The sequence below is a fragment of the Vigna angularis genome, chromosome 1 (assembly GCF_016808095.1).
Source record: "Vigna angularis cultivar LongXiaoDou No.4 chromosome 1, ASM1680809v1, whole genome shotgun sequence".
In the NCBI taxonomy this organism is placed as follows: Eukaryota; Viridiplantae; Streptophyta; class Magnoliopsida; order Fabales; family Fabaceae; genus Vigna; species Vigna angularis.
In genome coordinates this window covers 49957248-50018195 of record NC_068970.1, presented here as the reverse complement: position 1 = coordinate 50018195, position 60948 = coordinate 49957248, and the positions used below count along the sequence as shown (strand labels likewise).

Here is a 60948-nt window from a genome sequence, read left to right as displayed (position 1 = left end):
TTTATTAGCATAACAACAAATGTAAATTTGGGCGCTTTTTAAAAAGAAAATGATTTTTTTTGGCACGACACCGAAACTTGAAAAACAAAAATTTATCCAAAATAGAATATACTTTTCAAATGTAACATTTATAAACATATATTTCCATCGTCAAAATAAATATATATTCACTACAAGAATCGCGCTTATTACCGGCGGAACATTATTGAAGGATTTTCGGCCGTCGGTACAACTAAATTACCGAAGGCCTTGGAAAGCATTACCGAAGGTGTGTGTTGATTTAATTTAGCGAGGGTGTTTGACCGTCGATAAGTGGCCTGACTTAAGCATTTGGATGTATTGGAGGAGTTTGTCTCTAATTTCGTGACACTCAAATTCGTATTGGTGCCCCAATTAGAAATTTCCCTCTCGTCCTTTGCTTCCATTCTCGCCCTCTCCCTTCGCGTTTATCTCCCTCTCCCTTGGCGTTTATCCGTACTGGCGGTCGTTGGCATTGTGTGCCGATATCATTGACAGCAATACCTTAGTGGGTGGTTGGGGTTGTTTGTTTGGTTAGGGCTCTTCGAAACGTTGTCGTTGTTGGGGTTGGGGTGGTGGTTGGTGGTGTGCGATTCAGGCTGTTGCGGCAGTAGGGGTGCTGATTCGTGGTTGTTGGCGTGTGTAAGTCATTGCGGTGAAGCCAAGGTTGGTTGTTGCGTTGAGAGCTCGCAATCTTCCTTCGATCATTCTGGAGTGCGAGGTAAGGTCTTTGTTTTAGAACGCGTCCTCAATAAATTGTTTGCCCAGTTCATGCCTATATGTGTGGAATGTGTTTTGTGTTTCGCGTGGTTAAGCAGGTCTGATGTTCATTTATTGATGAATGGGCATGTGTCTAGAGTTAAATAAGAATGATTGTATGGAGTGAAGTAAGTTAAATTGAATCTAGTTAGGCTGTAAATGAACATGATAACGTAGTTACTAAATTATTCTGACTATGTCCTTCACTGTGTTAACTAATGAACATGTGTATTAGGTAAGGGAGGGGTTGGGTTCATGATAAATCAGGATTAACAGGGGTTTCATTAAATGAAATGGGGCTGTTTTGGGAAGTACGATAAAACTGAATGAAGTCTTATAATTGTTTCTTTACTGGTTGTCATAAACCAGTGGCTGCACTATCAACTAAACAATAAAAATGTTTCTCTTCATTTGAAACCTTCCCTTTCTCTAAATTTTTCATCTTCACCTTTGGTAGTGAATTCTGGTTTTGAATCCTATAATGCTGATGAGATAATTCTGCTGCCATCTGTATTTCAGCCAATAATTTAGAAGCAACTTCTGCTACTTTTTTTTGTTCATTTCTTTTGCCCTGTTTGAAGCTGCTTTGTCAGCTCATTCTCCACTGGTTTGTTTGCTGCTTCAGCCATCTCAGTCCTTTTCAAGACTTCCTGTGTTTCATTTTTCATATCCTCAATTTCCTCTTGGGTTTCCTCTAACCTTTTTAGAACTTAATTTTCACTCACCTTTGTAGCTTCCACCTCTGCTTTGGCAGCATCCAATTTCATATCTTCTAATTTATCAGACTCCTCAACCTTATGAACTAAGGACTTAAAATCCTCCCCTGATATGTTGAACAGCACTTGCCTCAACTGTTTTTGCTACCTCTACTTCTTTCAATGCTGCTTTGAGCTTTATTTGGGCATCTTCTAAAACAAGTTCAGTGACTGCAACTTCCATCTTCAATTGTGCAGCCTCATTCTTCCAGTCTTGTGTTTCTTCCCTTGCATTTTCAGTTTCAGTGAACAACTGGTTCAATTTCCAAATCATTTCCTCTTATGCACCTCTAGCTTTTGATTCTTCTACAAATGTTGCTATACTTTGAACTTAACCATTTCAACAAGATTTAAATATCAAAACAAACTTGTTTGAGCTGCTAATGGACACTAATTCAAAATGTCACTTTTGCAACATTCAATTATGTAGAAAATTAACAGAACCTCATCACCAATTCTGAGTTTTAGGAATTCAAATGACTGGTTAACAATAAAAAAGACTCAAAGAACTTTGAACTAACTGAACTAAGCTAGAAAAGGTGCAACTAAGTATGAAGAGAGCATAAATGAACTTATAAAGAAATTTAGCACTATGAAAAACTAATTATAAGACCAAAAGAAGCATGATTCAGATTTGAGAATTTAATTTCTTGGGAGAATTGAATGAGAATCTGCACATATCAAGTTTCTGAATAGTTTCTTCCAATCAATGTAAAAGTATTGCACAAAAAATGGTTATCTCTTAGTGTATAATGACAACACCCATATTAGCCTTAGTTTCCTAAATAGCTATTTTCTTATGTAAGCTAATTTTATAATTTTAAAGTTGATTCCTAGGCTTTTGACCTGCAATCAAAGTCTGTAACCACAAACAATTAGTGTGAAAGTGTTGTCTACTTAATTTTTGCCACAAAAATGACTCACAACTTGGTGGTTTAAGACACGAAATGTCACAGCAGTGACTGTAGGTCAAAACTAATCACTGCTGCAACTTGGATTAAAGTTTTCAAACTTGTTCACAGTATTAATTTGCTCAAATCCAAACTGTTATTCAAAAACACCTTGCCACTTCCCAATTTTGACTGAAAGTTGAGGGTTTAGTATACTATTATGCACTTAGATCATTATACCACTAATTGAACTTTGCTAGCAAGTTTTAAACATCATTTTAGACTTGCTCAAACTGTCAGACAACATAGAAATGGTAGCATTCGAAATCTGACTTTGTTATGGCCAAAAATGCAGAAAAATCACTCCATCACAAAAGCAAAACTGAGTTTATAATATTCAATGGACTAGGAAATAAGTTTTGGTATAAGAGGAACTTTCAGTAGTTCCCTTATTATTATGCTTTAATCCAGTGCCTAGTTATTATGGTGTTGTTGTGAAGTGTTTAAAGTATACATGTGTTGCTATAAGGTTCGTAATCCAAATGCTTGGTGGTCAGATTGTTCAGACCAGTGTTCCAGTTGCTGTAAGGACCATTTTCAGTTGCTTAGTTGCTAAGAACCAATGTCTTTTTGCTAATTGAGTTATTTCCAACGTGCCTTTAGTGTATTAGGACCTAAGTCAGCATTCGTTTGAATCTGTTCTGCTGTAAATTTTTCGTTTAATTTGAGTTCCAGTGCATGTGTAGCCATAGATGAATCATATAAGGCAATGACACAATGTCTAGCCTTGATTATATGTGCTAAATCAGTCCACACATGATTCTGTAATCACAAATCTACATCACATTTGCTTCTCTGGTTTGATCACGTGCAATCTGTTTTGTCTAGATTTCTTTGCATCTAAAGCTTTGAACAGGTTTATTTGGTGATGTTAAACATGTTCCAGGCAGTGCCAACCAGTATTAATCACTACAATGCAATAAGCATAGTTGAGTTCCTCAAAAATCTGGTTTCAAGTGTTGTCACAGTTTTCATTCAATCTTTTTCACCGTGATTGTTGTCTTTGATGTGTCTTAGGTGTTTAAAATTCTTCTAGCTGATATTCTACAGTTAGATCTAGTGTTAGGACATTCCTAGAGTCATTGTGTGTGCTTTCAAATTTTCATTTCCATGCTTTCAAAATCTGATGCAGTTTTGGTCCAATTTTCTTGAATTTTGGCAACTGCTACTGTCATACAAAGCTGCTGGCTATTTCTATGCATTATGAACAATTGAACAAGTATATTTTGTCATTTTCAACTTCTATGCACTGTTCAAATGGTTCTTGAGAAGCCTATATGCAGATTTCTTCTTTAAACCACCCTATTTTGTTGCATTTTTGGCTACAGCAGAGGTGATTTGATGACTCTGGTTGTTTCAATGCAGTTTAACCATTTTTGAAAGTGTATTTTGCCATTCCAAACTTGTGTGCACTGTGCATTTGGTCAAATTTGAGCTGATATGAAAAATCACTTCCTAAACCATTAATTTTACCTAAATTTGGAAGTGAACTAGTGAATTTCAGCTGCAGTATGATTCCTTACTGTTTCAGTGTTTAAACATTTTCCATTTGATGATACAAACTTCCTTGAAGTGTCATTTGACCATTAGCATCACTCAAACTCATTTTAGCCACTGCTGTTAATTTTTCCAGCCACTTTATAAGGTGCAGAGTTCATTTTATTTCTGTTTGCCATTGTTCTTCTTTGGTTTTTCATCTTTGGATTGGCAAAAGCTGGGTTTAAGTTTCCAAATGCATTTATATGCTTATCCAAGTGTATAGCAATCATAAAAAACACTTTAAACCCTGCAATCCAGATTTGAAAGATCCAAAACCAGAAAACACCAAAATCTGCTGTTCTTTGTGGCATTTTGTCAAACAGTTTGACATTTTCATCAAACACTTTCACTGCACTTTCATTTTCTTATTACTTGTTACACAAACATTTGGATATTAGAACATTTTTGACTTGATATGATTTCAATGTTAGTTAGATCTACTTCTAGACTTTGGATGTTAGAACATCCTTTTGTTACATTATTTTATATTTGCACCATAATTACATTATCTATACATTAATGGATGTTCGTTGGATTAATTAATGTTCAATGGATATTGATAATTGATTGCATCTTTGAGATGCACATTATGCATGTCTGTATGTGCTTGAAAACTGATATGCAGGTCTGTTTGTAATTGAAATTTGATATACAAGTCTGGGTTGCACAAGAAATACCATTTCTCTGAAACCTTCTCTGCAATTTACCGAAGGCTTTTGCCCTTCGGTAAATACCCTCGTATGGTCATTACCGAAGGCTTTCGCCCTTCGGAAATTACCGAAGGCTTTTGGCCCTCGGTAATTACCGAAGGGCAGAAGCCCTCGGTAAATTTAGCGACAAGAGATTTACCGAAGGATATTTGACCGTCGATAAGCCTTCGATAAACACCCTTTATCGACGGCTTATGGCAGTTTCCGAGGGCTTCTGGCCTTCGGTAACACCCAACTTTTTTGTAGTGATTGAATAAAAGAGGTAATCTAACATGAAACAAATCAAAACTTAATCTACATTTTGTAGGAGATAATTTGCATAGTCTCTTCTTATCACTAGTGCATAATTGGGATACTAACGCGGCTAATATGCCTCGGTTTATAAAAAACCGAAGCATATGAAAATGTTGTGGCACTTTAGCAATTTTAGCGAATTTATAGGTCTCGGTTCCAAGAGAACCGAGGCATAATAGCTCTATTACCTCGGTTAAATAACCACCCGAGGCATCTAACCCTTCAGATTTGACTTAATTCTAACCTTTCATATCACACCTTTTTTTGGAAACAGAGCTACTAACTCGGTTATCAGAAAAAACTGAAACACATAACGCTACAAAAAGCATAAAGTAAAACGTAGCCTCTGACACCTTTTTGGTCAGGGTGCTACTACCTCGGTGGCTTGGGGAACCGAGGCATATAATCTTAATTATTTTGAGTGCTGAAACCTTTAGGGTGCTACTGCCTTGCGTAAACACTTTCTTTGAGAAGAGTTTTCTTCTTTCTCTGCACTTTGCTCTCCACCACCACTACTCAGTCTCCACCACAACTCGCGCCTCCCTCGCTGCGTCTCTACCGCCACGTTCTTCACGCCTCCGTCCCCGTGGTCGCCCCTCCTCCGTTGCGCCCTGTCACCACTGCTCGCCTCCCTTGTTGCTCGCGTTACCCCTCTTCACTGCAGATTGGTTTATTTAAATGAAAGTTTCTGACTTTAGCAGTTGCGTGGTGGTGAGGCGCTGCCCGACGACATTTGGCGTGGTGAAGGTAGTGCCTTTGGGTTTCGGTGTTTTTGATGATGACGCTCCTACTGACCTCGGCGGTTGCCATGGAGATCTCACCCACCCACCAGCCGTCATTGTCAAAGATGTCGACTTACTGGCAGGGCGTAAAGGAGGAAGTGGCGATGAAACGCGGCGCGACGACTCCGAGTAGAGGAGATTGAGGAGGTGTGATTCTCTCCGGCAAGATTGGGCAGCGAGTCAGGAGCTGTGACGCTGATGGCAATACTCGCTGGCGACGTAGGTGGCAGGGTGTGAAGGAGGAAGCGGCGATGAAACGCGACGCGGCGGCTCTGAGTAGAGGAGATCGAGGAGCTGTGATTCTCTCCGGCGAGATTGGGTGGCGAGTCAGGAGCTGTGACGCTGATGGCAATACTCGCCGGCGACGTAGGTAAGGTAATAGGTTTGAGGGTTTTTTGGGTTTCTCTGTTCTACAGGTTTCGATTCACGTGCAATCCTCCTCTTCTTTTGTTCTACAGGTTTCTTTGTTCTACGGGAATATCAATCCTCCTCTAGCAGTGGTGCAGGTCTTGGGCTTGCAATTTGTAAAAGGTAGGGGGAAACATCGAATAGTATTTTGAATGTGCTGCAGTCTCTCAATTCTCAATATGCTAAATGGATTTTATTACAATAAGCATAAATAATGATTGTCTTTCGTCTATTAAGTCTGACTCCTCCACAAAATTGATTCAAATTTGTAAACCTCATGGGAGGTCACATATGGATTGAGAGCGAGGGCCTGGAAAAGGAAGCACAACTACATTTATTGTCTAAGTTGGGATCTGTGGCAATCCAGATCCGTCAGATCATCAAGCTACAAACAGAAGCCAAGCATATAGTGGAAGTGGTGGCCTCGCCAGATTTAAACCCTTCATCAAAGATGAAGATGACAGTGGTTTTTCTACTCGGCGCAATCAAAGAAGTTTCTAATATCCAAGACAACAAAATTGCATACCTTCCATTTGCGGTCTGGAAAAATGGATGTGCCATTTGGAACTAAAAAATAAAATAAAATAAAAACACTCTACTGCCTCGGTTGTCTGTGAACCGAGGCAGAATCCGAACCCTTATGCCTCGGTTCCGAACCGAGTCAAAAAGCCTACTCTTTTTATCTCGCCTGTATATGTCTCAATTGTGTAACCGGTGTCTATAAGCGAAAATAACTGATGTCATTTTCCTTGACTGCACTAGTGTATATGGGTCGTGTCTTCTTTTCATAAGGCTAAGGGATCCTCGAAGACATAAAATAATGATAGAATGTTATTATGTAATAGAGTTCCTCAAACCATACAATTCATGCATGAGTTATAAGTGTTTACCGTTGTCTAGTCTTTAATGACTTCTATCCTTATGATAGTTTTTATTCGGTGCATGACGTAGTACCCACATTTGAAGGAACTACTTTTCCTATTACACTAAAATAAAAGAAAGAAAAATTGATATCATACAACTTCTACACAATAATTAATTTAAGGGTTTAAAGGATATCTAACCTTAGGATATATATACTTTGAACTTTTCTTTGTATAGTCCTTTGTAATAATTGGTTTGTCCAATCCACAACTCTCGTTAAATTGAATACATGTTAGTCATAATTGTTATATACTAATTGGACTATATGAAAATTGTAGCATTACCCTTGTAGTAAGGTCTTTAGTTCGTTATTGGGTTTCTTATGAATAGAACAAAACCAAACAATCAAGCAATATTCAGGAATGAGGACTATTAATTGTCAATGAGACCTAAAATGAAGGAGAAATGGTTAATTCAGTAATAAGACTAACGTTTCAATATATGGAGTCAAGTAAACATGTCTTAGCAAGGTGATAATCCATGTTATATATTATTGGATTTAAGCCTTTGTGTTGTCAAATCTTTCAATTGTTTGGGGCTCAAAAAATCCATGCACTTGTAAGTAGCTTAGACCCACACTCATTACGTCCATTATCTTGCTAAGTATACTCGACCTGATATAACATTTTTTGTAAATTTGTTAGCAATATATAGTTCTTCACCTACAAGAAGACATTAGACTGAAGTAAAACATGTACTTCGTTATCTTAAGGGTATTGTGAATGTGAGTTTATTTTATCCAAATTATTCAAAATTAGGTCTTATAGGTTATGTAGATGCGAGTTATATATTAGATCCTCACAAACAAGATATTTGTCCACATGTGGTCGCACAACGATTTCATGGCAGTCTATGAAACAAATCATAACAACAACAATGTCAAATCATGCAAAAATTTCGCATTACATGAGGCAAGTCATGAATGTGTTTGTTTAAGATCTATAATTCAACATGCGCAACAAATTGTGGTCTATCCTCGGGAAAAATGAAATCAAGAACCATATATGAAGATAATAATGCAATATTGCTCAATTGAAAGACATATATAATAAATGGGACAAACAAAACATATTCTTCCAAAATGCATTTTCACTCATGACTTTCAAAGAAGTGATAATATAGAGATCCAAAAGATTCGTTTATGTAAAAATCTAGCAGATCTATTTACAAAGTCTTTGCCAATGAGAAATTTTGAACAATTGTTCACAAGATGAGACTCTATCATCTCAATGATGTGAGTTTACACGAGGGAGGAAAATAAAATATATGATGAACAACATTGTAGAAAAGAATAAAGAATGAGGTACTCTTTTTCTTTCACTATATTTTTATCCCAAAGGATATTTCCTAGTAAGCTTTTAACAGGAACATTCTCTTATCAATGGACATTTAAGAGGAAGTGTTATGAATTAATAGTTGTCCATTGCTTTTTCTACTGTTACTCTTATATTGATTACTCTTTATGAGATTTAATATTTGTAACCCTTGAATTATATATTTTGGATTGCATTTTGTATCTATATAAATAAGATTTTTTTTATCCTTTATTAATGAGACAAAAAATTAGTTCTTTATTGTATTCTCTTCTTCTTCTCTTCTAATCAGCTTTATACACAATAATTTTTTTATAGACTAAAAGAAATAATTGTTTCAAATTGAAGAAATATTCAAACACATGATAAGTTTAAAAGAATATAACAAAATTAAGTTTTTATTCTATCAATTCATAATAGAAATAAGTTTTGTTATATATTTAAGTTATATTTTGAATTAAATATTTTAATAATTTTAATAGCATAAATAAAATATTAAATAATTTAGTTGATATTATAACTTTTATTTATTTTAAATACCTATAATATGTTTTAAACTTAATAAACATTAAATGAGGCTAAAATGGAACAAATAAAACTAAAGTAAACACATTGTACAAAATAGTTAGTAACATGCTATTAGTATAGTTAGAATCGGATAGTTTAAGTAATCTTTTAATTTTGAATCTTGTAGTTTTCTTAACATAAAAGTTACTTATGAGTATAGTTAGTTTATTTGATTGAGTAAAACATAAATAAAGAAATAATACAGCGAGGGACGACTATTAGGACTTATGAATATGGTTAGTTTATTTAATAAAATAAAACATAAATAAAGAAATAATACAAAATAGTGAGGGTGATCAAGATTGAAAGTCAATAAGAGTAAGCTAAGATCGAAAGTTGAAACGGATGAGACTGGTCTTGAGTTGTATGTCGAGATGGTCTATTTCGAACATGAAGGATGAGACGAGCCTCCTAGAAACAAAATTCTAAACAAGTTGATCCAGATCGAAGATCGATATTACATGATCTCGACTAAACTTCAAAATGGACAAGGTCAAAACACATGTTAAAATTGGTCAGTCCAGTTATAAGGTTATAACAGTCAGTCTGGGTCAAAGATCAAAACATGTTTATTCGTACTGTAATAACAGGACCTCCCGGCATAGGACGAGCATCCAGCCATGTGGACGACCGCCCAAGTTGGAATGCCCGTCCAAAGGGACGAGCGTCCGCCCAAAGATGGTATTCAGGACGAGCGTCCGCCCAAGAGGGCGGGCCGTCCGCCCAAAGATGGTATTCAGGACGAACGTCCGCCCAAGAGGGCGGGCCGTCCGCCCAAAGATGGTATTCAGGACGAGCGTCCGCCCAAGAGGGCGGGCCGTCCGCCCAAAGATGGTATTCAGGACGAGCGTCCGCCCAAGAGGGCGGGCCGTCCGCCCAAAGATGGTATTCAGGACAAACGTCCGCCCAAGAGGGCGGGCCGTCCGCCCAAAGATGGTATTCAGGACGAGCGTCCGCCCAAGAGGGCGGGCCGTCCGCCCAAAGATGGTATTCAGGACGAACGTCCGCCCAAGAGGGCGGGCCGTCCGCCCAAAGATGGTATTCAGGACGAACGTCCGCCCAAGAGGGCGGGCCGTCCGCCCAAAGATGGTATTCAGGACGAACGTCCGCCCAAGAGGGCGGGCCGTCCGCCCAAAGATGGTATTCAGGACGAGCGGCCAGCCATTTGAGAAGCGGACGACCGCCCAAGGAATTGATGTCCGCCCAATATAGGACGTTCGCCCAAACATGGGTCGACCGCCCAAGGAATTGATGTCCGCCCTGGGACGTCCGCCCAAGGGTTGGACGACCGCCCAAGGAATTGATGTCCGCCCAGAGTGGAACATCCGCCCAATATGGAACGTCCGCCCAAGGACTGGGTCCGACGATGAGGAGCGTCCGCCCACTGTGGAGCATCTGCCTGACACGGGACGTCCGTCCGCCCGAGAAGTGGACGACCGCCCAAAGAAGTAGGACGTTCGCCCAAACATGGGACGACCGCCCATGGAATTGAAGTCCGCCCAAGAGCTGGACGCCCACCCAAGGTAACATCCCTGACCGACCATCATTCCCAACCGGCGCACTTTGCTGATTACACGGTTAAATACTACTAACGACAACATTAAAGTCCTTAACGAAGATTAAGGTATTATTGGGCCGTTCATGGGCCCCCAAAAGGTAAAAGCCCATTACAATTCACTATAAATAAAGGTCTCAGGTATGAACTCTGAACTAACTTGAATAACGATAGATACACGCATCACAATCGCTCTGTCATATTACTGACTTGAGCGTCGGAGTGCCTTTAGCAGGTACCCGGCCCCTCCCCAACTGGGAGGGTGGAGCAACGCCAAGGAGAGGGAGGACGCCCGCCCTGCTTGGAGCTGAAAGCAAAGGATCATCCGCCAGGAGGAGAGGACGCCACCCGCCCTGCTTGGTGCAGAGAGCGTGCGTCTGGATTGGAGGACGTCCGCCCGGTTTGGAGCATAGAGCAATCGTCCATCTTGATGCCGCCCGCCAGCGAAACTTGCCTCGATTCTTGACTACTCATCCGCCCGTCTTCTCAACCGCCCGGCAGTACGTCTTCGTCATTCGCCCGGCTCGTCTTCGAGTGTCCGTTCACCCGCCATCGGTCGTCCGCCCGCACTCACCATAGGTCGTCCGCCCGCCCTCAGCATCCTTCGTCCGACCGTCCGCCTTCAACAGTGAACTCGAGCGTCCGGTCCATGCATATTCACTGCCCGTCCGTCCATCCTCGGCAGTAGACTCGTATGTTTTGACAGGGTCCGTCCGGATCCGGCCGAAACATTTGGCGCCCACCGTGGGGCCGTGTAACTTCGGTTACCCAAAGGTGACCACGAGAAATGAGCACGGACCACCCCATCACCAGTACTTCATAGCCGCACGACATATGTCCTCAGCCATTCGGCCTCAGTAAGATATCAACGTACGCTCGACATCAACATACGCTCGACATCAACATACGCTCGGCATCAGCGTACACTCGGATTCATTTGTTGCTAGCCGTTCGGCCTCAAACATCTTTTCGGCCGTCCGGTCTCATATGTCGTCTCGGCCGCTCGGCCTCATAATTTTCTCTTCCACTCGGCTAAGCTTGATCTCGGCCGCTCGGCCTCAACACATAATTGGCCGCTCGGCCTCAGAGTATTATCGGCCGCTCGGCCTCAACACGTAATTGGCCGCTCGGCCTCAGAGTATTATCCGCCATTCGGCCTCAGAGTTTTATTGGCCGCTCGGCCTCAACACATAATGGGCAGCTCGGCCTCAGAGTATTATCCGCCATTCGGCCTCAGAGTTTTATTGGCCATTCGGCCTCAGCATCATATTGGCCGCTCGGCCTCAACACATAATTGGCCGCTCGGCCTCAACACATAATTGGCCGCTCGGCCTCAGAGTATTATCGGCCGCTCGGCCTCAACACGTAATTGGCCGCTCGGCCTCAGAGTTTTATTGGCCATTCGGCCTCAGCATCATATTGGCCGCTCGGCCTCAACACATAATTGGCCGCTCGGCCTCAGAGTATTATCCGCCATTCGGCCTCAGAGTATTATCCGCCATTCGGCCTCAGAGTTTTATTGGCCATTCGGCCTCAGCATCATATTGGCCGCTCGGCCTCAACACATAATTGGCCGCTCGGCCTCAGAGTATTATCCGCCGCTCGGTCTCAATATATCTTTGGCCGTTCGGCCTCAATTATTCTCGGCCTTCCGGCCCCAATAGATTATTAGCCGCTCGGCCTGAATTCTCGGCCAAAGCATATTTTCGACCTTACAAGGTACGAACACACCCTTTAAGTTAGAAATACGATCATGTTTCCCTTATACTGCAGGTGACCAACCAAGCCGGACTTAAGCAATCGTCCAATCCGGACATAAGCACGTCCGCCCGGATTCACTGAGCGTTCGTCCAATCCGGACCTGAGCGCTCGCCCAAACGGATTCAAAAAGCGCTCGTCCAAATATGGACTCAAGCGCTCGTCCATCCAGCTTCAAAGAACGCTCGACCATTCGGCCTCCACCCTTGGCCGTCCGGCTTCGACAAATTAATGGCCGCTCGCCCTCAACATATTATCGACCCGCTCGGCCTCAGCTTATTATCGACCGGCCGGCCTTCATATTTAAGGACGATCGGCCTCAACATGATCTCGGCCATCCGGCCTCCAGATATCCTCGGCCGTTCGGTCTCAGCATTGTCTCAACCGTTCGGCCTCATCCTGATTTCGGCCATTCGGCCTCCACATGATTAATAACGTTCGGCCTCAGCACAGTCTCGGCCGTCCGGCCTCAACTTCTTCTCGGCCACTAGGCCATAGCATATGTTCGGCCTTACAAGGTACGAACACATCTTTCGTTAAACTTGAAATTCGCTGTTCACTTTAAGGTGCAGGTAACCGGCAACGATGACAACAAAGCGAAGGACCGTCCGTCCCAGTAAGACCAAGCTGGTGAAAAAGAGTGTTCCAACGAGAACAACTCTCAGCATTGGCCGGGCATGAAAGCGAAGGACCGTCCGTCCCAGTAAGACCAAGCTGGTGAAAAAGAGTGTTCCAACGAGAACAACTCTCAACATTGGCCGGGCATGAAAGCGAAGGACCGTCCGTCCCAGTAAGACCAAGCTGGTGAAAAAGAGTGTTCCAACGAGAACAACTCTCAGCATTGGCCGGGCATGAAAGCGAAGGACCGTCCGTCCCAGTAAGATCAAGCTGGTGAAAAAGAGGGTTCCAACGAGAACAACTCTCAGCTTGGCCGGGCAAGAAAGCAAAGAGCCGGCCGTCCATAACTTAGCCAAATCTGGCATTCAGCAAAGAGCCGGCCGTCCATAACTTAGCCAAATCTGGCATTCAGCAAAGAGCCGGCCGTCCATAACTTAGCCAAATCTGGCATTCAGCAAAGAGCCGGCCGTCCATAACTTAGCCAAATCTGGCATTCAGCAAAGAGCCGGCCGTCCATAACTTAGCCAAATCTGGCATTCAGCAAAGAGCCGGCCGTCCATAACTTAGCCAAATCTGGCATTCAGCAAAGAGCCGGCCGTCCATAACTTAGCCAAATCTGGCATTCAGCAAAGAGCCGGCCGTCCATAACTTAGCCAAATCTGGCATTCAGCAAAGAGCCGGCCGTCCATAACTTAGCCAAATCTGGCATTCAGCAAAGAGCCGGTCGTCCATAACTTAGCCAAATCTGGCATTCAGCAGAGAGCCGGCCTTCCATAACTTAGCCAAATCTGGCATTCAGCAGAGAGCCGGCCTTCCATAACTTAGCCGAATCTGGCATGCAGCAGTCAACCGTCATGCCATTTGTCCTCCAAGGTACGCCAAGTCGACCTCCACGAGGACCCCGCAATTCGGGGGCCATCCAGAAAATCCCTTCGCACAATAACATTATGCTCGGGCTTGGGGGGCTTATGTAATAACAGGACCTCCCGGCATAGGACGAGCATCCAGCCATGTGGACGACCGCCCAAGTTGGAATGCCCGTCCAAAGGGACGAGCGTCCGCCCAAAGATGGTATTCAGGACGAGCGTCCGCCCAAGAGGGCGGGCCGTCCGCCCAAAGATGGTATTCAGGACGAACGTCCGCCCAAGAGGGCGGGCCGTCCGCCCAAAGATGGTATTCAGGACGAGCGTCCGCCCAAGAGGGCGGGCCGTCCGCCCAAAGATGGTATTCAGGACGAGCGTCCGCCCAAGAGGGCGGGCCGTCCGCCCAAAGATGGTATTCAGGACGAACGTCCGCCCAAGAGGGCGGGCCGTCCGCCCAAAGATGGTATTCAGGACGAGCGTCCGCCCAAGAGGGCGGGCCGTCCGCCCAAAGATGGTATTCAGGACGAACGTCCGCCCAAGAGGGCGGGCCGTCCGCCCAAAGATGGTATTCAGGACGAACGTCCGCCCAAGAGGGCGGGCCGTCCGCCCAAAGATGGTATTCAGGACGAACGTCCGCCCAAGAGGGCGGGCCGTCCGCCCAAAGATGGTATTCAGGACGAGCGGCCAGCCATTTGAGAAGCGGACGACCGCCCAAAGAAGTAGGACGTTCGCCCGAACATGGGACGACCGCCCAAGGAATTGATGTCCGCCCAATATAGGACGTTCGCCCAAACATGGGTCGACCGCCCAAGGAATTGATGTCCGCCCTGGGACGTCCGCCCAAGGGTTGGACGACCGCCCAAGGAATTGATGTCCGCCCAGAGTGGAACATCCGCCCAATATGGAACGTCCGCCCAAGGACTGGGTCCGACGATGAGGAGCGTCCGCCCACTATGGAGCATCTGCCTGACACGGGACGTCCGTCCGCCCGAGAAGTGGACGACCGCCCAAAGAAGTAGGACGTTCGCCCAAACATGGGACGACCGCCCATGGAATTGAAGTCCGCCCAAGAGCTGGACGCCCACCCAGGGTAACATCCCTGACCGACCATCATTCCCAACCGGCGCACTTTGCTGATTACACGGTTAAATACTACTAACGACAACATTAAAGTCCTTAACGAAGATTAAGGTATTATTGGGCCGTTCATGGGCCCCCAAAAGGTAAAAGCCCATTACAATTCACTATAAATAAAGGTCTCAGGTATGAACTCTGAACTAACTTGAATAACGATAGATACACGCATCACAATCGCTCTGTCATATTACTGACTTGAGCGTCGGAGTGCCTTTAGGAGGTACCCGGCCCCTCCCCAACTGGGAGGGTGGAGCAACGCCAAGGAGAGGGAGGACGCCCGCCCTGCTTGGAGCTGAAAGCAAAGGATCATCCGCCAGGAGGAGAGGACGCCACCCGCCCTGCTTGGTGCAGAGAGCGTGCGTCTGGATTGGAGGACGTCCGCCCGATTTGGAGCATAGAGCAATCGTCCATCTTGATGCCGCCCGCCAGCGAAACTTGCCTCGATTCTTGACTACTCATCCGCCCGTCTTCTCAACCGCCCGGCAGTACGTCTTCGTCATTCGCCCGGCTCGTCTTCGAGTGTCCGTTCACCCGCCATCGGTCGTCCGCCCGCACTCACCATAGGTCGTCCGCCCGCCCTCAGCATCCGTCGTCCGACCGTCCGCCTTCAACAGTGAACTCGAGCGTCCGGTCCATGCATATTCACTGCCCGTCCGTCCGTCCTCGGCAGTAGACTCGTATGTTTTGACAGGGTCCGTCCGGATCCGGCCGAAACACGTACAAAAGGTAAAAATGAGTTGGTCTAAATTGAAAGTCTAATAAAAATTTTGATAAATTAATATTTTTTCTGTTTAAAAAGAAACACATGGATTGGCTCGGCTCACATAATTTTTGTAAGCATTTTAACCGTGTAAAATTTTTCAATAGGAGACTTTATGATCTCTGAGTTTTTGTAGCCCTAGTCCAAGGCCGAATGCTATGGGGACCAAATTAATATATACAGTGATAGTGGATTGTAACAAAGAAAGAGGATGTGATTTGTTTACACCGGAAAATTGTAAGCTCACACACATATACCATGCAATCCATGTCATCATCCCATAGTCAATGCCACGTCATAATAGTAGCCACTACCACCATGACAATTATGAACACAACCACTACCATAACTATTTCTTCTAATATGATAGTTTTCTTTTCTGAAGTGTTTTTTATGTTGTTATTTTCAACCTAGAAACCAGATTATTTATTTGTCTTTTTCTTTTATCAATACGGGCTTAGAAAGACGTTCCTTTTAAAAAGCGGGTTTAACCAACTGCGCGGTTGGACCGATCTGTTTATCCATCTTAGAGTGTTTCATTCTACACCTCCAACATCTCATCCTGCATTTCCAAAAACTTTATTTTTAACCTTATGACATATGTACTTTCAACTTTTCTAAAAAAATTATTTTTTAATAAATATATTTTTATTTTCTTCTCTCTTATTAAAAGCACTTTAATAAATACTTTTTTATTTTTTTCTCTTTCTTATTAAAATTACTCTACACCACCTTAATAATAATCTAATTTAATTTAAAATTTAAATATTATTTAATATAATTTTATATTTTAATAATTATTAAAATATGATTTACATTATAATAATAGTTATATTAAAAAAATAAAATAAAATAATTAAAATAATAATAATAAAAAAAAATGTAATAATAATAATATAAAATTTGATTTGATATATTAATATATATTAAAGTATATTAAAATATTAAAATAAATTAAACAGTTATTAAATTTTAAATAGAAATTTTTTTTAAATATGTTAACAATTTTTCTTATTTAAAATTTAATAAATATTTAATTTAATTGAAAATTATAATATTATTTATTATATTTTTATATTTTAATAATTATTAAAATATAAAATTATATTAAATAATATTTAAATTTTAAATTAAATTAGATTATGATGGTGCAGAGGGACTTTAATAAGAAAGAGAAAAAAATAAAAAGGTATTTATTAAAGTGTCTTTAATAAGATTGAAAAAAATAAAAATATATTTATTAAAAAATAAAAGTTTTAGAAAAGTTGGAGGTACAGATTAAAAATAGAATTTTTAGAGATGATTAAAAATGGAATTTTTGGAGATACAAAATGATAAGTTGGAGGTGTAGGATGAAACACTCTCCATCTTAATAGGAAGTAAGAAGAGGGAAATGTAAGGCATTATGGTGTTTCTAAAACTAAAAAGAAAAATGAGAATTGTAAATTAAAGGAGGGTGAGAATATAAATCACAAAATAATGCCTTTTGTTCCAGGCCCATCTACAACTGTAAAAGGAAAAACACTGGAGGACTTTGGATGAAGGGAGACCCAAAATCTGGATTCACCATATTACAGTTCGGACAACTTCTTCCTACACCTCCATACATTTCTTTCTGTACCCTTATTATAAAAGATTCAGATTTTATCCTTTTCTGGATTGTGCAATTTAGAGATAAAAAATAATTTTTGAATTATGCAATTTGGAAGTCCTTTTTTTCTTAAAAAGACTTCTATATTATGCTATCCAGAAGTCAAGATGATTTTTGGATTGTACAATTCTCCCACTTCTAAAAGTTACTTTTAGCTTCCAAATTGTGCAATGCAGAAACTATCTTTTGAAAAGAAAAAAAGAAACTTTTTAATTGTGAAACTTAAAAAGACAAAAATAACTTTCGAATTATTCAATTTATAAAAAAATTTACTTATATAATTGTAAAGTCATTTCTACATTCAATCCAAAATTAATAAAGTAGAAAATTTTTATATGACAGATGGAGGTGCAGGAAAAAGTTGCCTATAAGTATTTAAATGGGTGTTGAGTTCGATATTCTAGTTTTTATTCCTACACCACACCACTATCATTGTAACTTTTATCACCGTTGCTGGGAAGGAACGTGTAATGGAAAAAACACATTTTGAAAAGCTCTTTTCCAAATGCATTTTATTAATTAGAAAAAAACACTTCTACACTGCGTAATAGAAGATTTTCATAACTGGTAATCTAAATGTCAAAATGCCGGAGGCGCAGTTAAAAATATAGAAAGGGTAGATTTACAAGGTTTGATAAATTAGCTCGATGGTTTTATTGTTGGATACAAAGTCCTACGTCAAATAAAATAAGAGATGAACATGAATTTATATACACATAAGATACCTTCTTTGGTAAGAGGCTTTTTAAAATGATACCAAAAGGAAATTCGTGAGGACTTAACTCAAAGTGAACAATATTTTATCAGTGTGAAGATCTATGTGTTCAAATTAAAAAAAAGTTTGTTTTCTAAATATATGATTGTCCTTATATATATAATTACCAGTGTGGAGATTTAAGTGTTCAAATTAAAAAAAAAAAGTTTGTTTTTTAAATATATGATTGTCCCTTTTATATATATATATATATATATATATATATATATATATATATATATATATATATATATATATATATATATATATATATGATTTTATACATTTGAATATTTTATTATTAAAAGTTAAATTATAAATAAAATTTTATTAAAATGAGTTTCATTTTATAGAATTTTTATTTTTCTAAAACTTTATATAGGGTATAAGGAGTGGTAGAGCGATCATTATCTACAACTATTCCATTCCAATCAACGAAGGTTGGTCAGAACAAATTGTTTTATTTACGTTGGGCTAGCACATAAGTCACTAGGCCGCGATAAGACAAGCTCCCGAGTTATTTATGATGGGCCATAGTTTAGCTAGTATTTATATTATGGTTGGGTTAATAATCCAGCAGGTAATAAAATAATATCATAATGATTAAAGAATATTAATTAAGGATATCTGATTAAAGATATTGATAAACTGTTTACGAGTAACTGACCAAGTCTAAAGGTAAGTTTATTTTTATTTTATTGGATCTGTGTTAAGTGTGGAATAACTTATAAATACAAGGTTAAGTCTAAAAGGCAAGTACGCTTGACAAAATTTCAAAGACTGGATTAGAACAATTCATTGAAGAGGAAAAGCAAGCGGAGTAGAGGATTCAAGCATTGAAAGACAGGAAAGCTACATCAGAAAGGTACGTCTCTCAGTCCTACACATATCCATACAAAAACATTTTGGCGTCCACCGTGGGGCGAGGGAGAAGTAGAAGAAACCCAATGGTGACCACGAGAAACATGAAGGAGCAACAAAGCACCAAAGAGCTGATCAGAGATATGCAAGTACAAATGCAAGCACAGTTGTTGGAGATGCAACAGAAGCACGAGGAGGAAATCACGGCACTAAGGGCGGAACATGCTCATGCTGAGCAACCCGCTCAACATACGACGTCAACAACCCAACAGGTTCGCAACCGCGATAGTGACCATGAGGCAAGTCGAAATCAACAATCGTCCCACCACACCAATTAGAATGGCCAGGAAAGAAGGGAAGCAAATAGCAGAATAACACATAACCCAACGCCTTTGCGAACCGTTCGACCTATGATGGACAAATTTGTAAGCACCAAAATATGATGTCACAAACTTGTTTCACAATCGGCAAGTATGACCGAATCGTTCAAGTAATAAACTTGGTAAGACCAAGTATCGTTCTTCCCAAAGGACTCACGGCCTAGTTTAGTTGTGTGGTTTGTTGATTAGCTAAGACTTAAGGACGAAATAATTGGATTATATTATGCAAGACGAAAAATAAACATGTATGCATGAAGTTTGATCAATGGCAAAGACAAAAGATAAACACTTTCAATGAATTATATGAATGAATATGTTGTTGGGGGTCAATTTCATCTCATCCACTCTCATACATTTTAGGAATTCCACATTCAAATCATCATTGTTAATGCCACTCTCTAAAGTACCATTCTAGATGGCTTCTCCCTAATCAAATAGTTCATACAATTCCTAGCATTCCTAATGATTAGTTCATAAGTGCAGGAGCTTAACGACAACCAATATAATATTGTCAGTATAATATTGGGAGAAATTCCCCGGATCTAGACTTCCCCGTACGTGTCCGTATCGACAAAACCAATAATCATGCAATAGAATGAGTTAAACAATGCAAGCATTAAGCAAAGAGGAAAAACCCTAACTAATGATGAAAGAAAGCATATATCTTAGATTAAGATGCAAGCATAAATTCCATATATGAGAGCTTCAAGAGATTACATTGATTCCCCAACAAACATACAAGGTTTAGTTCACCATATTCATGGTGAACCTAGATGAACAATGAAAGAATGAAAGAATAAACCCTAGAAAGGTGAAGAGGTAGCCTGAGCATCCAAGATCCTCCTTCAAAGGGGTGGAAGAGAGAGTGTTTGCCTCGTTTCTGCCAAAGATGTTTAACCCTAGGACGTGCAAGCCCTTATATACTAATCTAGAGTTACAAAAGATTACAAAAGCCCAAGCCCAAAAAGTGCCGCTCAGCGGTGGTTGCGCGTCTTCTTTCTTCCCCTCAGCGGCCATTTTGCCCCTCAGCGGTTCCAACGTGACTCCTTGAGTGCCGCTCAGCGGTAAATTACCGCTGAGCGGTGCCTTCGTCTTCTCTTTTTGCACTCTTTCTTGTCTTTTCTAATGTCACTTCTCTCCTTCTTCACTCTTTTCACTAAATTCACCTTAAAACCTGCACAAAAACACTCAAATCAAGCATAAACCTGTCCAGCTCTCTTATTTCTGAAAATATAGATAAAAGCATTGATTTCAAGCTAGTTTCTAAGTCTAAAGGTTGCTTTTAGTATCAATTTTAAGCATGAAAATAACAGTTTTTCAACTGTTATCACAACCCCAAACTTAGAACTTTGCTTGTCCTCAAGCAAACAAAATGTAACTCCATCTCCAACCAATTCATATGATGGTTCACTCATTCAAAATCCTTTTCTCAAGATAAGTAACAACTTCACTCAAACTTAAGACTAAGAGTTCAATCAAGATGTGCACATGCTTTAGTGTTCACAAAGTCATTTAAATTCCAACAAATGCTATTTTTCATGAATGATCAATCAATCAAGCATGGATGTTCATGTGCTCATGGAATATTTCCTCACCAGGTAAAGTGTTTCACTCACACACGAGTGTATAAGAGGTATAGTGTTTCGCTCATTCACTCCACTATCACAATGTCACATGAATCAACTTTGCCTTTCATTTTACCACAATCAAAACAATCACAAGCATGCATCATCAAAAGGACTTTTCACTGGCTTATAATGTGGCTGGGCTAACAAGAAAATTGGTTTTTCTGGATCACAAAATCCTTGAGTCAAGAGAATCATAACAACACAATCATCTTATTCATTCCCAACTTGCCTTTTACAATTGCAATTGCATTGAGCTTTACTTCTTTTTCTTTTCTTTTCTTTTTCTTTGCATATTCTTACTTTTTAGCTCTTAGCTCAATGCTTTTTATGTTTTCCCAACAACCCCAAACTTGAACATTTAACAATACCACACAAGATCTTCTACTTAACTCAAGGTAAAGATTTTCAATCAAAGGTTTCAAGTGTATGTTCAAGGCTAAGGGTTCAAAGGATAGAACACAAAGTGTTCTCTTTTAGTGGGCTAATTTTATGTATTTGGCCAATAAAAAGGGTTTCAACAACACGGCCTTGATCATATGATGCAAAACAAGCAATTGATTCAATCATAGAAAACCTGGGCAAAATCATTCATGCTTTCAAAGTAATAGCATTCAACAATAACAACTCTGGAGCTCAAAACCTCACATATAAGCTCATTCACATTTGACATACACATCCTGCTTAATCTCACAATCACAATCATGATATCATGCATTTGTTCACAAAGCTTGTGAATCACCTGTATAAGCATTTAATGTGCACATCATCTCAACATCAATCAATCAATAAGCATCATCAAGCAGTACTTATCAAACAATCACAGTTAATAGCAAACCATCACACAAACCAGGTTTTCAAGAGAGTACATCAAACCCTAATCTAAAACCGAAAACAAATAAGTTCAGAAAACTTAAACCGCAAAAGCATAATCATATGATAGCATTCATCAGTAAATGCTATCTCAGCTCCTCATCAGTCTGAGCTGTCCTCTGTATCTTCCTCTTCCTCCTCATCTTCATCTTCATCAAATGCATCTTCCTCCTCAGCTTCATCTTCTTCCATATCTCTTGCTGAAGCTTCAGCTGCTCCAGCTCCTCCTCCATGTACTGGTTCTTCTGGCCAAGCTACGACATTATGGAATTCATCCATAGTCCACCTGTGGGCTGGAGGATTATCATACATCCCCACTATCATCTCAGCAGTGGCCACCTGCCCTCTGTGAATGGACTGCAACTGAGCACCTATAAGAGACATATACATGTCCCTCATCTGGAATGGTTCTGCTTCATGTGTATCAGCAGATGTTTGGCTCTGTGCTGGCCCTCTCTCTCTACGAGCACGGCGTGGTGGAACTGGCTGAGCCGCCTCCTCACTTCCACAGTACTGTCTGTAATAGGCCTCATCTATAGCTTTTCTTGGCCTCTCAAATGGTGGAACAGAAGTGTCCACCCCAGCTTGCTTGCAAAGGTGAGTGATCAAAGAAGGATGTCCTAGTGGTGCTTTGTTGTTTGAGGTGTTGGCACATACACTGATCTCATCAGCTATCACCTGCCCAATATTGAAATTCAAGTTTCTGATAGCACAGTAGATGAATAGTGCCCTGCTGAGAGTAATATCTGACACATGTGAACATGGCTGGATATTGGCATGAGAAAATGCCATCCAATACTTTGCAAGAGGAGTCAAATCTGTCCTCCTTATGTTAACCACCGCGCCAGATCTATTCCTTTGGAAGTGTCCTCCAGGTATACACAGTACTCTCTCAACATCCTCAAAGTCAGCACCTTCCTCCATGCTAAGAGCAAACTGACATTGCTCACCAGCCCACACAGTATCCAGGAAGTTGTTGATAGAATCAGGATCAAACCTGATAGCATGGCCTCTGACATAGCCCAAATAATTCTCAGCTGGATGACCACCAATCTTCTTTGCATTGGTGTAGAATTCCTTGACCACAGCTATGTTGGCAGGTGCTGGATAAGTGGCTAGCTTTCCCCAATCATTCCCTAACACTTGCTCTCCAAATTGAGGAGCAAAGTTAGGTATCATTCCAACCTTTCTCTCCATTAGAAGTCTCCTGTCCTGAACCACCCTAAAGTGCTTCTCATGTTTCCTAGAGAGGAACCTGCTAGAGTGGGGTTGCTCTGGTTCCTTTTCTTTCCTCTTAGTTGCCATGGTTTTCAATCTCTTTCCTGAAGAGGATGCCATTCCTGCATTCAAAACACAAACCAAAACCACAGAACATGATGTTAATCATTAGTAAAACACAGAACACAACTTCTTTCGAAGCTAAACCACCGCTGAGGGCCAGAATTTCCCCTCAGCGCCACCAGTAACACACGCAAAACCAGAAAAAACCAAATCTGGCAGAGTGCCGCTCAGCGGTAAATGCCGCTCAGCGGTGACCTGCAGATTTTTGCAAATCTCATTTAAAAACTGTCCTAACTCCACCCAAATGCAATTTTCAGTTTTCCAGTTCATAATCAAGCAGTTTAATCGGTTCAAATATCAAGTATATCATCAAATCATGCATAGAAATCAAAATCCCTAAATATTCATGCTTTGACAATCACATTCAAATTCAAGAACCCTAGAATGAACAAAATGCATTTTACTTACTTGGGTGGAGATGCTAAATGATATGAGGATGCTTCCAAACTAGAATGCTCTCTTCCAACCCCAAACTTTGATGGCACACTAGTGTAAAAGTGAGTGGAAGAGAAATTTTTCTAAGAGGGAAGAGTAAAAAGATGTGTGAAACCTAAGAGAAGATATGTGGAAGTGTTTGTGCAGAGAAGGGCTTGAAAGAATGTAAAAACGCGCAGCTTAGGGTTTAAAAATACCCCAATGGGCTCGGGTTCCGCTAAGGGGAACTTAAGCCCCTCTGCGATAGTACCGCTCAGCGGTAATTGCCGCTCAGCGGCACTTTCGTGATGTGCCCTTCTCCTTCTTTTCTTGACCTACGTGCCTTCCTAACATACCCCTCATAGATTCCCTGCAATTCTATGTTAAAAATGCTTATGCAAATCCTAACTAAAAATAAACAAACAAAAACAATCAATCAACTGGGTTGCCTCCCAGGTAGCGCTTGTTTAACGTCACGAGCCTGACCCGAAATCCACCAACACCCATCAGTAGGTGTTTCAAACTTACCAGCACCCATTAGTAGGTGCAAAATTTCTTACCAACACCCATCAGTAGGTGTTATAAACCTAGTATCCTTCAGTAGATACTTAACCACCTAGCATCCTTCAGTAGATGCTATCTCCAACAAAATAATTACAAAATAAAGTCCACAACTTAAAAATTACAAAACCAAAATAAAATCAAAAGTCTGTCAATCACTGGGTTGCCTCCCAGCAAGCGCTCTTTTAACGTCACTAGCTTGACCCAAGCTCAAGTTCCTTCTTCTTTTTCTTCTTTCTACTGAACTTCTTCAGAAATTTGATCAAACCAGGAACCTGTTGCAGTGTCTCAATCATAGGAACTTTAATCTCCAATTTCTTGAAGATTTCCATAAAGCACTTGAACTTCTTTTCCTTCCTATGATTCTTCTTTAGATGAGGATGTGATTTTTCATATGATTTCTTCTTCTTTCCTCTCATCTTCTTTTTCTTCCTTTTTTTCTCCCTCAATTTTCTCTTTTTCTTTTCTTTTATTTTTTTCTTCCCTTTTCTTTTTCTTTTCAACTTCTTTATTTTCACACAAATCTTCTTTCTCTCTTCTCTCTCAACCACTTCTTTCTCTTTTTCTTCATCTTTATTTTTCTCACTCAACTCTTCTTTCTCTTTTCTCTCTATCTTTTCCGCATCTCCCTCTATTCTTTTCTCATCAAGAATCTTGTCACTTTCAGTGACATTGGTTTGCCCTTCCTCCTTAAGGTTAACTTCAGTATTAACCTCATCATCCAATCTCTGACTAATGTAACGAAAGTGCATCTCCATCCTTTTACATGATTCTTCAATGCTTTTCTGAGTAGAGTCGGAACTTTTCAAAAATCGTTGAAGGGTGTCCTCCAAACTTTCTGATAGAGAGGATTTTTGCTGCCATTGTTGTTGTGGTTGGTTCTCAAATTGTCCGGCAGCTTGCCAAAATTGGCTTTGATCCATGCTTGAGTGAGGTTCCCACCATTGGTTGAGATTACTTTGGTAGAATTGAGTGCCCATATAGTTAAATTCTTGACCAAATTGCATTCTGTAGACATTAGGCACAAAACTCTAGGAAATATTTGTTAGCACAAAAAGATATAGAAGAAGATATATATTCAGAAGATAAAAAGATTTAGAAGATAGAATAAAATAAGATAGAATAAAATAAAACCTAATCTAAAAAATAAAATCTAACCTAATCTAAAAGATAGAATAAAATCTAATCTAAAAAATAAAATCTAACCTAATCTAAAAGATAAAATAAAAAACAGAAAAATAAAATAAAATAAAATAAAATAAAATAAAAACAGAAAAAAATAAAAACAGAAATTCAAAAATAAAGTCAAAGATAATCAATAATCACACAAATTAACCAGTTAAACCACGAGTCCCCGGCAACGGCGCCAAAAACTTGATGGACAAATTTGTAAGCACCAAAATATGATGTCACAAACTTGTTTCACAATCGGCAAGTATGACCGAATCGTTCAAGTAATAAACTTGGTAAGACCAAGTATCGTTCTTCCCAAAGGACTCACGGCCTAGTTTAGTTGTGTGGTTTGTTGATTAGCTAAGACTTAAGGACGAAATAATTGGATTATATTATGCAAGACGAAAAATAAACATGTATGCATGAAGTTTGATCAATGGCAAAGACAAAAGATAAACACTTTCAATGAATTATATGAATGAATATGTTGTTGGGGGTCAATTTCATCTCATCCACTCTCATACATTTTAGGAATTCCACATTCAAATCATCATTGTTAATGCCACTCTCTAAAGTACCATTCTAGATGGCTTCTCCCTAATCAAATAGTTCATACAATTCCTAGCATTCCTAATGATTAGTTCATAAGTGCAGGAGCTTAACGACAACCAATATAATATTGTCAGTATAATATTGGGAGAAATTCCCCGGATCTAGACTTCCCCGTACGTGTCCGTATCGACAAAACCAATAATCATGCAATAGAATGAGTTAAACAATGCAAGCATTAAGCAAAGAGGAAAAACCCTAACTAATGATGAAAGAAAGCATATATCTTAGATTAAGATGCAAGCATAAATTCCATATATGAGAGCTTCAAGAGATTACATTGATTCCCCAACAAACATACAAGGTTTAGTTCACCATATTCATGGTGAACCTAGATGAACAATGAAAGAATGAAAGAATAAACCCTAGAAAGGTGAAGAGGTAGCCTGAGCATCCAAGATCCTCCTTCAAAGGGGTGGAAGAGAGAGTGTTTGCCTCGTTTCTGCCAAAGATGTTTAACCCTAGGACGTGCAAGCCCTTATATACTAATCTAGAGTTACAAAAGATTACAAAAGCCCAAGCCCAAAAAGTGCCGCTCAGCGGTATTTACCGCTCAGCGGTGGTTGCGCGTCTTCTTTCTTCCCCTCAGCGGCCATTTTGCCCCTCAACGGTTCCAACGTGACTCCTTGAGTGCCGCTCAGCGGTAAATTACCGCTGAGCGGTGCCTTCGTCTTCTCTTTTTGCACTCTTTCTTGTCTTTTCTAATGTCACTTCTCTCCTTCTTCACTCTTTTCACTAAATTCACCTTAAAACCTGCACAAAAACACTCAAATCAAGCATAAACCTGTCCAGCTCTCTTATTTCTGAAAATATAGATAAAAGCATTGATTTCAAGCTAGTTTCTAAGTCTAAAGGTTGCTTTTAGTATCAATTTTAAGCATGAAAATAACAGTTTTTCAACTGTTATCAACCTACCAATTTACTTCCCTTCACGGCTGCTATCATACAAACTCATGCCGGAAAAAACTCCTCTTACATTGGATAAATATGATGGTTCAACTGATCCAGACGATCACCTTAGGACGTTCGTTAACGCAATGGCGTTCTATACGAACAACGATTTGTTCATGTGCAGAGCTTTTTCATTATCACTAAAGAGGAAGGCATTAGCATGGTACAACACCCTTCTCCCAAACATAGTGGATTGTTTCGCTATTGTTGAAACTCTTTCTCGAAAACAATACGTGTCCAGTCGGGTACAAGAGCTAACGCCGGCGAAATTGGTAAACACCAAACAAGAAAAGGAGGAAACCTTGAAGGCCTTTATGAAAAGATATAATGAAACCGCACGACGAGTTAAAGATATCAATCACACTTTTATCATCAGCAATTTGCCTTCATGCCTAAGGACAAGATCGTTTGCTGAAAAATTTATATGCGCGACCGCCCAAAACTATTGACGAACTCCAAGAAAGAATTGTCGAGTTTATTTGTATGAAGATATTAGAAACTCAAGGAAAAACCAATAGTAGGAAGCCTCTACAGGTGGAAACAAGAAGGAAGGGAAGCGATCGTTCGACAATAATGACAAAAACGGAGAGTAGCCTCGGAGGGATACTCCCCGGATACCCAAGTTTAATCACTATACCTCCCTCAACGCACCTAGGGCGAAGGTTCTCGAAGAAGCCCTTAACACTGAACTTCTCACATTCCGAAAGAAACCAACTCCTAAAAACGCAAACGAGAGGAAGAACTGTCATTTCCATCAGAATCGTGGCCATACCACAGAGGAATGCGTTACGTTGAAAGATGAAATACAAAGGCTCATCCAAGCAGGCCATCTGAGTAAATGTGTAAAAGAAGAAAAGGTCCAAGTAAGAAGCCCCCTCCCCCCTAGGGAAAAATATCTACGCAGAAGCCCTGAACGATCGTACCAAAATGACGACCGAAGACGGAGGCGCAGTTGTAGCCGCAGTCGCGGTCACAATCACAGGCGTGAGCGATCGGTTCACGTGCATATCAATATCATTTTTGGAGGCTTCGTAGGAGGAGGAACATTCTCCTTGACCCGCAAAACGCACCTAAGGACCTTGAAAATTGTTCACATGGTGGATAGAAAGTCTTGATCTTTTCCACCTATTACCTTTACCAATGAAGACTTCCATGCCCCTGACTCTGATCAAGATGATCCCATGGTCATCACAACCGAAATAGCTCGATACAATGTCAGTAAGGTGTTGTCAAGGCAGTTCAATCAATATCTTATATTGGAAAACATTCCTAAAAATTGATTTTTCTAAAGATATAATAACCCTATTCAATGAACAAATTGTGGGGTTCGCAAGAGAAAGAGTTGATACTCGAGGATATTTTGACTTGAGGACTCGACTTGGAACAGGCAGAGAGGTGAAAGAGCTCAGAATAAGATTCTTACTAATAGAAGCAAATACTTCGTATAATGTCTTATTGGGACGACCATGTTTGAACGCTTTCGGAGTTGTGGTATCCACCCCTCATTTGACCATGAAGTTTCCTTCGGACAAAGGAACCATATGTACTGTGCGGGCGGATCAATCGAGAATGCTATGTTGCTGGCTTAAAAGTCATACCTTTCATTCCCCCTAGAAAGAGCAAGGGAGCAGAAACTGCTGCAGTTGATCTCGACCCGCGAACAAACATTGGTGACCGCATACAACCTCAAGCAGATATTAAGCCATTTGTGCTTGGGAAAAACAAGTCATAGAGGAAGGCTAGAAGAAACTGACGAAGAAAATATGGGGAAACTTTTGAAAGCTAATGTGGATTTGTTCGCCTGGGATTCATCTGAGCGTTATGACACACAAACTAGCCATATTCGAGGAAGCACGCCGGTGGCTCAGAAGAAACAAAGGTTCTGCGAAGAGAAGAGAAATGCTATACAAGCGAAGGTTACCAAACTCCTCGAGGAAAGTTTCATTCCGGAGGTAACATATACTACATGGTTGGAAAATGTAGTCATGGTCAAAAAATCAAATGGCCAATGGAGGATGTGTGTCGACTTCACAGAGTTAAACAAAGCATGCCTTAAAGACTCTTACCCCCTTTCTAGTGTTGATAGATTGGTAGATGGTGCTTCGAGTCATGAAGTGCTAAGCTTTCTATATGCCTACTCGGGGTATAATCAAATCCCTATGTTTGCACCAGATCAAGAAAAGATAGCTTTCATAACTAAACGAGCCAATTTCTATTAAGAAGTAATGTCGTTCGATATCAAAAACGCTGGAGCCACTTACCAACGTTTAACGGACAAAATATTTCATCATCAGATAAGAAGATGTATGGAAGTATACGTCGACGACATGGTAGTCAGGAGTCAGTCCATGAACCAACACCTCCAAGACTTGGAGGAAGTTTTTCTACAAGTACGAAGGTATGGTATGCGGTTAAATCCTTCTAAATGCACTTTCGGTGTATCTGCCGAGAACTTTTTGGGATTCATGTTAACCTCTTAGAGAATTGAGGCCAATCCGGACAAATTCCATGCGGTCTTGAAAATGAGAAGTCCTACCAATTTAAAGGAAACACAACGCTTAGTTGGCAGGTTGACATCCCTGTGATAACAGTTGAAAAAATGTTATTTTCATGCTTAAAATTGATACTAAAAGCAACCTTTAACACTTAGAAACTAGCTTGAAATCATGCTTTTGTTCATATTTTCAGAAATAAGAGAGTTGGACAGGTTTATGCTTGATTTCAGTGTTTTTGTGCAGGTTTTAAGGTGAATCTGGTGAAAGAAGTGAAGAAGGAGAGAGATGGAATCAGAAAAGACATCAAAAAGTGCAAAAGGAGAAGCCGCAACTGCCGTTCAACAGCAGTTTACCGTTGAGCGGCACTCAGGAGTTCACGTTGGCACCGCTGAGGGGCAAAATGGCCGTTGAGGGGATGAAACCAACTCACGCACTTACCGTTGAGCGGTAGTTTACCGCTGAACGACACTATTTTTGGGCTTGGGCCTAATTTTCTGTAATTTACGAATAGTATATAAGCTTTAGGGTTTCCTAGGGTTAGTATCTTTGGCTGGAACGAAGCAAACACTCTCTCTTCCACCCCTTTGAAGGAGGATCTTGGATGCTCAGGCTACCTCTTCACCTTTCTAGGGTTTTATCTTTCATTCTTTCATTATTGTTCATCTAGGTTCACCATGAATATGGTGAACTAAACCTTGTATGTTTGTTGGGGAATCAATGTAATCTTTTGAAGCTCTCATATATGGAATTTGTGTTTACATCTTAATCTAAGACCTATGCTTTCTTTCATCATTAGTTAGGGTTTTTCCTCTTTGCTCAAAGCTTGCTTTGTTTAACTCATTCAATGCATGATTATTGGTTTTGTTGATACGGAAACGTACGGGGAAGTTTAGATCCGGGGAATTTCTCCCAATAAGTATATTGGTTGCCTTAAGCTCCTGTGCTAAATAAACTAATTATTAGGAATGCTAGGAATTGTATGAACTCGTAATTAGTGAGAAGCCTTCTTTGAAAGGTAATTTAGAGAGTGGCATTAACAATGATGAATTGAATGTTGAATTCCTAAAATATGAGAGTGGATAAGATGAAATTGATAACCCCAACAACATACTCATCCATATATTCCATTGAAAGTGTTTGTATTTTGCTTTAGCCATTGATCAACCTCATGCATACATGTTTATTTTCGTCTTTTGCATATTAAAATCCAATTATTTCGTTCTTAAGTCTTAGCTAATCAACAAATCACATAACTAAACTAGGCCGTGAGTCCTTTGGGAAAACGATACTTGGTCTTACCAAGTTTATTACTTGAACGATTCGGTCATACTTGCCGATTGTAAAACAAGTTTGTGGCATCATATTTGTGTGCTCATAAATCTGTCATCAAGTTTTTGACGTCGTTGCCGGGGACTCGTGGTTTAACTGGTTAATTTGTGTGATTATTGATTATCTTTGACTTTAATTTTGAATTTCTGTTTTTATTTTTCTGTTTTTATTTTTCTGTTTTTATTTTTTTCGGTTTTTATTTTATTTTATTTTATTTTATTTTATTTATTTTATTCTTTGAATCTTATATCTTCTCCTATATCTTTTTGTGCTAACCAATTTTTTTTAGGGTTTTGTTTTCTTGTGCATGCAGGAAGCAATTAGAACAAGGAGCAAGAAAACAACAGAACCTCTTCTTGAAGGTCTAGACGAGAGTAGACGGAGGAGAAGAATCCGAACATCTAGAGAACTTTTCCCTCCTCCGGAAACTCTGTTGCAACCATCACCACAAGGTTCTGACCATAGCACAGAAAATATGGAGAACAATAATGTCAGAAGAACTCTTGCTGATTATACCAATACAGTTGGACCTTAGCACTTTAACAGTATAGCTAGACCTAGAGTCAATGCAACTAACATGGAGGTCAAACCAGCATTGATCCAACTGGTGAAAAGCAACCAATTCAATGGGTTATCTCATGAAAGCCCATATGAGCACCTCACTACCTTCAATGAGATTTGCAACACAGTCAAAATTAATGGGGTGCCAGACGAAGCTATCAAACTTAGCTTGTTTCCTTTCTCATTGGGAGGCAATGCTAAGCTTTGGTTGAAATCTTTCCCAGAAGAAAGTTTCATAAAGTGGGAAGCAGTGGTAACAAAGTTCTTAAACAAGTACTTCCCACAATCCAAGGTGACAAAAGGCAAGCAAGAGATTTCTTCATTTAAGCAGGGCATGGAAGAATCACTGGGGCATGCATGGGACAGGTATAAAAGCTTGTTACGTAAAACTCCCACGCATGGTTTTGAAGATCAGGAAGTAGTCTTAACTTTCCTTGGAGGTCTTGGTTCACAAACCAAGATGATGCTGGACGCCTCAGCAGGAGGAAATATTAAATGGAAAACTCTAGAGGAAGCAACAGAGATTATAGAAAACATGGCTACTAGTGATAATGAGCTGCACAGTGAGAGAGGAGCTCCTATGCAACAAAAAGAAGTTCTCCAATTACAGACACATGATGCCCTGCTAGCTCAAAATAAAATTCTAACTCAACAGTTGGAGACTCTTACTAAAACTCTTGCACAATTACCCAAAGAGTTGAAGACTGCTGCACAGGTACAATCCCAGTTGTGCGAATTGTGTGGAGGCGACTGATACGACTGTTGCGGTCATACAAATTTGATTGCATAAAAGAATGCAGTATAGATACTAGGAAGTGACTCCTAGGTCGTCTCTCAAGGATCAAATTGTGGTTCAAGTTTCGGATCACACACGAAGTGGGGGGTTTGAAATGGTTGTTTTTGCGATGAAAATTAAATGCGACTGAATTTTAAAAACGTTGAAATAAAAACGATGAAGTAAAACGCAGTACAGTAAAACAAAATTAAAACGGTAAAAACGAAATTGCTACAGTAAAAACAAAATTGCAGTGAACAGTGAATCATTAAAAACAGCTGGAACAGAAAACTAAAATACAGAAAATGAAAATACAGTAAACAATAAATACAGAAAACAGTAAAAACACTAAAAACACTAAAACAGTAAATTTTAGAAAACAGTAAAAAAAACGAAAATACAGTAACATAAAACAGTAAAAATAAATCTGGGACAGTAAAAACGAAAATACAGAAAAATAGAAAAATACAGAAAACAGTAAAAACAGAAAACAGTAAAAACAGTAAAATATTTAATACAAAAAAAAATGGAATTACATGTAGTAAATAATAACAGTAAAAACAGCAATTACAGAATTTCAAAATCAGTAAAACAGTAACAGAAAAATACAGAAAACGTAAATACAGAAAACAGTAAAAACAGAAAATACAGTAAAAAGTAAAAACATAAAACAGTAAAATTCAAATCTGAAAACAACATCAACATTACGGCGGCAAAACATTTAGATCAAAACTTCAGCTAATAATTTAACGTGCAATATTCAACAACGCAGTGCAAACAACGGTAAAAATTAGACGACAGGTAAACAACACAGGAATTAAATTGCTACATAATTAAAATTACAGCAACAAATAAAACAGATACAGTAAAATGGAATTGGCATTTGAGTAACAGGAAATTAAATCACATTTTGCATTGAATGTAAATTCATTACAACTAAAAACATAAAATTGGAACCTAGGAGCGTGTACACCAAAATCAGTTATTGTGCGCATCAACAGTAGCAGTCCTTCACATCGGTTCCAGCCTCTACTGTTGCAGCCAGCTTCTGCCGTGTCCTCCTCTGCTAGACAGGTCCAGCTTCTTCTTCCAATGGTCTCCCACACGGCTCTCTCTACCAAACTCCTTACATCACTCTACATTCCATACTATTATGTTTTTCTAGGAGGGGAAGACTCCCCAGACCGTGACCCTTCCAGAACGTCCCCCTGTTCATCTCTTCTCTCCCTCTTTTATTCTTAGAGGTAAGTGGTATCTTTGCTGGAAATGCAGATGCAGTAGTGCGTGTGGTGCTTGCTGCTTTCCTCGTGCTGGCCATGCCTTCCAATCTGGTATTCCATTACCATCCTTTAAAACTAATTTCTTCCATCGTACCAGAAAGAAATAAGGTGGGGCCCTCTAAAAATTTTTTTTTTACTCTCGTATGCTCTGCACACCACCGAGAACAATGGCCATCCTTCTTTGCGCATGCTGTAGTGGATGACGCTGGATACTCCTTGCTAGCTTCTTCAGACGTGGCTGGAAACTGCTGGGACGTGTGAAGCTTGGTGTTGCTGCTGTTTCCCATTGAAGAATGCTGTTGCTGCTGGACCCGTGATGCTCCTGGACGTGGAGGTAGCTGCTGCCCTGCTCTTGGACGAGACAACCTCCAGCTTTCTCCTTCATCACCGTGAATCTCTAACTGATGTTGTTGCTGCTCATCAAGTGCTGGACATTGAGCACGCTGCTGGAGCAAATATTTTTCTGCTGAAAACGCGTGGAAGCATCAAGTCATGGCTGCAACGTGCATGTGTTCTTGGCTGGACAGCAACTCTCAATGACTGTTGTTCTCTCCTTGCTCTGGATGCTCCTGGACATGCAGCTCATCCAAGCTTCTTCTTGAATCATCACCGTCCAACCTCCATGAATGTGCCATGCTGCTGTGTGCGTTTTGGAGCTGCTTTCATGAGCTGCCCATGACTTTCTCTCCCTCTTAGTGGTTGCTGGAATGCTGCAAAATGAAGCTGTAAAAACTCCATAGCAGCTGCAACATGAAGGTGTGCTGGATGCGTGAGAAGTGGTGGAGTTGGACGTGTTGGAGCTGCTGGATGTGTGTTTCTTCCTCTTGACATGGTGGGTGGAACTTTACTGGACCTGCAACCAGCTCTGGATCGAGAATGCCTCTTCATTTTGCCTCTCTTCTTCTCCTCCCCTTGGTCATAACACCCATCATGTAGTGCTCATTCCAGCAAGCGTGTAACTCTCTGCATTTCTGGAGGTGGCAAGTGCAGCTTTCGGTCTCCTAATTGCAGCAAGGAAAAATAATATTTCCATGCTTGTATGTGTTGCTGACATGCATCTTCTTCACGTGTTGTGTGCGTGGCCTCCCACATCCATTCCAAAATATATTTTGTTCCATGTTTGACAAAAGTGTGCAGGGCCCGTGTGTTAGATGCTTGCCAAAATAAATTCTGATGGCTGTGAAACCTATTGCATTTTGCAATCCCACATGTGCTTTCAATCAAATTGTCTCATTCAAGAATTGGTGGTCCCCCTTGTGTTTTCATATTTCAGCAAATAAGAAGCAGTGTGGTGCCCACTTCATTTCCATATTTTTCTTCAACTAAAACTAATAATGGGACCCTTTACTGAAATTTAATTCAGCCGAGACTCATCCAAGGGCCCATGCATATTTTTTTTTCTGAATTTCATGCTCACACATTTTGCTAAGTTGTTACCATTCCAGCCATGACATTATCACCTTACATGATGTTACTTTTTACTTGCTTCTCCATTTGTAAATGCCGTGAGATGTCCAAGCCATGTGTCTATGTTTCCAATTCAATTTCAACTTAAATGTGCCCTTGCAACCAAAAGATTCTTACAATTAAATCACTTATAGCCATGAGATGCATTGTCTAATGATCAATTCCAGCCACCACAATTACCAAACAACAAGCAAACAATGCAAACAAAGTAGAAGTTACTCAAACAGTAAACATTGGACTAACACAGCGGAGTAAACAAATTACTGGGAACAGCACAGAACGAATTTGAACAAAATAAAAACTATACGTGAAACTAGACATCCAGACGAAACTATGAAAAAAAATTGCATGGAAAAAGGATAAGAATTGAACTCGAACGAAGACAAACAAGTTGGCACAAAATTTACGCAGCAACCAGCGAAAATTGAAATGATTAAGATGAAATTGGCTCAATTGTCATTTTTCATTTAGCCTTCAAATGTCCCAAATTGTATTTCCAAATTTTCCTTGTAAAATTATTAGCTCAGATAATTCAAATTAGTTAAAATAAGAATTTCCGATCAATTTTAGCACAATTAGGAAAAACAGGATAATACTATACATTCAAGCACAATTCCTTGATTAAATCCGGTACAATAAGCTAAGTGAAGTGAATAAAATATCGACTCATCAAAATAGACCACACTTAGTCTTTTGCACTCCTGGGCAAAATCAAGACGCAAAACAAGGAATAGTTCACATGACATTAGGTGCACGACACATAAATTCAACACACAGAAAATAAAAACTCACAAGGAAAAATAACAGAATTTTAGAGTTCTCAAGAAATCTGGACAACGAAAAGATGTAGACAATATCAGACACAAAATCATAGAAAAAAGATACTAACAAAAATCATCCAAGCAATTCAAAGCATGGTAAAACAATTAATCAGTTCAAGAGGTGAATTAAAAGTACCAAAACCTCACAGATGCACTATCAGTGTTTCTCTCAAGTGTCTAGGGTAAATAATAATATCAGCTCGATGCACTCCAGAAAGCAAACACAAGCAGACTTGGCAAGCCTCTAAAATCAACACTCAGAAGTATATGCATGTTTAAATCAAAAGGTCTTTTATGGCTGTAATGGGGCCAAGGACAAGGGAGGATAAATATGGATAAGTAGCTACAAACCACAAGAAATAGAGGAGCAATGGGGAACAAGTGTAAACACAGTCAAATCACACCCAAACCTCTAATTCAATCCTCTTCTTGACTCCATTATTCACAAAATTGTTTTTTTTTTTCATTTTTCAATTTTTTTTTCTTTTTTTTTTCAATTTTTTTTTTATCACTCAACAAGATCATATTTCCAAAAATAAAATAAGATGAGGAACCAACTAGCCAATTTATAAGAATCCCCACGGAGACCACACTTATTCCCAAAACACTTCCAAAGCTCCAAATTTTCCTAAGGTTAAGGTAATCATGTTTTTTCACTTAGGGCTATTGTATGAGCTTTAAAACAAAGAAATGGATACAGTATAGGCTCAAAGGGGTTATCAAATGATAATAACAGGGTAGGCTTATTTGGCTAATGAGGCTCAAGAAATGAAATGCCTTTATCATTTCTAAACATGCATATCCATCAAGAATCATCAACAAGAGTCAAGCCAAGGCACATGTGCAAGCAATCAAGAGACATGTCACACGCAAGAAAGAAATAAAGTGGCTCAAATTCTCACATAGGGTATTTGTCACAATTACATCAACCTCTTAAACATCATAATCATTTTCCAAGCAGAGAAAAGCAAAGATTTCATGCCATGAGTATCAATCAAGTGAAATGAAAGACGAGTCTACAACTTAAACAAAGTCCAGAATTGAAGAGAAAAAATGTAAAATTGCACACAAAAACACACTAAAAACAATCTAAAACAGAAAAAAAATTTAACACTCAAAAACAAAAAATTTAACACACAAAACAAAGAACAATCAGAATCTCTCCCAATAGACCACACTTAAACTACACATTGTCCTCAATGTGTTCTAAGCATACATCAGCAATCAAACCAGGAAACATATTATGGACAAGTGCAATAAAAGTAGGAAAAAGGGAAGAAATTTTCAGTAACATCCATCAGTAGATGTTAAAATTGACATCCATCAGCAGATGTCTAAATCACCTAGCACCCATCAGTAGATGCTAAAATAATTTTTTTTTATTTATTTTTTTTGAAAAAAGAGAAGACCGGTACTGTGGCAACAGTTTCGGTGGGAATGACCGGAACTATTGCTACAGTGAAAACAATTTGGCTATAAATGGGCCAACTTCAGCGCCTGAGCGACATTTCTGACTGCCCTGCTCTCTCTCTACTCCTCTCTTCCCTCTCTCTCTTCTCTTCCCTCTCTCCTCTGAGCATCCGGAGCTGCGCGGAGCCTCTGCCACCGTGCCTGCTGAAGAGTCTGAGATCGTCGAGGAGCCTCTGCAAGCCCACTTCTCCAGGTAAGTCCTTCTTCACCTGGATCTCCCTTTCTTACTGCTTGCCTTACTTTTCCTTCTTTCTGCCTTCTCTTTTCTTCTTTTGTTTTCCTCTGCTTTCCTCTTGCCTACTCTCCCTTTTCCTGCTCTCCCTGCGCTTTCTCTCCTTTTTATAATTTTCATTTTCAGCTTTTCCAGTTTTTTTTCATTATTAATACGCACACTAAAAACAACTAAAAATCAAACTAAAAACAAAAAGAATGGACAAAACACAGGACCTAGATCCGTTAGGACCCTTTGCAAGGACCTGGACCTAAAACTGGACAAAACCGATGGACCTAAAACTGGAAAATGGATAAACCTAAGACAAGACACAGAAACATGAAAGACTGACCGGACAAAATGAACTTAAAAGGAAACAAAAACAAAAAAGGAAAACACTGAACTAGGCATCTAATATTTTTTATGCTTTTTGTTGTTTTTGTTCTTTTTATATTTTTTTTTATGTTTTAGAATACTAGAAGAGGAAAGATGACGAGTGAGATGGAATCAGAGAGATACACCAGTCAGAGGTGGCGTCCTACCGAAGATCAGACCCAGATGATGACCAGAATCTACAACTTTGGGGTCACACACCCAAGCAGAGCGCAAGTCGTCGAGATCGCGGCTAGACTAAGGACCTTCGCAGATGCCAGCGAATACAACGTGCACTGCTGGTTCAACAACCACGGCAATCGGGTCAGGCGCTGGCAAGCGGAGGTAGACCCCACTGGCACTCAGTTTTCACAACTGCCGCTATATATGTACGGTAAGAATCCTGATCATACCTCCATTTTATTGATTTCCTTTCACTTCCTCTTCTATTATTAACACAATTTTTTTTTTTTTTGTTGAAAGAATACGACTGGGTGATTATGAGGGCACCAAGGCTGCTGCATCTGTTTCCCATCCCAATCATCATCGACGACGACAGGGACGAACGACAAATCCCTCCACCCATGCTTCTCACATTCCGAACCAGAGCTCCCTCGACGGAGCTCTCCCTTAGACCGCCACAACCAGCTCGAGAATTATTTCGTTGAATTTTTTATGTTTTTGCTGGCCGAGTGTGGCCAGAATTTGAACAAGGCATGTAATCTGAACACTTATTTTTTTTTTTTTTATGTTTTTAATTTTTTTTTATGGTTTTTTTATGGTCTGTAATATTTAACGATCAGAAATGATCGAACCCTGAACATCTTTATTTTGTTTTTCTGCATTTTATTTTATCAGCAGTGTAAGACAGAATGTTTTCGGTGAATTAGGTTATTTCAAATAAATGCACTCAGATTAAATCTGCTCGAACCTCACCTCTCTGCCCTATTACTGCAATTTTGCTCTCTGTTTTTTTTTAAACAAAAACGAAAACTAAATAAATAAATAAAACAGAAGACGTATTAACAAAACAAAATACCTAATACCAAACACAAGATATCAAAGCAGATAAAACACATATTTCAAAAACAGCAAACAAAACACATATTTACAAAACATACATTAACAAAATAACAGACCAAAAACAGAACAAAAATATTTTTTTTTAAATAAAAATAACAAATCGAAAACTAAGAAAATCAGAATTCTCCCCTAATTCACAAACCAAGAAAATTAAGGGAAGAAGGAACAGGAAAACTTCCCTGGTTATGGTGGCAGTTGCCAAACTTGGACAAGAAGAGAGATGTTTTCGATCACAGGATTCAGCAAAGAAAATTTGAGGAAGAACTGCTTCATCAGTATTCTTCTCGTAGCAATTTGTTTCAGCAGTATCTCTCCTTCCACTAGCAGTTGTTGAGTGTGTAACACCGGAATAAATATCTCTGGCTCGCTCAAAGAAGTAGCAGTATATTCTTCTTCATCAATCATCAATTCTTTAATGTCAGCACCTGCATTTTCTTTTAACTCTGCATTCTTGTCATCAAACTCACATTTAATAGCATCTGTAATAAACTTAGAGTTTGGCTGTAACGCATAACCAATTTCAGCACAAATGGAGCAAGAACCAGATTCGCAATCACATTCAAAATTTTCAGAAAACTGTGTTAAATCAAAGTTTAGTCCTAACTCTATAAAATCATCAGATTGCACAGTTTCTATTTCAAAATCAATATTGACGCAACTTTTACCAATGGGTTCAATGGCTGACACTGAATTAAAAATTTTAGAATGGTCAATCGAATTTGTATCAGTATCAGTCATAAACCCTATAGAATCAATGTGCGTCAAATCACATGCATTTGAATGTGTAGGCAAATCAGGTAAAATTGGAATATCAGGTTCAGAATAAACCTGTTTTTGCTCATTGAAAAGTTCTTTACCAATCTCTAAGTCATCAACTGCGTCCTCAGGGCTATCAGTGTCAGAATCCAGAACAGGCTGCTCAGGTTCTTCCTTTGTTACCTCAATTGGATTTTCACCAGCTAGCTTGCAGAGCAACTTCCTTGCTTCTTCTGGGGTTCTATCCATCAAACATCCACCAGTAGTTGTATCCACAAGTATCCTTTCACTGTCTAGGAGCCCTTCATAAAAATAAATCAAGAGCAAATGCTCTGAAATTTGGTGGTTTGGACAAGTTGTGCAGAGCCTGTTGAACCTTTCCCAATAATCTGCCAGGCTTTCTTCTTTAAACTGCTCAATGGCAGTTATCTTCCTCCCAATGCTGCTCACCTTTGCTGCTGGAAAGAACTTGTCGAAGAATTTTTGTTGTGTTTCCTGCCAACTATTAAAAGGATACTGGTATATGAACCAGTCTTTTGCTTCGTCTCGAAGGGACATTGGAAACATTCTCATATGTACTTCCTCCTCTGAAACACCAACAGGCCTCATGGATGAGCACATCGCATAAAACTCCGTGAAGTGCCTGTATGGATCCTCATGTGCCAATCCATGGAATTTGGGAAGCCTCTTGATCAGCTTATACGTCCAGTCTTGAGAATCCGTCATTTTCTCTATTCTAGTTCAAAATCTGTCTCAGACCTGGACTTCCACTTCATGCAAAGATTATACGAAAGCATAACATGAAGTAAAAATAAAAATTACAGTTTTTTTTTAATTATTTTTTTTAAGAAACAACAACTAAATACAAAACACAACACATAATGGCACAACAAAAAACCAAAGACTGAACCGTTTGATCCCCGGCAGCGGCGCCAAAATTTTGATACGACTGTCGCGGTCATACAAATTTGATTGCATAAAAGAATGCAGTATAGATACTAGGAAGTGACTCCTAGGTCGTCTCTCAAGGATCAAATTGTGGTTCAAGTTTCGGATCACACGCGAAGTGGGGGGTTTGAAATGGTTGTTTTTGCGATGAAAATTAAATGCGACTGAATTTTAAAAACGTTGAAATAAAAACGATGAAGTAAAACGCAGTACAGTAAAACAAAATTAAAACGGTAAAAACGAAATTGCTACAGTAAAAACGAAATTGCAGTGAACAGTGAATCATTAAAAACAGCTGGAACAGAAAACTAAAATACAGAAAATGAAAATACAGTAAACAATAAATACAGAAAACAGTAAAAACACTAAAAACACTAAAACAGTAAATTTTAGAAAACAGTAAAAAAAACGAAAATACAGTAACATAAAACAGTAAAAATAAATCTGGGACAGTAAAAACGAAAATACAGAAAAATAGAAAAATACAGAAAACAGTAAAAACAGAAAACAGTAAAAACAGTAAAATATTTAATACAAAAAAAAATGGAATTACATGTAGTAAATAATAACAGTAAAAACAGCAATTACAGAATTTCAAAATCAGTAAAACAGTAACAGAAAAATACAGAAAACGTAAATACAGAAAACAGTAAAAACAGAAAATACAGTAAAAAGTAAAAACATAAAACAGTAAAATTCAAATCTGAAAACAACATCAACATTACGGCGGCAAAACATTTAGATCAAAACTTCAGCTAATAATTTAACGTGCAATATTCAACAACGCAGTACAAACAACGGTAAAAATTAGACGACAGGTAAACAACACAGGAATTAAATTGCTACATAATTAAAATTACAGCAACAAATAAAACAGATACAGTAAAATGGAATTGGCATTTGAGTAACAGGAAATTAAATCACATTTTGCATTGAATGTAAATTCATTACAACTAAAAACATAAAATTGGAACCTAGGAGCGTGTACACCAAAATCAGTTATTGTGCGCATCAACAGTAGCAGTCCTTCACATCGGTTCCAGCCTCTACTGTTGCAGCCAGCTTCTGCCGTGTCCTCCTCTGCTAGACAGGTCCAGCTTCTTCTTCCAATGGTCTCCCACACGGCTCTCTCTACCAAACTCCTTACATCACTCTACATTCCATACTATTATGTTTTTCTAGGAGGGGAAGACTCCCCAGACCGTGACCCTTCCAGAACGTCCCCCTGTTCATCTCTTCTCTCCCTCTTTTATTCTTAGAGGTAAGTGGTATCTTTGCTGGAAATGCAGATGCAGTAGTGCGTGTGGTGCTTGCTGCTTTCCTCGTGCTGGCCATGCCTTCCAATCTGGTATTCCATTACCATCCTTTAAAACTAATTTCTTCCATCGTACCAGAAAGAAATAAGGTGGGGCCCTCTAAAAATTTTTTTTTTACTCTCGTATGCTCTGCACACCACCGAGAACAATGGCCATCCTTCTTTGCGCATGCTGTAGTGGATGACGCTGGATGCTCCTTGCTAGCTTCTTCAGACGTGGCTGGAAACTGCTGGGACGTGTGAAGCTTGGTGTTGCTGTTGTTTCCCATTGAAGAATGTTGTTGCTGCTGGACCCGTGATGCTCCTGGACGTGGAGGTAGCTGCTGCCCTGCTCTTGGACGAGACAACCTCCAGCTTTCTCCTTCATCACCGTGAATCTCTAACTGATGTTGTTGCTGCTCATCAAGTGCTGGACATTGAGCACGCTGCTGGAGCAAATATTTTTCTGCTGAAAACGCGTGGAAGCATCAAGTCATGGCTGCAACGTGCATGTGTTCTTGGCTGGACAGCAACTCTCAATGACTGTTGTTCTCTCCTTGCTCTGGATGCTCCTGGACATGCAGCTCATCCAAGCTTCTTCTTGAATCATCACCGTCCAACCTCCATGAATGTGCCATGCTGCTGTGTGCGTTTTGGAGCTGCTTTCATGAGCTGCCCATGACTTTCTCTCCCTCTCAGTGGTTGCTGGAATGCTGCAAAATGAAGCTGTAAAAACTCCATAGCAGCTGCAACATGAAGGTGTGCTGGATGCGTGAGAAGTGGTGGAGTTGGACGTGTTGGAGCTGCTGGATGTGTGTTTCTTCCTCTTGACATGGTGGGTGGAACTTTACTGGACCTGCAACCAGCTCTGGATCGAGAATGCCTCTTCATTTTGCCTCTCTTCTTCTCCTCCCCTTGGTCATAACACCCATCATGTAGTGCTCATTCCAGCAAGCGTGTAACTCTCTGCATTTCTGGAGGTGGCAAGTGCAGCTTTCGGTCTCCTAATTGCAGCAAGGAAAAATAATATTTCCATGCTTGTATGTGTTGCTGACATGCATCTTCTTCACGTGTTGTGTGCGTGGCCTCCCACATCCATTCCAAAATATATTTTGTTCCATGTTTGACAAAAGTGTGCAGGGCCCGTGTGTTAGATGCTTGCCAAAATAAATTCTGATGGCTGTGAAACCTATTGCATTTTGCAATCCCACATGTGCTTTCAATCAAATTGTCTCATTCAAGAATTGGTGGTCCCCCTTGTGTTTTCATATTTCAGCAAATAAGAAGCAGTGTGGTGCCCACTTCATTTCCATATTTTTCTTCAACTAAAACTAATAATGGGACCCTTTACTGAAATTTAATTCAGCCGAGACTCATCCAAGGGCCCATGCATATTTTTTTTTCTGAATTTCATGCTCACACATTTTGCTAAGTTGTTACCATTCCAGCCATGACATTATCACCTTACATGATGTTACTTTTTACTTGCTTCTCCATTTGTAAATGCCGTGAGATGTCCAAGCCATGTGTCTATGTTTCCAATTCAATTTCAACTTAAATGTGCCCTTGCAACCAAAAGATTCTTACAATTAAATCACTTATAGCCATGAGATGCATTGTCTAATGATCAATTCCAGCCACCACAATTACCAAACAACAAGCAAACAATGCAAACAAAGTAGAAGTTACTCAAACAGTAAACATTGGACTAACACAGCGGAGTAAACAAATTACTGGGAACAGCACAGAACGAATTTGAACAAAATAAAAACTATACGTGAAACTAGACATCCAGACGAAACTATGAAAAAAAATTGCATGGAAAAAGGATAAGAATTGAACTCGAACGAAGACAAACAAGTTGGCACAAAATTTACGCAGCAACCAGCGAAAATTGAAATGATTAAGATGAAATTGGCTCAATTGTCATTTTTCATTTAGCCTTCAAATGTCCCAAATTGTATTTCCAAATTTTCCTTGTAAAATTATTAGCTCAGATAATTCAAATTAGTTAAAATAAGAATTTCCGATCAATTTTAGCACAATTAGGAAAAACAGGATAATACTATACATTCAAGCACAATTCCTTGATTAAATCCGGTACAATAAGCTAAGTGAAGTGAATAAAATATCGACTCATCAGCGACCATATCAATGGTCAATGTGCCTTTCCAGTTGAAGCTGTAGAGGATGTAAACTACATGACCAATCAATACCGTCAAGGGAGCTACAATCAGGGGTGGAAACCACACCCAAGTATTGGTCAAGGGCAAACTGGGCAAGCTGGTCAATATAATAAGCAATAGCAGCAACCCACCTTATGGCAACAATTATCTATGCTTAATGAAAGGTCCATGAGGATGGAGGAAACTCTCAACAACTTCATACAGAAAACTGAGTCTACCCAAAAGAGCACTGAAGCTACTATCAAAAATTTGGAGACTCAGATGAGGCAGATCACCAAGCAGGTGGAAGAAAGGCCAAATAGAAATTTTGGGGCTAATACTGAGGTTAACCCCAAAGAAGAATGCAAGGTGGTAGAGAGTGCTGAAGATGAGGCAGTTTAGTTAGAAACAGGAGAAACAGAAGAAATAGAGAGCAAAAATACTTCTCTTTTTCCAATGCATCAAGGGAAACAACTGGACTTCACAGAATTATTCAAGATTGTGGATAATGATGCACCTTGGGAGCAGATTCTACAACAAATCACAGTTTACACGAAATCTGATGAAAACATCTCTACAAAGAAAAGACGTAGAGATGATGAGGCAAAGGAGTGTATAACTGTTAAAAAATAGCCATTCCCTCCTAAAGCAACAGATCCAGGCAGTTTTTCTATCCCTTGTACCATAGGGAAGAAAAGGGTGAAGAAAGCTCTTCTTGATTTAGGTTCAAGTGTTAACTTGATACCTTACTCTTTACTGGAGTAAATCAGAAATGTTAATGTGAAACCTGTAAGGGTTAATCTAGTAATGGCCGATGGATCTTCAAAGGAGCCATGTGGAATTGCAGAGGACATTATAGTTTGTGTTGGCAAACTTCAGTTCTTGGCAGACTTTGTGGTGATGAAGATGGAGACAGAGAAGATACCTATCATACTTGGAAGACCGTTTATGAAAACGGCCAGAGCTATCATTGATGTAAATGAGGGTATAGTGGTGCTCCAGGACCGAGAGGAGAGAGTGGTTGTAGACGTCTTTAAAGATGAGACGCAAACACAGGAGCAAGAAGCTAGTTATAAAGTTGCATTTCAAGATGCACTCATGACTAGCCATAAAGATGAAAATCCCAAGGTTGCAGGTAACCATTGTTTGTTGTTTCAGGTACACAAGGAAGAAAATATTGGAAGAGGAGGAGAAATTCCTGGTGACTGGGAGAAAAGAAGACCCCAACTTGGTGAACCCGTGAGAATCAAAAACAAGTTGTGGGTTGTGAAGGGCTTTAAAGAGAAGGAGATGATAGAGATAGAATCTCCACATCTTAGAAGAATCAAAACAGTTCATAGGAAACAACTGAGGAGTTGGTGGAATAACAACATCAACTATGAAGAAGGAACCTGAGCTTTACTGGGTGAAGCTAATGACGTTAAAAGAGCGCTTGCTGGGAGGCAACCCAGTGAATTAAGAATTTTTTATTTTTTGGTTTTGTAATTTTTAACTTGTGGACATTATTTTTTGTAACTATTTTGTTGGAAATAGCATCTACTGAAGGATGCTAGGTGGTTAAGTATCTACTGAAGGATGCTACGTTTGTAACACCTACTGATGGGTGTTGGTAAGATTTTAACACCTACTGATGGGTGTTGGTGAGAAAATTTTTCACCTACTGATGTGTGTTGGTAAGTTTGTTGCACCTACTGATGGGTGTTGGTGGATTTTGGGTCAGGCTCGTGACGTTAAACAAGCGCTACCTGGGAGGCAACCCAGTTGATTGATTGATTTTTGTTTGTTGCATAATAGGGTTTGCATAAGTATTTTAAACATTGAATTGCAGGGAACCAGTGAGGGGTATGTCTAGGAGGCACGTAGGTTAAGAAAAGAAGGAGAAGAGCACTTCACGAAAGTGCCGCTGAGCGGCAACTTACCGCTGAGCGGTACTCTCGCAGAATGGGCTTTAGTTCCCCTCAGCGGAACCCGAGCCCATTAGGGTATTTTTATACCCTAAGCTGCGTTTTAGGTTTTCTTTCCAAGCTCTTCTCTGCACAAACACTCCCACATACCTTTTCCAAGGTTTTCCACATCTTCTTCCTCTTCCCTCTTAAGAAAATTTCTCTTCCACTCACTTTTTCACTAGTGTACCATCAAAGTTTGGGGTTGGAAGAGAGCATTCTAGCTTGGAAGCATTCTCATTGCATCTAGTATCTCCACCCAAGTAAGTAAAATGCATTTTGTTCATACTAGGGTTCTTGATTTTGAATGTGATTATCAATGCATGAAGATTTAGGGGTTTTGATTTCTATGCATGATTTGATTGATGTTTGAACCGATTAAACTGCATGATTTTGAACTGGAAAACTGAAAATTGCATTTGGGTGGAGTTAGGACAGCTTGAAAAGGGGTATTTCAAAATTCTGCAGAGTTACCGCTCAGGGGTAAACTGCCGCTGAGCGGCACTCTGCCAGACTTGGTTTTTCTGATTTTTTGTGATCTGGAATGTGGCACTGGTGGCGCTGAGGGGAAATTCTGGGCCTCAGCGGTGGTTTAGCTTCGAAAGGAGTTGTGTTCTATGTTTTACTAATGATTAACATCATGTTCTGTGGTTTTGTATTTGTGTTTGAATGCAGGAATGACATCCTCTTCAGGAAAGAGATTGAAAACCATGGCAACCAAGAGAAAGGAAAAGGAACCAGAGTAACCCCACTCTAGCAGGTTCCTCTCTAGGAAACATGAGAAGCACTTTAGGGTGGTTCAGGACAGGAGACTTTTGATGGAAAGAAAAGTTGGAATGATACCTCACTTTGCTCCTCAATTTGGAGAGCAAGTGTTAGGGAATGACTGGGGAAAGCTAGCCACCTATCCTGCACCTGCCAACATAGCTGTGGTAAAGGAATTCTACACCAATGCAAAGAAGATTGGTGATTATCCAACTGAGAATTATTTGGGCTATGTCAGAGGCCATGCTATCAGGTATGATCCTAATTCTATCAATAACTTCCTGGACACTGTGTGGGCTGGTGAGCAGTGCCAGTTTGCTCTTTGCATGGAGGAAGGTGCTGATTATGAGGATGTGGAGAGAGTACTATGTATACCAAGATGACACTTCCAAAGGAATAGATCTGGCTCAGTGGTTAACATTAGGAGGGTAGATTTGAATCCTCTTGCAAAGTACTGGATGGCATTTTCTCATGCCAACATTCAGCCATGTTCACATGTGTCGGATATTACTCTCAACAGGGCACTATTCATCTACTGTGCTATCAGAAATTTAAATGTTAACATTGGGCAGGTGATAGCTGATGAGATTAGTGTGTGCGCAAATACCTCAAACAACAAAGCACCACTAGGACATCCCTCCTTGATCACTCACCTTTGCAAGATAGCTAGGGTGGACACTTCTGCTCCACCATTTGAGAGGCCAAGAAAAGCTATTGATGAGGCCTATTACAGACAATACTGTGGAGGTGAGGAAGCAGCTCAGCCAGTTCCACCACGCCGTGCTCGTAGAGAGAGAGGGCCAGCACAGAGCCAGACATCTGCTGAGACACATGAAGCAGAACCATTCCAGATGAGGGGCACGTATATGTCTCTTATAGGTGCTCAGTTGCAGTTCATTCACAGAGGGCAGGTGGCTACTACTGAGATGATTGTAGGGATGTATGATACACCTCCAGCCCATAGGTGGACTATGGATGAATTCCATAATGTGGTAGCTTGGCCAGAGGAGCCAGTGCATGGAGAAAGAGCTGGAGCAGCTGAAGCTCCAGCTAGAGAGATGGAAGAAGATGAAGCTGATGATGATGATGCATTTGAAGATGAGGAAGATGAGGAGGAAGAGGAAGATACAGAGGACAGCTCAGACTGATGAGGAGCTGAGATAGCATTTACTAATGAATGCTATCATATGCTTATGCTTTTGTTGGTTTAAGTTTTCTGAACTTATTTGTTTTTTGTTTTTAGAATAGGGTTTGATGTACTCTATTGGATACCTGGTTTGTTATGATGGTTTGCTATTAACTGTGATTGTTTGATAAGTAATGCTTGATGATGCTTATTGATTGATTGATGTTGAGATGATGTGCACATTAAAATGCTTATACAGGTGATTCACAAGCTTTGTGAACAAATGCATGATATTATGATTGTGGTTTTGAGATTAAGCAGGATGTGTATGTCAAATGTAAATGAGCTTATATGTGAGGTTTTGAGCTCCAAAGTTTTTATTGATTGAATGCTATTGCTTTGAAAGCATGAATGATTTTTCCCAGGTTTTCTATGATTGAATCAATTGCTTGTTTTGCATCATATGATCAAGGCCATTTGTTGAAACCTTTTTACTGGACAAGTTCATGAAGTTAGCCCACTAAAAGAGAACACTTTGTGTTCTATCCTTTGAACCCTTAGCCTTGAACATAATTGAAAAACCTTGTTGAAAAGCTTTACCTTGAGTTAAGTAGAAAATCTTATGTGGTATTGATAAATGTTCAAGTTTGGGGTTGTTGAGAAAGCATGAAAAAGGAAAAGCATTGAGCGAAAAGCTAAGAAATAAGAATGTGAAAAGAAAAAGAGAAAGAAAAGAAAAGAAAGGCAAAGCTCAATGCAAAAGCAAGTTGGGAAAAACTAAGAACAATTGTGTTGTTATGATTCTATTAACTCAAGGATTTTGTGATCCAGAAAAAACAATTTTCTTGTTAGCCCAGCCACGTTATAAGCCATTGAAAAGTCCTTGTGATGATGCATGCTTGTGAATGTTTTTGATTGTGGTAAAATGAAAGGCAAAGTTGATTCATGTGACATTGTGATAGTAGAGTGAATGAGTGATTACCTCTTATACACTTGTGTGTGAGTGAAACACTTTACCTAGTGAGAAAATATTCCATGAGCACATGAACATCCATGCTTAATTGATTGATCATTCATGAAAAATAGCACTTGTTGGAATTTAAATGACTTTGTGAACACTAAAGCACGTGCACATCTTGATTGAACTCTTGGTCATAAGTTTAATTGAAGTCTTTACTTATCTTGAAAAGGAGATTTTTGAATGAGTGAATCATCATATGAATTGGTTGAAGATGGAGTTACATCTTGTTTGCTTGAGGACAAGCAAAGTTCTAAGTTTGGGGTTGTGATAACAGTTGAACAACTGTTATTTTCATGCTTAAAATTGATACTAAAAGCAACCTTTAACACTTAGAAACTAGCTTGAAATCATGCTTTTGTTTATATTTTCAGAAATAAGAGAGCTGGACAAGTTTATGCTTGATTTCAGTGTTTTTGTGCAGGTTTTAAGGTGAATTTGGTGAAAGAAGTGAAGAAGGAGAGAGATGGAATCAGAAAAGACATCAAAAAGTGCAAAAGGAGAAGCCGCAATTGCCGCTCAACGGCAGTTTACCGCTGAGCGGCACTTAGGAGTTCACGTTGGCACCGTTGAGGGGCAAAATGGCCGCTGAGGGGAAGAAACCAACTCACGCACTTACCGCTGAGCGGCACTATTTTTGGGCTTGGGCCTAATTTTCTGTAATTTACGAATAGTATATAAGCTTTAGGGTTTCCTAGGGTTAGTATCTTTGGCTGGAACGAAGCAAACACTCTCTCTTCCACCCCTTTGAAGGAGGATCTTGGATGCTCAGGCTACCTCTTCACCTTTCTAGGGTTTTATCTTTCATTCTTTCATTATTGTTCATCTAGGTTCACCATGAATATGGTGAACTAAACCTTGTATGTTTGTTGGGGGAATCAATGTAATCTTTTGAAGCTCTCATATATGGAATTTGTGTTAACATCTTAATCTAAGACCTATGCTTTCTTTCATCATTAGTTAGGGTTTTTCCTCTTTGCTCAAAGTTGTCTTTGTTTAACTCATTCAATGCATGATTATTGGTTTTGTTGATACGGAAACGTACGGGGAAGTCTAGATCCGGGGAATTTCTCCCAATAAGTATATTAGTTGCCTTAAGCTCCTGTACTAAATAAACTAATTATTAGGAATGCTAGGAATTGTATGAACTCGTAATTAGGGAGAAGCCTTCTTTGAAAGGTAATTTAGAGAGTGGCATTAACAATGATGAATTGAATGTTGAATTCCTAAAATATATGAGAGTGGATAAGATGAAATTGATAACCCTAACAACATACTCATCCATATATTCCATTGAAAGTGTTTGTATTTTGCTTTAGCCATTGATCAACCTCATGCATACATGTTTATTTTCGTCTTTTGCATATTAAAATCCAATTATTTCGTTCTTAAGTCTTAGCTAATCAACAAATCACATAACTAAACTAGGCCGTGAGTCCTTTGGGAAAACGATACTTGGTCTTACCAAGTTTATTACTTGAACGATTCGGTCATACTTGCCGATTGTAAAACAAGTTTGTGACATCATATTTTGGTGGTCATAAATCTGTCATCACCCTGTCACGTTTTATCCCGCGACTAGCCGAGCATTTTAAACCTATTCTTAAGAATATGAAAAAGGGGATCACCCAGCAATGGGATGAACAATGTGAAAAGGCTTTTGATAAAGTGAAGGGCATATTGGCTAATCCTCATGTAATGGGCCGACCAATGCAAGGACATTATTTACAGTTGTACATTGTTGCGTCAAACAACACAGTCAACACAACCCTCATTCAAGAGACTCCCAAATTCAAATTGATTTACTTTGTAAGCAGAACGTTTCAAGGAGCGGAAGAACGATATTCAAAGATAGAGAAGGTGGTATTAGCCTTACTCACAATGGCATGACGCCTCCGACCGTATTTTTAGAGACACCAAGTTGTGGTCAGGACGGATCACCTCGTTGCTAAGATTCTTAGGAAACCCGATTTAGCTGGGAGAATGGTTTCTTGGTTTATTGAGCTTTCGGAGTTCGGTCTTCATTTTAAACCGCGTGAATCTGTTAAGCGACAATACTTGACAAACTTTGCAGTTGAGTTAACGTCCACACCCAATATCTACTCCCAGCTATGGCATCTTAATGTGGATGGTTCCTCAGATAAAAAGGGCGGAGGAGCAGGTAATGTCTTAGAAGGACCGAACGGTGTTGCAATCGAACAAGCCCTAACCTTCAGATTCTAAACTAGTAACAATCAAGCTCAATATGAAGCATTAATCACCAATCTTATGCTGGAAAAAGAATTGAAAGTTGTTAATCTGGAAGGCCGAATGAATTCTCAATTAGTCGGCAGTCATATGAATGGAACTTTCCAAGTCAAGGACAATCAGTTGTTACAATATTTTCCTAAGGCGAGTGACCTGTTTAAAAGCTTGACCAAAATTAGCGTTGTCCATATCCCAAGAGAGGATAATTCCAGAGTGAATCTCCTCTCAAAGTTGGCCCATTCTAGAAATAAAGGGCAATTGTCTTCAGTTATCAGGATAACACTTGATAAACATGTAGTTGAAATCTTTACGACTGATGTAACGCCACTTAAGCCTGACTACAGAAAGGATATCCATGATTTAATGAAAAGGAAAGAGCAAGGAGAGGATGTTAGTATCGCCGATTTCAAGCGCATTGCCCGCAATTTCTTTGTAGGAGAAGATCTATATAGGCAAGGATACACAACACCACTACTGAAGTGTTTGTCCGAGGAGGAAGCAGATTATGTCTTAAGGGAGCTTCATCATGGCATATGCGGCTTACATTCTAGTAAGCGCACTCTTAGAACCTGGGCGTTACGAGCTGGATATTATTGGCCTACTATGGAGCGTGATTGTCATTCATTTGTCAAGAAGTGTATATCCTATCAGGAGCATAACAATGATGTGTGAGTCCCTCCTAAAGAATTGTATGGTATTACTTCACCATGGCCGTTCACTCAGTGGGGAAAGGATATAGTGTTACCACTTCCGATCGGGAGGGCGTAGAACAAGTTCCTTCTTTTGGCAGTAGACTACTTCACTAAGTGGATTGAAGCGGAACCATTAGCGATCATAAGCGCTCAACGGGTGGAAAAGTTTATATGGAAATTAATTTGTCGATTTAGGCTATTCCAAAAGATTATCATGGATAACAGGCAACAATTTATTGATAAAAAACTTGAAGAATCAAACACGTCACTAGCTCCGTGGAACATCCTCAAACTAATGGGCAAGCAAAAGCTACTAACAAAGTTGTGATAGCATAATTAAAAAGAAGATTGTGCGAAGCTAAAGGTTTATGGGTAGAATAATTACTCGAGGTGCTATGGGGATACAGATGTACTCCACAGGGTTCTACTAGTGAAACCCCCTTTAACTTAACCTATGGAACAGATGCCCTGCTTCCAGTTGAAGTGGGTGAACCTTCGTTGAGACGAGGCATCAAAGATATGGACGTCAACGATGACCAACTATAAGTCAACCTCGATACTTTACCAGAAAGGCGAGAGGTAGTCGTTGTTCACGCCACTGCACAAAGGAGGTTGATTTCAAGAAAGTACAATTCCAAGGTGAAACCGAGAAGCTTCAAGGAAGGAGACCTCGTATGGCGTAAGAAGGGAAAGGCTAGGAAAAACCGAGCGCATGGAAAGTTCGCAGCTAACTGGTAAGGATCATTTCGCGTCACGGAAGATTTGATGAATGGAGCTTATCGGCTTGAGTTTCTCAATGGAAAAGCTATTCCTAATACTTGGAACACAACTCATCTAAAATTCAACTTTAGTTGAATACTAACGTTACTTTTAAATTGAGTTTCCTTTGACTTAGACTTTTGTTATTTTCTTGTGCTTACATTCTGGAATGAATAAAGTCGAACAATTTTTGTTCAGTCACATGCTGCGGTTTCGCTAGAAAGTTCCCCAGTGAACTCCTAGGTCAAAAATTGAGAGGTAAATCCCTCTCGTCCACTAGCAAGTTTCCCAATGAACTCCTAGATGGAAAACCGAGAGGTAAATCCCTCTCGCCCGCTAGGAAGTTCACCAGTGAACCCCTAGATGGAAAACCGAGAGGTAAATCCCTCTCGTCCGCTAGGAAGTTCCCCAGTGAACTCCTAAATGGAAAACCGAGAAGTAAATCCCTCTCGTCCGCTAGGAAGTTCCCTAGTGAACTCTTAGGTCAAAAACTGAGAGGTAAATCCCTCTCGTCCGCTAGGAAGTTCCCCAGTGAACTCCTAGATGGAAAACCGAGAGGTAAATCCCTCTCGTCCGCTACTAAGTTCCCTAGTGAACTCCTAGATGGAAAGCCGAGAGGTAAATCCCTCTCGTCCGCTAGGAAGTTCCCTGATAACGGTTGAAAAACCGTTATTTTTATACTTAATTTTGATATTAAAAACAATCTTTATGACTTAGAAACTAGCTTGAATTCATGCTTTCGCTTAAGTTTTGGAAATAAGAGAGGTTGATGGATTTTATGCTTGGTTTTCCTTGTTTTGGCAGGAATTAAGATGAATTAGATGAAAGAAGTTGAAGTAGTAAGGAGCTGGACTCAGGAAAGGAAGTAAAAATGCACAAAAGAAGAGCCGATGTCACCGCTGAGCGTAACTTACCGTTGAGCGGCACTCTAAAGCACTGCAGTCACTACTGAGGGCCAAAACTGCAGCTTAACGTCATCTTGAAGAGCTGCACTTACCGCTGAGCGCCAAAAGTACCGCTGAGCGCCATTTAATTTGGCTTGGGCCTATTTTCTGTAATTTTTAATAAACTATGCAAGGGTTTAGTCGACCTAGGGTTGGTATCTTTGGACAGAAAGAGGCAAAATCACACTTTCTTCACTCCTTGGAGGCGGATTTTAGATGCGAAAGCTCCTTTCTTCAAATTCTAGGGTTCTATCTTTCATTCTTTTCATCTAGTTTCACCATGTCTATGGTGAACAAAACCTCCATTGTTGTTGGGGAACCGATGTAATCCTTTGAAACTCTCATGTATTGAATTGGTTATATATTTTATATTATTTGCTTCATTAATTGTTAGGATTTTTCCTCTTTACTCTATGCATGCTTTGTTTAACTCATTCAATTGCATGATCATTGATGTTATCTATATGGACACATATAGGTAAATCTAGAACTGGGGAAATTCTCCCGGAAGCAATATTACCTAGACATAGGAATAGGAGGATCGGTTTCCTTTAAGCTTCTGTGCGAATGTAATGCATGAATAATTGCTAGGGAGACAAGACATCGTAAACTAGTGATTAAGATTAGGCATTCTTCACCGAGACATCGGGTTTAAGGTAAATTAGAAAGTTACATTAACATTAGTGAAGAAAGATGAATTCATGAATACATGAGAGTGGATAGGATAAATCGAAAACCCCAACAACAACATCATTCCTTATTTTACATCAATCTCTTTTGGTTCTTTCAATCCAATTGATCAAAAACTTGCATTCATGTTTATTTTCCGCAATTCAAACATAATGATTTCGTTTACAAGTCTAATTTAATCAAGAAATCACATAACTTTCTAGGCCATGAGTCCTTTGAGAAACGATACTTGGTATTACCATTTTATTATTACTTGATACAATTCGGTACACTTGTCGAAGTGTTAACAAGTTTTTGACTTCGTTTTCGGGGATTGAAAATTTGTTTATCAAGTTTTTGGCGTCGTTGCCGGGGACTCGTGGTTTAACTATTCTATTTGTGTGATTATTGTTTAGCTTTGACTTGATTGTTATCTTTTTATTTTTTTTTATCTTTTTGTGCTAACAAATGTTTTCTAGGGTTTTGTGCGTAATGCTTGCAGGATGCAATTCGGACAAGAATTTAACTATATGGGCACTGAATTCTACCAAGGTAATCTCAACAATTGGAGGGAATCTTACTCAAGCATGGATCAAAGTCAATTTGGACAAGCTGTCGGACAATTTGAGAGACTACCAACACAACAATGGTAGCAACAAAGCTCTCTATCAGAAAGAATGGCAAAGATGGATGACGCCCTTCAACAATTTATGCAAGAGTCCATCTCCACTCAGAAAAGCATTGAAGCAGCATTCAAAAGAATGGAGATGCAGATTGGTCGCTTAATTGAGAGATTGGAAGATTTTGGGGTTGATACTGAAGTTAACCCAGGGGGAATGTTAAGCCATTATCACTGGAAGTAACAAGACTTCAGATGAGAAAAAGATAGAGAGAAAACAAAAAGAAGAGTTGAGTGAAAAAGATAAAGATGTAGAAAAAGAAAGAGAAGTGGTTGAGAGAAAAAAAAGAAAGAAAACTTGTGTGAAGATGAAGAAAGTGAGTGGAAAAAGAGAAGGGAAAAAGAAAGTGAGAGAAAAGAAAAAGAGGACGAGAGGAAAAAAGAAAGAATCATATGAAAAACCCCTTCCTCATCCAAAGAAGTATCATAGGAAGGAGAAGGAATTTGAGTGCTTTATGGAAATCTTCAGGAAATTGGAGATTAAAGTTCCTATTATTGAGACATTGAAACATGTTCCTGGTTTTATGAAATTCTTGAAGAAATTCAGCAAAAAGAAGAAAAAAAAAAGAATATCCAGAAAGGAGAACACCAACATTGAAGATGGAACTTGGGCTTTATTGGGTCAAGCTAATGACGTTCAAATAGCGCTTGCTAGGAGGCAACCCAGTGGTTTAAAAACTTCTAATTTTTGTTTGGTGATGTAATTGTGAACTTTTGATATTTTTGTTTTGTTTTGGTTATAAGTTTGTTACAGGGTATACATCCACTGATGGATGTTAGGTGGAAGAGTATCTACAGAAGGATACTATGTTTGTTTTCACCTACTGATGGTTGTTGGTAAGAAAGATTTTCTCCTACTGAAGGGTGCTGGAGGATTTTGAGTCAGGCTCGTGACGTTAAATAAGCGCTACCTGGGAGGCAACCCAGTTGATTGAATTTATCTTTGTTTGTTTGTGTTGGTTTTGCTCTAGTTGCATTATAGGGATTGAATGTTTGAGAGATGTGAGAGAATAAATGCATTGGGTAAGTGAGAGACATTGGTAAAGGACATCTAGGGCAAGCTAGGAAGAAGGAGACTTGGTGTCGCGTATACCGCTCAGCGGTAATTACCGTTGAGCGTTAACGCTACAGTTTTGCTGACTGGTCTTGTGTTAATTGGGCTCAGCGGGATTTAGCCCATTAGGTCATTTTTATACCCTAAGGTGCGTCTTGGCCGCCACTTTCAAATCTCCCTCTTCCCACACACTCTCAAGCACTCTCCAAAGAGTTCTCTACACTTTTTTCTTCTTCCCCCTTCATAAAATCTCTCTTTAAACCACTTTTGCATCAAGTTTCCATCTAAGTTTGGGGTTTGGTGAGAACATTGCTGTTAGGGACTGAATTTTGCACATTCCTAGAGCATTCTACACATATTCAACATCTCCACCGAAGTAAGTACAAGCATTTTACATTCTAGGGTTTTTGAAAGCATGAATTGGTATGAACATGGTTGTCTAAGCATGATTCTTGAGGGATTTTGATTTTTATGCATGATTAAATGAATTAATCACGGTTTGGACCGATTAAATTGCTTGATTTGGGTATGGAACTAGGAAGAATGCATGTGGGTGGAGATTAGAAGCATTTTTGGGTGATTTTGAAAGATTTGCAGAATCGCCGCTCAAAGGAAATTTCCCCTGAGTGCGATTTCTGCATAATGGTGTTTTGAGTCTGTTTTGCTTGATGGTTCTATGCATAGGTTGCGCTGAGGGGTTCTGTTTGCCCTCTACGGTGATAGGAAGGTTTTTAAGGAGTTTTTTGTGGATTACTAATGCTTAACAATGTGTATTGTGGTTTTGTGAATTGTGTTTGATGCAGGGATGGCCTCCTCATCGGGCAAACGATATAAGACTATAGGATCCAAGAGGAAGGATAAGGAATTAGAACGCTCTTATTCCAACAAGTTCCTTTCCCGCAAACATGAGCGCCATTTCAATATTGTCCAAGATAGAAGGCTACTGATGGAAAGGAAGGCTGGGTTGATACTTGATTTTGCTCCACAATTTGGAGAGCAATTGGAGAATAGGAATTGGGAGAGACTAGCCACTTATCCTGCACCAACTAACATAGCAGTGGTAAAAGAGTTCTACACCAATGAAAGGCGGTTAGGTGATTATCCCACTGAGGAATATATGAGCTATGTTAGAGGAAACACCGTTCAGTATGATCCTGATGCCATTAACAGGTTCTTAAATACAGAATGGGCTGGTGAGCAGTGTCAGTTTGCTCTAAGTATGGAAGAAGGAGCAGAATTTGTTGATGTGGAGAGCGTGCTTTGTGTGCCTATAGGGAACTTTCATAGAAATATGAATGGTGTTGTTGTGAATATCAGGAGAGTTGATCTGACTCCTTTAGCAAAGTACTGAATGACATTCTCTCATGCCAACATCCAACCTTGTTCGCATGTCTCTGATATTACTATCAACAAGGTTCTTCTTCTGTACTGTGTGCTGAGAGGGATGAGCATTAACTGTCTAGGCCGTGAGTCCTTTGGGAAACTGTTAACCCTCGGCAAGTGTAACCGAATCGTATCAAGTAATAATAAATGATAAGACCAAGTATCGTTTCCCAAAGGACTCACGACCTAAACAGTTGTATGATTTCTTGATTAAATAAGACTTGTAAAACAAATTCTTGTAGGTTTAAATGCAAATAACGAAAAGTAAATATGAATGCATGTATTGATCAATTGCATCAAAAGAAGCAAAACGTGATTGAAATATATGGAATGATGATGTTGTTAGGGGTTTTCAATCCATCCTATCCACTCTCATGTATTCAAGAATTTATCTTCTTCATTAATGTTAATGCCACTTTCTAATTTACCTTAAACCTAATGTCTTGGTGAAGAAAGCCTACTCCTAATTACTAGTTTACAATGTCTTGTCTCCCTAGAAATTATTCATGCATTACATTCACACAAAAGCTTAAAGGCAACCAATCATCCTATCCCTATGTCTAGGCAATATTACTATTGGGAGAATTTTGTTTATGTCTAGATTTAACTATATGTGTCCATACAAATAAAATCAATGATCATACAATTGAATGAGTTAAACAAAGCATGCATAGTGTACAGAAGAAAAACCCTAACAATTAATAAAAGAAAGCATATGAATTAAAGAACCAATTCAATACATGAGAGTTTCAAAGGATTACATTGATTCCCCAACAACAATGAAGGTTTAGTTCACCATAATCATGGTGAAACTAGATGAAAAATAATGAAAGAATGAAAGATAGAACCCTAGAATTTGAAGAAAGGAGCTTCCGCATCCAAAATCCTCCTCCAAGGGGTGAAGAAAGTGTGATTTTTCTTCGTTTTGCCAAAAGATACTAACCGTAGGTCGACTAAAACCTTATATAGACTCCTAAAGATTATAGAAAAATGGCCCAAGGCCCATTAAAATGGCGCTCAACGGTAATTACCGCAGCGGTAAGTGCGGTTCTTCTATTTGAAGCTCAGTTGTAGTTTTGCCCCTCAGCGATGACTGCAGGGCTTCAGAGTGCCGCTGAGCGGTAATTTCCGCTGAGCGGTACTTGCCGAAGTGTTAACAAGTTTTTGACTCCGTTTTCGGAAATTAAAAATTTGTTTATCATTCCCCAATGAACTCTTAGGTCAAAAACCGAGAGGTAAATCCCTCTCGTCCGCTGGGAAGTTTCCCAACGAACTCCTAGATGGAAAACCGAGAGTTTAATCCCTCTCGTCCGCTAGGAAGTTCCCCAGTGAACTCCTAGATTGAAAACCGAGAAGTAAATCCCTCTCGTCCGCAAGGAAGTTCCTAGGCCAAAAACCGAGAAGTGAGTCACATCACTCTCGCTTACTAGGAAGTTCCCAGTGAACTCCTAGGCCGAAAATCGAGAGGTGAGAAACACCCCTCTCGTCCACAAGGAAGTTTCAAGTGAAATCCTAGGTAGAGAATCAACAAGCGCGAAACATTGTAAGTAAATCATCACTCTCATCCATTAAGGAAAGTTCTTCAATATAAGAGTTTCAAGCAAGTGCTTACAACATACTTGACATTATCCGATCAGTATGTATCAATTAAGCACATAAAAGTTAGTGTATTGATTGTCTATTTAAAGGATGGAAGGCAACCAGTGCTAAAGTGAAATGCAAGGTCGTGCACAATGGATAACATATGAAGCAACACCAGGTATAAAGGTGTTTGATTGCAGCTAATAAAAATATGTTAGCTAAGGCATGAATCACATAAATATAGTAGCACAATAGAAAAATCCTAAATGTTTAAGATACGCGTGAGTTGTTACATAATCATCTAGAAAAACAACAGCTAAAACTAATTGATGATTATGTGGGCAGCCTCATCCTTTCTAGAGTCCACTGGATTTTCTTGCACAATATTCTCATTGGCAGGCACCTCTACAAGTGCTTCCCCTTCAACCTTTTCTTCAGTTGTTGACGATGGTGCTTCCTCTACAAACTCCTCATCCAAAATCTCTTTCAAAGGCACGAGCTTCCCTTGATAAAGATCTCTCATCACATCAAAGCCAGCTCCATCGATGGAGGCGTTCAGAAGAAGGGGAATATGCGTTAGTGCCTTTTGAAAGCCTAGGGTATGCTCATCAACGATAGCTTTGCCCATCTCCCCAATTTAAACGTCTTGGGCTTCCACCTTTGCTTTCAAGGTATTTCTTTCCTTACGAGCATCTCGGTAAGCTGTACCGAGATGCTTGCCATGATCTAGCAGTTTAGCATTCTGCTCCTTCAAAAGCTTGTTGGTGGCAATATGCTCCTCATTGGTTTTTGCAAGCTCATCATTCTTTGTCTGGAGCTCGTGGCCGAACCTACGAATATCTGCCATGGTACCTTCAATATTAGCAAGAAGGAGAGTTGTCTCTGCATGTTTCTTCTTACTTTGAGAATGAGCAGTCATCTCCTCCTCCAACTTTAGCTTTAAGGCGGCCACTTCATCACGAGATTCTTTCAAATTAGTCCTTCGCTTGCCTCTATCCAAGGCATAAGCTAGGTGTCAGTTCACCATAGCCATTTGACAAGCTAATTCCAGAGAAGTGTCGGCCAATTGTTGCTCCAACATATTTTCAACTATATTCTTCTAGTCTTCGGCCAGGTTGAAATCTACTTTATGGCCCAAGCAGAAAGTGGTTCTCCAAAGACCGCTGGGAAGCAAACGGATAAGAACTTCAATGCTCTTACCCTTCTTGCCAGCACCGCCCTTGCCAATGCGTTGTCCACCTTTCCTTTTTTCAGGTAAAAGGACGTTCTTAAATAACAACCATCTCTGGCGACGCTTACTCAGGCGAAGGTGGTCGAGCGGTTTTAGAGGGAGCAACAACGGTCTCCTTAACGATTGTTTCAGCACTCTTGTTTGACGTGACCGCGCGGCTAGGTACAAGCAAGCTACTTGGGACGCTCGGTGTTGGAAGGGAAGGCTCTCCTCTGTTATCGGTCATCAACTTGAACCATTTCTTCTTGGGGTTCTTCATTGCCATTATATATGCAAAATTACAAGGAATTCAGCCTGATCACAATCACATAAATCGCAAAAGTATTAAATAGAATGTACCATACCAAACACCTCAGAGCTGAGGTCATCCAAGGCAATTTATTACATGGCGGGAGGAGAGTTGGCGAGACAAGTTGTTAAGCAAGTCTAAGGACTCCAACTCCCTAGACGTCATATCACTTTGGGACCAAAAGGAAACTCTTACAAGATTTTGGGTCGAATAGAGGGGAAATCTAGGTTGTCCATCTCCACGAAAAAAGTACAAAGTACGGTCGGCCTAGGTCTGTTATCTCTACGTTAAAAAACTTATCCTTGAACCCTTTGAAGGACAACGAGAATAACTCAAACAATGAGTTCCCCGGTTCGGATATCAGTGACACCCATCCCTTTTTGGCGATCGGTCGGGTACGAAAATGGGAAAGGAATGTGGTTGGTGTAGGGTTTATTCCAATGGCTTGACACACTACGACAAAAGCCTGAATTTAACCCCAGCTGTTGGGGTGTAGTTGGGAGGGTGTCGTATTTGATAACAGTTGAAAAACTGTTATTTTCATGCTTAAAATTGATACTAAAAGCAACCTTTATGCTTAGAAACTAGCTTGAAATCATGCTTTTACTCATATTTTCATAAATAAGAGAGCTGGACAA

At 39.7% G+C, this 60948-nt stretch overlaps 3 protein-coding genes and 1 pseudogene across 4 annotated transcripts; 3 read left to right on the top strand and 1 right to left on the bottom strand.

Moving 5' to 3' along the window:
* The first annotated feature begins 202 nt into the window (after positions 1-202).
* On the top strand, positions 203-38407 carry LOC128197372 (protein WUSCHEL-like). 2 transcript variants are annotated; one of them, XM_052878981.1, is made up of 3 exons: positions 203-739; positions 37784-38078; positions 38168-38407. In XM_052878981.1, exons 2-3 carry the CDS (start codon positions 37802-37804, stop codon positions 38350-38352), a joined length of 462 nt encoding a protein of 153 aa, XP_052734941.1. In that variant the 5' UTR covers positions 203-739; positions 37784-37801; the 3' UTR covers positions 38353-38407. The 2 variants fall into 2 exon arrangements, with proteins under 2 accessions (XP_052734941.1, XP_052734938.1); XM_052878978.1 differs by lacking the exons at positions 37784-38078; positions 38168-38407 and adding an exon at positions 31017-32455.
* On the bottom strand, positions 695-4088 carry LOC128195216 (uncharacterized; annotated as a pseudogene).
* On the top strand, positions 9664-10188 carry LOC128195215 (uncharacterized). Its single transcript, XM_052872316.1, has one exon. It carries the CDS (start codon positions 9664-9666, stop codon positions 10186-10188), a length of 525 nt encoding a protein of 174 aa, XP_052728276.1.
* Positions 13985-14509, top strand: LOC128195213 (uncharacterized). The gene has a single exon (XM_052872313.1). The coding sequence runs from the start codon at positions 13985-13987 to the stop codon at positions 14507-14509; it is 525 nt and encodes a 174-aa protein (XP_052728273.1).
* Positions 38408-60948: the final 22541 nt, after the last annotated feature.

What these genes read in the sequence shown, in the direction of transcription:
- LOC128195213 (XM_052872313.1), top strand. Translation starts at nt 13,985, where the DNA reads ATGCCCGTCCAAAGGGACGAGCGTCCGCCCAAAGATGGTATTCAGGAC.
- LOC128197372 (XM_052878978.1), top strand. Translation starts at nt 31,305, where the DNA reads ATGGAGGTCAAACCAGCATTGATCCAACTGGTGAAAAGCAACCAATTC.
- LOC128195215 (XM_052872316.1), top strand. Translation starts at nt 9,664, where the DNA reads ATGCCCGTCCAAAGGGACGAGCGTCCGCCCAAAGATGGTATTCAGGAC.